Source organism: Anolis sagrei, chromosome 1 (assembly GCF_037176765.1).
Source record: "Anolis sagrei isolate rAnoSag1 chromosome 1, rAnoSag1.mat, whole genome shotgun sequence".
In the NCBI taxonomy this organism is placed as follows: domain Eukaryota; kingdom Metazoa; phylum Chordata; class Lepidosauria; order Squamata; family Dactyloidae; genus Anolis; species Anolis sagrei.
The window spans coordinates 155,910,417-155,982,505 of NC_090021.1; positions in this window are offsets into that span (position 1 = coordinate 155,910,417).

Sequence of the window (72,089 nt, forward strand, 5' to 3'; positions counted from 1 at the left end):
GGCAGATGGTATTTGTGGCACAAGTTCCAATGAATCATCTGAGCAACGGTATTATACCTCTGCTTGTAGTCTGTCTGCGCAATCTTCTTGCAGCAGCTGAGGATGTGATCTATTGTTTCATCTGCTTCCTTGCAGAGTATACACTTGAAATCTGTCATCCACTTTTCAATTCTGGCTTTGATGGCATTGTTCTTGGGCTGCCAGAATCAGGCCCTCCGTCTCCATTTTCAGAGTTCTATTTGTGAGCCACAGCCATGTTTTTTCTTTGTCAATTTGGCTCTCAGTTTTTCCCAGGAACTGTCCTTCTTTCGCCAGTTTTCGTTTCTGCTCTGGATTGTGTTTTTACGGTATTTACTCTTTGTCTTTTGCACTTGAAGCAGTTTACTACTATTGACTTCCCTCAATGTTGGTTCTTGACTGCCTTTCACATAATCTGCCAGTGCATGTTTCTCTTCTTCTGCTGTTTGTTTCACTTGCAGACCAAGAGCAGGGCCTCCCCAGACGATCTTAAAGTCCTGGAGGGTTCATACTGAAGGTTTTAATAATGGGATCAGAGGAGAGCATATCTGAGTTAAGCCTCCCAATGTTCTGAACAGTTCAGCTGGACGTCAATCTGCAGACACAATGGGTGCAGAGAAGAAAGCTTTCTTCGCTGCTTGTATTGCAACCTTATGGGATGAAAGATGCTTTCTATATCATGTCTTGATGCATGAAAGTTGAGTTTTCTACTATCTGTGTTTCATATATGTTCATGGGGGAGAACCAAGAAATAGAAACAGGAACTCTAGGTGTTATTCCTCTGCTCGTACACATATCATCATCATCATCATCATCATCATCATCATCTTTAATTACTTATTAATCACCCTCCATCTGAGAATGCTCTAGGCGATTTACAGCTAAATTGTAAAAGATAAAATACATACATACAGAAATTAAAAATTAACAGAGATCGAATGCTCTAGTAAAAAGCCAGGTCTTAAGTGCGAGAGTAAAAGGCCCTAAGTCACGCATGGCTCTCATATAGGGCAGCAAGGAATTCCATAAGTCCGGGGCAGAAATAGAAAAATCCCTGTATCTGGTACTTTCCAAGTGCACTTCTCTAGAGTAAGTCACGTTGGGCTGGTCGTTGCGACCTCCGAAGATGGGAGAAGGAGAGGCGGTCCCTAAGGTACAATAGACCCTGGCCGTAAAGAATTTTAAAGATCAGAACTAACATCTTATACAGACCACGGTACTCAGTTGGAAGCCAATGTAAATGTTGCAGCACTGGTGTTATATGGCATTTCATGGGCGTTCTTGTGAGTAACCTGGCTGCCGCATTCTGAACAATATGGAGCTTTCGGGTCGTAGACATAGGAAGGCCAACATACAGGGCATTGCAATAGTCCAGCCTAGACATGACCGTGGCATGGATGACAATTGCCAGAGCCTCGTCGGATAGGTAGGGTGCCAGATGCCTCGCTTGTTGTAGATGGAAAAAGGCTTGTTTGCTGGCAGCAGCGACCTGAGCTTCCATTGTCAGCTGCGAATCCAGGACGACATCTAAGCTCTTAACAGTGGTCAATGGAGATAGGGTGGCACCATCGAAGGTGAGTAATTGATGAATCAGACCTGCCGGGCTGCCATGCTGAACATAAAAACATATATGTTTTTATGTTCAGCATATCTCGAGGACTGCCAATATAGGGCAATCTTTTTGAAAAGCCTGGTGACAACAAGGACAAGCTTAATTCATGCTGTACGAACTTCCCTAAAAGAGTTTGTCAAGGCCTAGTTTTGAACAGTAGGGAACGACCTCTTCTCAGGAAGCCCTCTCAGCATCGGTTGAAACTTTGGCCACCCCAGTGTTGCTGCCAAGTACCTTGCAATTAATGCCAGCTGTGGTGGTAATTTTTATAATATGGACATCAGGTACCGAACTGAGAAGACTGGCTCACTTCACGTAGACTACCGAACAGCTGTTGGATGGTAATAACTTCTAATCACCACCGACATTTGAACCGGCAGTGTGTGTACTGCTTAATGGGAGTTACACACGCAGCTGGAGCTGAGAGACTTCATTGTTATGCATCTCCATGTAAACTGTGGCTTACACTTAATGCAAGGCAGACTTAAAAGATAATATATAGAATGTACAAAACCAGGGGAAAAATATGCATTTTGTTAACAGAACTGTTTTCTCAACTGCAAGTTATGAAAATGTGTCATGGAAATATTTTATGGCAATGGAGGGGAAGGAAGCCTGTTGGAGATAAACAAAGTAACATTTTCAAGTACTGTATATACATTTGTAGATTCTTTGATTATTAGCTCTTCAGCAAACTATTCAACACTGCAGGCTAAAAGTTCTCCAGAGGTGTACATTTCAATCAAAAGCAAAGCTTATTTAAATAAATGAGCAATTATTATTTTCCCGTTTCTTTGATGCCTAATCAGAAATCTGTTTTCTCTGAACCTCGCTGCTCCCCCCAACCCTTTCGGCTTTGTAGCTCACTTACTACCTAATGGTTTATGCCACACTCGGCGAGAGTGTAAGTAATTTTAGGCCCTCAACTACAGGCCAGCTTTTATCACTGATGAAAGAAATTGTCTACAGGATACAGAGGAGATTAATGCGTATCAGACTTCCCAAAGAAACAAGCAGTCAATTTTCTTTCTTCCTTTTTCAATGACATTTCCTTTTAATAAGTAAATTCAGATTATGTACTACACAGAAACACACCTAAGTTTACAGAGTTGGAAAACAACAAAAACAACATGTTTCGGTTTCTGAGATAGCCTTGAAATGAAAGAAAACTAGTTGTAATAGTTTTAACTAATACCTTTAGAGATCAATGAGGGTTACACTCTTTTTAATTTAATGAACAATAATACTGCTTTAATTCCCTAAAGGCTCTGGTTATTAGGACTTGGATGGGAGACCAACAACCATACGAGGTGTTTAAATTGTGCATGATGAACCTGTATTGGAAATTGAGACTATGGAGCTATAGGCTAATCTCTCCAACCTAAACAAACCATATAGAAAACCACAAAAACTGCTGCACATAACCCATGGTAAGCCTAACGAGAGGTTCACATAAGAGAAGTGCAGGATGTTTTAAAAAAACAACTTCAGAGCATTTGTGCTATGTATACTATCCTGCAAGAATTTCGCCTTGATGGAAACAGCACAACCTTGGCTGTTGGCTGGAATTCTGGGATGTGACATCCATTCCCACTTGGAGTTATTATAGTGCATGGACACCTATTTAACTGGCATGGCTCAATGCAATGGAATCATGGCAGTTGTAGTTTTATAAGGTCTTTTGTCTATCTAGATTTGCCTGTCAAAGAGTGTCTCACCAAACTACAACTCCCAGGATTCCATATCAGTGAACCATGCCAGTTAAAGTGGTGTTTAATTATGCATTGTAGATGCACCCTTCGACTTATAGTCTAACATTTCTTCTTTGTATTAGAGCATATACTAAGAATTTTCCCTGTTCCAAAGCTACATTTCTGAGGTGGGGTGAAGTGAATACAAATTTTTCCTATCCTTGAAAATTAGCATGGTAACACTCACAAATCCTTCTAACAAATATACCATATTTTCTGGTGTATAAGACTACTTTTAAACCCAACAAAATCGTCTCAAAAGTCAGGGGTTGTCTTATATGTGGGAGTTGTCTTATACGTGGAAGTAGTCTTATACATGGGAGTAGTCTTATACGCGGGAGTAGTCGCATACATGGGAGTTGTCTTATACGCAGTAGTCTTATACGCCGGGAGTTGTCTTATAGAGCGGGTGCTGAAACTTCCAATATGGATTGAAGAATCTGTGGTTGCCGCATATGGTGGGGGAAGCTCTATAATGGCAATGGCTGCATCCCTGCCATATGCAGCGACTGGGTGAAAGCATTAAGGGTGATGCTGTACAAGTACTTTAGAAGAAAATCCATTCATCAGGATTCGTGGACTTAATGCTGTCCAGATGGTGAGGTGAAGGGGCGCCTCACCAGGAAGGTGTAAGTGAAGGGCGGAGCAAGCTGCAGGTGTCCAGGGCGCCCGAGGTATGGAAAAAAGAGATAGAGTGGCTCTGGGCCCAGAAAAACACACCTCTTTTACCTGTCTGGCCTGCCCTTGTATACCATAACTCCTCCTCTGCCTCTCAGATCTCGCTCCTGAAGACTGCAGTGAAGCGGTGCAGGTGCGCATGTGCGAGATCTGAGAGGCAGAAAAGGAGGTACAGTAATAGGAAAATTATCATATTGAAATCAAATCTGATGCTTTTTAAATTTTTATTTGGTGTGCGTTGGAAGAGGGGTAGTCTTATACGGCGAGTATATCCCAAACTCTATATTTTAACTGGAAAAGTTGGGAGTCGTCTTATTTTATTTATTTAACTTGTATACCACTACTCCCAATTTGGCTCGGAGCGGTTTACAGAAGCAGATTAAAACAATACAATTAGCTTTAAAAATAACAATAACAAAACAATAGGCGGCAAGAACAGGCATAGTCCGGGTTTTTCGCCCGTCAAAAGCTTGCCGGAAAAGAGCAGTTTTACAGGCTTTCCGAAAACCAAGTAGGTCTCGGATGGTTCGAGTTTCAGCCCAGTCGTCTTATATGCCCGAAAATACAGTAGGTAGAAAGGACCTCATCACATTGATGAATGGCAACGGAGGGATGGTGATTCATGACAGAGAGATGCCTCTGTCATGAATCCATGGAGCAGTAGGGCAATTCCAAAGCCCTGTGCCCCACTTTGCCTACAGGGACACTTCCCTATTACACGTGGGAAAGCATTCCTATGCAGCTTTCCTAAGAGTTAGACTCATTGTTCCCTACAGAACATTGGAAGCCTCCCATGTTCTGGGCGAAGCATCTCCACAGATATATAAACCCTTTTTCCTACTTCCAACAGACCTCACTACCTCTGAGGATGCTTGCCATAGATGCAGGCGAAACATCAGGAGAAAAATGCCTCTAGAACATGGCCATATAGCCCGGAAAAACCTACAACCCAGTGATTCCGGCCATGAAAGCCTTCGACAATACATCGTAAGATGCTTGCGCCTCACTTCATCTATGGAGGTCCACCATAAGTGAGTCTGCACCCGTGTAATGGGCAGTGGGACTCCATAGATGAAGTTTCCTGCAAGCAGCCTACATTGCTTGTGAAGCCTCGTGTGATGAAGTAGTAAGATAGGTCTCTGTGCCACACCTTTGTATCACACCTTGAAGATTAGCATAAATAGGGATCCTTAAAGGTAAAGGTAAAGGTAGTCCCCTGACATTAAGTCCAGTCATGTCTGACTCTGGGGTGTGGTGCTCATCTCCATTTCTAAGCCGAAGAGCCAACGTTGTCCGTAGACACCTCCAAGGTCATGTGGCCAGCATGACTGCATGGAGCGCCGTTACCTTCCCACTGGAGCGGTACCTATTGATCTACTCACATTTGCATGTTTTGAACTGCTAGGTTGGCAGAAGCTAGGGCTGACAGCGGAAGCTCACGTCACTCCCCGGAATTGAACCTGCGACCTTTCAATCAACAAGCTCAGCAGCTCAGTGCTTTAACCCACTGCGCCACCGAGGGATCCTTAGCATTTACTAAATGGAACGGAATTACCATTTAATTATTTAGGAAGAAAAAATTAAACCAGAGTTATTTAATTCAGAGGAACATAAGAGACCTCCTTAAAAATGTAGAAGTTAGAAGATATGTTACAATGGGAATATATGAACCTCTGAGAGACCCAGGAGACGATAATGCAAAGACATAAACTGGGCTATGCCTGTGTAATTTACTGTGACATTTAATAACACTCAACTAAAATTTCTAAAGCAAGGCTATCACAGATATTTTAAGGTTGTGTATCATTTAATGTCTAGGTCATCCCAAGCATCAGCAAAAAGTACAACAATCTTTTCTATGAAGCATTTAAAAAGTAAGGGAAAGTGTAATTGTTTGGGTCATATTTCCCAACTATACCTGGGATGGGAATGTTTCACCTTGGAAATTAAAGCAAGAGTCTGTAATAAGTGAGCCAGCTATGATATTTCAAGGCACATCAAGGACAGGCTTTACAACAGAACTATCAAAATGCTATTAATAAGAGAAAAAATATGAATGATGCCTACATTCTATTAGGAGCAGAAAAAGTTATTGACCGTTAAGTTGATATTCCAGATGGCCTCCGTTTTTTCATATGTCCCCCTGAATGTAACAAAATCCATATAACTCTTTTATTCAATTTCCTTCACTCCCCTGTTACTACGGAATAGTGCTAGAATTGAGTGAAACGCTTATTGCTATAATTTGGGAAGGGGACGATGTCACTGCTGATCTATGCCACAAATATGTACTAAAAAAAGTTTCTTAGTGTAACTATGAAATATCTACAATCTACGTTTCCGCAAAGGCTGTGGGAATTCATTTGTATTTACCATTTGTTTCTTTTTTTTTTAAAAAAATGATGGCAACAATATTGTAGACAGACTGTTAAATGGAAATCAACAATGGATTAGCCTCACAGGGCTATTAAGTTAATACAGGAGCAAATAGAATTTCTTGTTTTTGTCTGCCTTCAAGTTATTTTCCAACTTGTACTCACCCTAAGGCAAACCTATGACTTATACAAAGTAGAGCCTTTGCCTCCCTTTGAGGCTGAGATAATGTGACTTGCCCAATATCACCTGAAGCCGAGCACCCCCCGCCCCAGAATGGGGGATGGTGACTTGTAGCCCTGCAAAGGGCAAGGGCACCAGACTGCACTGTAGGGGGTTAAGTCTTGGTCACATTGCCAAGGCACTGACAACAACAAGGACCCCACGAGGCTTTTGGGAAATGGCTGGATCTTGGGACTTCTGCCCTTCGTGAGAGTTGTAGTTTCCCAAGGACCAAAGTGTGAATCAGTTGCAGCACAGATGGGGTTTCATCTGCCAGCCTTCCCAATGATCATGGACTCTCTGCCTGGACTTCAGTACATACTATCTCCCTCATGAACTTTCCTCAAAGACCTTTTAAAACATTGGACTTCAGGCTTTTTCGTGAAAATTAATCCTCTTATTAAATATACTTGGGATGTGGGACAAAGATGGGGATTTGTTGCTATGAAATGCTTATGATTTGAATGTATGTATCTTGCTATGAAATAGCTTTTGCCCCCCCCCCCCCCTTTACCCTTGCCCTTTGCCCCAAAAAAAGGCGACCAGGAAAAACCACTCAGTGCCCGAGGGGGCTGTTGTTCCCTCGAAACCAACCTTATCACAGACGTTTGCATGGACAATAGCAACTGGAAATTCTTTGTTTATTTTTCTGAGTTGGCCTGATAAACAGGGAATTTCTCTGGTCACATTTTAATCACAAAGGGGCGAGACTGGCCCCAGAGGTCTTCTTGCCCGGCTCTGTTTGTTTCATCCAAAAACCCATCAAAACCAACACACCTTATCTGATCCTGGAAGGGGAAAACCTGAATCAAATGATTATCCCTAATCACTGATCCATCACAAGAACAAAAAAAACTGGTTTCATCCTCTCTGGACACAATGCCCCTCTTCCATCCTGCCTCCCTCTCCCTGATTTGCTAAGGAGCCGAAGAGGTAGGTGGTTTTGAAACTTTCAAACCTGTATTTTGCTATAAATATGCCTCTGATCAATGTATTGGTATGCTTGCATGTGAATGATCACTGCAATTGCATCTGCTTCAGCTGAATCGCTCATTAAACCTCGATGTCTCTTCTTTGTCTTGGCAAGAGTCTCATTTCAATTATTAATATCAATAAAATTGCTGGAATCAGGCTTCTTCTGACAGCTCGCCAAAGACAAGGGACTCTCTTTGGTGCGGTCCTAGGAGTCTCTTCTACCGGAGAGACTCTCCCAAATTCAGGCTCGATATCACACCCATCTAATGCATGAGTGATTATTCAAATCCTGGTCTCCAGAATTGTCATTTCAATGTTGCACATGCTGGCTTTCTATTACAAATTACAGTGTTTGAAAATAAATAAATAATGGCACTGTTCAATGCTTTTTATTACTTTTGGGGGGACGGAGACAAGAGCTGGATCTATACAGTGATATAATCCAGTTCCAGAATGCATTGAACTGGATTATATAATAGTGTAGACTCAAATTTAACTTCCCTCACCCACGTAGCTGTGGTAGGAGGTGCTTTGCCACCTCTGTCAAACAGAGACAAAAAGAAAATAGCTCCAGCCAGAGCTTTTTTGGGGGGTGCGGAACTACATTGTTCTGCAGCCCACCCCTAAAGCTCATTTTGGATTTCAACACTGACCCATCCTCCCACCCATTAACAGTAGAATTAATAGGTCACCGTCGGGACCAGGTATGAACCTCGCCCACCATGTTCTAGGTGGGTTTTTCGCCTATCCTATACTGTTTAAAAAGGGCAAATTGGTAATGTGTTGTTTTGAAAAGGATACCACAGAGAAAACAACAAGGGATTACATTTTGGTGTGCAGCTAAGGCACTGCCTCTTGTGGTGTAGGCCAGGAACAAAAACCCTCACCTGTGGTTCAAAAAACCAAGGTAAGGACGAATGGAAATGGTGTAGGAATGGGGAGAGTCTGGCCTCAATAAATCCTTGGGGATCTTTATTATTTATTTATTTATTTATTTATTTGGGGTGCTTCTACCCCGCCCTTCTCAACCCCCTAGGGGGGACTTAGGGTGGCTTACAAAAGGCACAATTCGATGCCCGACAATTCACAAAATACAATATACAAAATTACAATATAACGTCAACAATTATAACTAATTAAAACAATCAAAACAATACAGTCACAGCAATAAAATCATCTTGTGGTCAGTGTTCGCCAGTTCATAAATCCATGATCCGTCTAACATCGTCATTCTCCTTTCCTACTCTGGTCGTCATTGTCTTTTGTTCAACTGCCAGCTTACCCGAAGGCCTGGTCCCACATCCAGGTTTTTAACTTCCTTCTGAAGGAGAGGAGGGATGTTGATGATCTAATCTCCCCGGGGAGTGCATTCCACAGGCAAGGGGCCACCACCGAGAAGGCCCTGTCCCTCGTCCCCACTAGTCTCACTTGTGATAAAGATGGGGCCGAGAGCAGGGCCTCCTCAGAAGATCTTAAACTCCGAGGTGGGACATAGAAGGAGATACGTTCGGACAGGTATGCTGGACCGGAGCCGTCCATTAGTAGTCTCCCAGGATTATTTCAGACCCAGGTGTATCACCATAATTAGTGAGGACTAGGTCCAGGATAGCCACTGCCTCAGTTTTATCCACACCAAGTTCATACTACCCTTTAGAATTATCTACAAGTCATAAAGTTTAATTTGGTAGCATTAATAAAAATAGTTTAACCTACATTTGTTGTGTGGTCTCATTATTTTGGGGATTGGATAGTAAAATCCAGTTCAATGCAGTTAAACTGCATTCTAGAACTCGATTATCTGGCATTCTAGTTCCAGCCAAAGACTGAGAAATCAACGATATAAAACCTGAAACATTTCCATCAAGATGGAAATAGGTGTTAATATGACACTAATCAGAAATCTTTAAAACAAAAATCATGAATAAATTAATGTGTTTTGGAATAAATTATGAAGTTGATTTTAAAAGTGTGCAGACAAAATTGTGGCAACTGGTCAGGCAATTCAAAAGGAGTACCAAAATTGTTCCATCTGACCAATATGTTATTGATACTCTAGAAAACATGTAACTGTACTGTTCTATTATCTGGGTGGAGGCCACTAGGGGGTTTTGTTCGTGTCAGGAGCGACTTGAGAAACTGCAAGTCGCTTTTGGTGTGAGAGAATTGGCCGTCTGCAAGGACGTTGCCCAGGGGTCGCTCGGATGATTTGATGTTTTGTATCATCCTTGTGGGAGGCTTCTCTTATGTCCCCGCATGAGGAGCTGGAGCTGATAGAGGGAGTTCATCCGCCTCTCCCCGGATTCGAACCTGCAACCTGTCGGTCTTCAGTCCTGCCGGCACAGGGGTTTCACCCGCTGCGCCACCGGGGGCTCCCACTAGGGGGTGCTAGAGAGAGAAGGATAATCCATTTTATGGGGTTGGAGGGTGGGTTGAAGGAGTTAAACCATTTCTCCCTGTTTTCCTGTTATCCCCCTTCCCCCACCATGTCACTGTTGTGGAAACAACCTTCATTTATGATATGGGAAGGGGGGAAGGAGAAGAATCAGCGAAAATGAGGTTTTCCTCCTCCAATTCCTCCCCATAAAATGGACTACCCTTCTCTCTCTAGTACCCCCTTGTGGACTCCACCCAGATAATGGAACAGTACCCATGTAATATATAACAGTAGTGAGCTACAAGTGTAGAATCTGTGTTACTGATGTGCCATTTTTTTTCAGAAAGTGCTTCACTTTCTACAATTTGAAGGAAAAAGAAGCCATGGGGGGGGGGGGGGGGATGCTAAAACAAACAAACAAACAATTTGATTATTCCATAATGTAAGTGCTCTGTAAAAAGAGGGTGAACATAGCATAACTATAGTGGGCCTTTGATTTCTGCTAGGATTTGGTTCCAGGACTCCTCCAGAATGGAGGACGCTTGGCTCGAGACCAGTATGTGTGAAAAAGATCTTCAGACAACAAGTTAAACATGAGTCAACAATGTAATGTGGCGGCAAAAAAAAACCAATGGGATTTTGGCCTCCATCAATAGGAGCATAGTGTCTAGATCTAGGGAAGTAATGCTACCCCTCTATTCTGCTTTGGTTAGACCACACCTGGAATATTGTGTCCAATTCTGGACACCACAATTCAAGAGAGATATTGACAAGCTGGAATGTGTCCAGAGGAGGGTGACTAAAATGATCAAGGGTCTGGAGAACAAGCCCTATGAGAAGCGTCTTAAAGATCTGGGCATGTTTAGCCTGAAGAAGAGAAGGCTGAGAAGAGACATGATAGCCATGTATAAACACGTGAGAGGAAGTCACAGGGAGGAGGGAGCAAGCTTGTTTTCTACTGCTCTGGAGACTAGGATGTGGAACAATGGCTTCAAACTACAAGAAAGGAGACTCCATCTGAACATTAGGAAGAACTTCCTGACTGCTGTGAGAGCCGTTCAGCAGTGGAACTCTCTGCCCTGGAGTGTGGTGGAGCCTCCTTCTTTGGATGCTTTTAAACAGAGGCTGGATATTTTTTTTTGTTTGCTTTATGAGTTTTATTGTTGTATTTGTTATGCTGTTGTTTTATTGTGGGCCTTGGCCTTTTGTAAGCTGCACCAAGTCCTTCGGGAGATGTTAGCGGGGTATAAATAAAGATAATAATAATAATAATAATAATAATAATAATAATAATAATAGCCATCTGTCAGGGGTGATTTGAATGCAATATTCCTGCTTCTTGGCAGAATGGGGCTGGACTGGATGGCCAATGAGGTCTCTTCCAACTCTAGGATTCTATGATCCTTGTCCGCTGTGGATACCAAAATTTGTGCATGTTCAAGTCCCATTATATACAGTGGTATATGGGGTCTCTTCTATATAATAGCGAAACCAAGCTTCACTTTGGGATGTTGTTTGTTTTGGAATATTTTCAAGCTGTGTGTGGTTGAATTCACCCATGCAAAATCTGTGGCCAGTATATTCTAGTGTAGAAGCACCTATGAATAGTTAATATGAAGCAATTATCCATCTGTTAGTTGTTTGTAACAGTACCTCTGTGAACACAGACATTTCTCAAACCAATTTAATCTCATGATAATGTTCCAGCTTTGGGGAAATAACAAAGGAACACAGCGAGAGTTTCAATGAAAGGTAACAGGTCACACCTAATTTCTGGTCTAAGATTCTTTAGGCACCAGAATTGCTGGCCATCAGTACTAATGATTTTGATCTTCAGAGATGCTATTCATCCCACTGATTGCTGGGAGAAATCACCCGAGGGTAATGCAGCTGGTACAAGGAAACACTGGTCTGTGTCCTCTCTGTACAATATGGGTGGTAAGAATGCTGCTGAGCTCTGTTTATGCTCAGCTGTGGTGATAACCAATCTTTCCAACCCTAACTATGTGTCCATAATGCCAGGGTCAAATGAATGCTTTCTATTCTTCCTTATCTCTAGCCAATCTTACTGACTCTTGGTTTCATTCCTTTCACAGCACAATCCCTATCTGTGACATCAATCCAATACTATCTTTGCTACTCTCTTCCTTTCACCTTCCAATTACACATTCTTTATCAAATTCTTCAGGAGATCTTCTTCTTATCACCTGACCAGATCATTTAACCTTATTTCTTTGAGGTAAGTTTTTGTGCTGGTCCAAAGCATGACTCAGAAACAAAACAGTTACTGAAGCAATCAGGGAAATTTAAAAGTTTGTGAGTTTTCCCACTGAACAAATTACTCAACAGTTCACAATACTGTCAACATATTGTGTATTTATTTATTCAATATGTATTGTTTTGTTGGAAGCCGCCTTGAGTCGCCTTGAGTAGCTAACCTGTACGGTTCTGTTCTGTGCTTTAAAAATGTTTAAGACTATCAACTCACCCTCCGCATGTGAGGTTCGCTCGCTTCAACTGAAGCTACCAAATTGTCTGTAATCATAGAAGGGCGTCCAGAGCGGTCCTCATCATGGACGTTGTCACGGCCATCTTTGAATTGTCGTACCCACTTACGCATTTTGCTTTCACTCATAACAGTATCACCGTACACTTCACAAATCTGTCGATGAATTTCTGCAGCAGGCAGGTTCCTTGCTGACAAAGACCGTATCACTGAGCGAACTTCACATGCAGAGGGTGAGTTGATAGTCTTAAACATTTTTAAAGCACAGAACAGAACCGTACAGATTAGCTATAGAGCAGAAACTGAGCACAGTTGTTCCCGAGGCATGCGCTCGTTGCGGTATGCACGTGAACTACTAGTGTCTGCAACAAAACGGACCTTACTTAAGAAATACCTCTCGTACATTATTTTGCTTTGACCCTAATAACCTTATCCCACTGGCTGCCAGAGTCACCACGGATTGTGGGGAATCCGGCAGTGCCCATAGGGGTGTGCAGAACCTGTCAATCCCCACCCCACATCATCCAGCTTACCAGAAAGCCCATCTCACCGAGGGGAGGGAGGGAGAAGCATCAATCACTCAGCTTCCCCCCATTGTTGCTAATGCAACTTGGGAAGCCTCCCATGTTGCTTACATGGCGGTATACTCCGTTTCCACTGTAGTTTAGCCCTGGAACGCTGCCGGAAGTTCCTCTACATCATGGGATGGGAGCCAACAGGCTCTGTGGCTAAACTATAGCTAAACTGGCACAGTCTGATGAGGTCGTAAGAATAGGAAAAATCCAATATTTATCAAATTATGTCAAATTATGAAGGTTGTTGAACATAGGCATATGGGGTGTGTGGGGGGTGAAGTTCAATGTGAAAATATAGGTGATACTATCAGAAAAAAATGAGGCTTTCACCCCTGGCTGCAAATTGTTGTGGGTTACACATGGCCAGACAGTGGCTGGTTATATAAATTGATGTCCTGATATTTTTATTTAACTGTATTTTGTATTAAAACAGAGTGGGAATTTTGTAACACTCTGGGCATTATTATGGTCGTGTCAGGAGCGACTTGAGAAACTGCAAGTCACTTCTGGTGTGAGAGAATTGGCCGCCTGCAAGGACGTTGCCCAGGAGACGCCCGGATGATTTGATGTTTTATCATCCTTGTGGGAGGCTTCTCTCATGTCCCCGCATGAGGAGCTGGAGCTGATAGAGGGAGCTCATTCGCCTCTCCCCGGATTTGAACCTGTGACCTGTCGGTCTTCAGTCCTGTCGGCACAGGGGTTTAACCCACTGCGCCACCGGGGGCTCCATTATTGGGCATTATTGACTTTTTACTACAGCTGCACAGTTTGCAAAACCATCTTCCATTATGTAATACCAGGATTTGGAGTGAATGGAAATTATCACAAAAGAATGAATGGTGGAACAACAATGATACTGGAATTATTAAGATTTTTTCCCTGCAAAGAAATGAGACTCAGACAATCCAATCATTATTCAAGCACAATGTAACTAAGAGAGGAGCATGCTGTCCTTATGATAATCCCCATCAAGGCTGCTATAGTGCAATTATCAGTTGAAATTGCACTTTAGCAGACTTCTGTGATAAAGTTTATAGAAATGAGCAGTGAATACAAACCAAAGGCCAAATAGGAAAATTAAATGATCCTACTCCCTATTACTAAAGAACTATTCCACAGGAGAGTATATTTCATTTTAAGGAATGCCAAAACTTCTGAGGATTTCATAAACTGAATATATTTTAATCAGGTTTTCTGCTAGTAAGATATTTGACCTTCTTGAACCTAAACAGTATTTATGAAGGGAGGAAAGTGCTTATAAATTCCTTGCAGATTAATGACAAATAACTCTTTGCCTGCGCAAAACTTGAAAGATATAGGTTCACGGGGGCTGCAAATCCTGCGTATGTTAAGATCAGTGGGTGCTGAGCAGTTCAATAAAGTAGGGATTATAACCAATTTTAATTAAATTTTAAAACCTAAATGATAAGAAATTCTAGTAAAAATGTGTTCCTCACCCTTCCATATAGCACTATAGATCATATCCTGGACAAAGAATAATAGGCTCACAACTATGACAAAGCAACACAAGCACTTAGCAAAAGTCCATTTTAGTTTGCTAAAGGTAGGTAAAGGTTTTCCCCTGACATTAAGTCCAGCTATGTCCGACTCTGGGGTGTGGAGCTCATCTCCATTTCTAAGCCAAAGAGCCGACGTTGTCCGTAGACACCTCCAAGGACATGTGGCTGGACATGTGCGATAACAAATCGGTCAATACATATGTTTATTTTATTTTGACCTATTAACTATTTTATGAAACTTTTGAATATGCTTTTTTAATGTTTGGGATTTTTAAAAAAATCTCTTGTATATTGGATTTTTGGCATCACATCACTGAGATGGCCTCAAATCACTGTGGAGATAGAAGAAGCTGTTAGTGGAAGTGAATGGCTGAAACCTAGGGCAGATAATAACCTTACCATTTCTGACAGGAGTGATACTTTCCTAGTGTGGATTTTAAATTTTTGTTCGCAAGTTACTAACTGGAGCGACTTACAGGGAGCGGTCTACCCCCCTGTTTAAGGAGCTCCATTGGCTGCCATTCATTTTCCGGTCCCAATTCAAGGTGCAGGTTCTTACCTACAAAACCCTGAATTGCTTGGGACCGCATTTCTGTTTACAAACCAACTCGATTTCTTCGATCATCTGGAGAGTCCCTTCTCTCGCTTCTGCCCCTTCACAGGCACGATTGGTGGGGATGAGGGAGAGGGCCTTCTCTATGGTGGCCCCTCGACTCTGGAACTCACTCTCCAAGGATATCAGACAAGCAGTCTTTAGGAGGAGCCTGAAAATGTGGCTGTTCCCAGAATAAAGGAAACAATGCCCTACTCTGACTAATTCCCTGCAAAATGTCCTCAGAAGCACCTTAACTACCCATTGGGTTGATCTCCCTACATTATCCTTTAAACCCTCCCGCTTAAATACATCCTACCTCTGTTCGCGCCCAGTGTTTATTTTAAAATTTTAATTTATTACATCTGGCCCAACCATAAGGTTTTAATTTTTTTGTGTTATTGCTTATATGAAGACTGTTCGGAAACTTCAATTAGTCCAGCGGGCGGCGGCCAGATTACTCACCGGAGCGTCATACAGGGAGCATACCACCCCTCTGTTATGTCAGCTCCACTGGCTGCCGATCCAGTTCCGAGCACAATTCAAAGTGCTGGTTTTGACCTACAAAACCCTATACGGCTCTGACCCAGCATACCTGTCAGAACGCATCTCCTTCTATGTCCCGCCTCAGAGTTTAAGATCATCTGGGGAGGCCCTGCTCTCGGCCCCACCTCTATCACAAGTGAGATTGGTGGGGACGAGGAGCAGGGCCTTCTTGGTGGTGGCCCCTCACCTGTGGAATTCGCTTCCTGGGGAAATTAGGTCATCAACATCCCTTCTCTCTTTTAGAAGGAAACTAAAAACATGGATATGGGACCAGGCCTTTGGGTAATCTGGCAGATAGACAAAGGACAATGACGACTAGAATTGATAGGATTTGACAATGTGGAATGAACTACGGATTCTGAGCTTGGCGAAGATTGAACATTAGATTGGTTTTTATTAATTGTGAGGTATAACTGGATTGTTTAATTGTTTTATAATTGCTGTTGATACATGTTTTATCTTATCTGTTTTGTTGGCATCGAATCGTGACTTCTGTAAGCCGCCCTGAGTCCCCCCCTCAGGGGTTGAGAAGGGCGGGGTAGAAATGCGTGAAATAAATAAAATAATAAATTATATGTGAGTTATATTAATTGTACTGTTTTATTGATGTGTTGTTGGGCTTGGCCTCATGTAAGTCACCCCGATTCCCCTTGGGGAGATGGTGGCAGGGTATAAATAAATAATTTTTTAAAAAATATTATTATTGCTATTGTTATTGTTGTTGTTGTTGTTATTATTATTATTGTTTAGGATTCTGTATGTGTGTGGATAATTACTTATCAGTATGGCAGCATTAACACAGAGACATACCCCACCAGATATGACATTTGCATATTTGCATGCATGATAGGGGCGACACAGCAGCCAAATTTTGCAGATTGTTGACTGTCTCCTTGCACCAAGTTGAGTTTACCAGGGGAGGACGTGTGGCCAGTTATGGCATTAATGTGGATCATTGTAAAATGGGAAAATGTGGAACAAAACAGTTTTTTAAATTCCTGTAGACAAGTCCTTAGCTGATTGCCTGGCTAGGTTGATATCCCTTTCCTTCCTTCCTGCTCCATGTGCATTCCTTCCGAAACTATGCACTAGTTGAAAGAGGATGACCATTCCAGATAGGAGGGTACTGTTCTTCTTCACTTTCCCTTACCAAATAAATCAGGTTGTTGAGCCAAGCTGCCTCATACAATGAGCCTCTCAAAGACACATCACTCAAGTAAAAAAAAAATAATCTTTGGAATGCAATACAAAGGAAGGAAGTAAAGTGAGAATGTAAAATTGGAGGGGAATCACGTAATACTAATGACATGATGACATGGAGGAATTACGGGTAGAAGACAGGGCAAGGAACGTCCTCCCCATTATATATACAATAACAGGACATTTTCTTTATTTTTAAAATAGTCTTATCTACTTTCTCAATCCACCAGCACACCCAAAGCAATGTACAACAGATAGTTTTTTTCAAAAACATCACATACACAAATAAAAATATTTGGAAGTAGATCAAAATAACTCCTCCAAAATGGTGAAAAACCACAACAAATAAAGCAGCCAGTCATCTCTAGTTTGGATGAAGGCCATAAAGACACACTTTTTAAGTATGAAGCCAGCCCAAAGCACAATTTGTCTCTTAAAAACAAACTATCCTTTGGGTTGTTGTAGATTTTTCCGGGCTATATGGCCATGTTCTAGAGGCATTCTCTCCTGATGTTTCGCCTGCATCTATGGCAAGCATCCTCAGAGGTAGTGAGGTCTGTTGGAACTAGGAAAAGGGGTTTATATATCTGTGGAATGACCAGGGTGGGAGAAAGGACTTTTGTCTGCTGGAGCTAGGTGTGAATGTTTCAACTGACCACCTTAATTAGCATTTAATGGCTTGGAAGTGCCTGGGGGAATGTTTTGTTGAGAGGTGATTTGATGTGCCTGATTGTTTACTCTCTGTTGTTTTGCTGTTGTAATTTTTGAGTTTTTTAATACTGGTAGCCAGATTTTCTTCATTTTCATGGTTTCCTCCTTTCTGTTGAAATTGTCCACATGCTTGTGGATTTCAATGGCTTCTCTGTGTAGTCTGACATGGTGGTTGTGAGAGTGGTCCAGCATTTCTGTGTTCTCAAATAATATGCTGTGTCCAGGCTGGTTCATCAGGTGCTCTGCTATGGCTGACTTCTCTGACTGAAGTAGTCTGCAGTGCTTTTCATGTTCCTTGATGCGTGTTTGGGCAATGCTGCGTTTGGTGGTCCCTATGTAGACTTGTCCACAGCTGCATGGTATACGGTAGACTCCTGCAGAGGTGAGAGGATCCCTCTTGTCCTTTTCTGAACGTGGCATTTGTTGGAGAGAGTAAACAATCAGGCACATCAAATCACCTCTCAACAAAAGATTCCCCCTTGCACTTCCAAGCCATTAAATGCTAATCAAGATGGTCAGTTGAAACATTCACACCTAGCTCCAGCATACAAAAGTCCTTTGTCCCATCCTGGTCATTCCACAGATATATAAACCCATTTTCCTACTTCCAACAGACCTCACTACCTCTGAGGATGCTTGCCATAGATGCAGGTGAAACGTCAGGAGAAAATGCCTCTAGAACATGGCCATATAGCCCCAAAAACCTACAACAACCCAGTGATTCTGGCCATGAAAGCCTTCGACAATACATTAAACTATCCTTTAGCACAGCTAGCAAAACCTTTGGGATATCTTTTCTTGAAGGGCAATGAAGAAAATCACAGAACGTGAGGTCTGTCATTCATTCAAGTCATTATTACCTTTTTTATCAAGATAATTTTAAACTAAAAATATGAAAATGACGAAATATGTAGAAAATCATGGAAGGAAACCACAGAGCACTTGTGGAGCAGGGAGAAATAATAGAAGTGAAGGTATTAGCATCAGCAATGTCATAAAACCGAGAGCATCTCCCTCTATTTGCTGGCAGTCATTTGCTCTTAACAACAAAACACAAGCTCAGATTTATTCACAATAGCGTTGAGAGAATTGTATACATTTATTTGTGATGCCATTTATCTAATGAAGACTATAGTCTTAATCATGGACTATAATGTATTAGTAGGAGTGAAGGATACAAAATAAAAACATCAATGACGACAGAGCTGCCAGGATTTTTTTCTGTTGTTGTTTGACTTTCTTGCTTTCATTAGAGTAATTAACTGATTAAATCAATGTTTCACAGCTTTGCACTGCAGTTGATGCTTGCTTGTAATGCTTATTGGGTGGCCTTGGCCAAATCACTGTCGTGGCACTAATCTTGCACTGTCAGCTGGTGCTTAAAAGAGTCCACCCGCTGACGTGATCATGTGTGCTGGGAAACAAATACCGACCCATGCCTTACATGGGAAACCATGATCATATCTCCAAAAGCTGTGTTTGCCCTTTGTGAATTGCATCAGGGCTTAAGCAGTAGGCACTAAACAACACCTCCCACACATGTGCTGTTTGCATCTTTTAAATCCCTCCCTTCAAAACTGTGATTAGATACAAATGGGAGGAAGGAATATAGTCTTCTTCTGCGTGGATCATTTTTTCCAGTCTAGGCACAGCATTCATTTCTGGCTAACCTGCTGAGAAACCATATGTGTGGACCATAATCCCCTATTCAAAAACATTAACATCTGTGTCTACTCCTTCTTCCTAGTCACATGGATTCCTCCACATAAAGGAGGCACCCATACACCAGAAAGGAGGTGAGATGCCCCTTTGCTCATGCAAGTCACACGGATGAACTTTTCGGATGTCAGCTAGGAGCTTACATAAAGTTCTATGGCCAGCTAAGTGTGGTAATGGCAGTGATACAAAGGAGGTAAGATATGGGCCACCTCAACAGGGGAGGTGTTCTGTCGCACGCTGGGCCTGTAAAGAATTTCCTTTAGAACAGGACATGCAACCTTTGCCCAGCGGGAAGCCAGGAGGCCCAAGGAGAAGTTCTCAGAGGTTTTCCACCACAAATGATCTTTAGATGGCTTGTGAAGTATAACAAAGTCTTTTATTAATGAACAATCAAACAGAAACTTCTCTTGTCTTCAATAAAGCTAAACAAATGCTTCCAGGCTTTATGCAACTGGTGACTTCCTAATCTTGCCCACGAAGAACAGGCAACTGTCTTCAATAACTTCTTCTTTAAATGGAAAATCCCCTTTTTAACTTCTCCCAGGCTGACTGTAACCTAACCCTTACTGATGTGGGCTCCGCTACTGGGTCGAACTGCGTTTCGAAACACCGAGTGGACCTACCAGTAAAGGTTTAGATATTCTCCAGCTGGAGTTCTTTAGTCTTTAGGGCTGTTTTCCTGGAAATCTTTGGAGACTCTTAAGACTGTTTCCCCCTGGAAAGTCTTGGATGCTCTTAAGACTGTTCTCCCCCAGAAAGTCTTAAGGGTTGAAGCTTTTGTACAGGGAAAGCTTGCACACGTCCTGTACATTAGCTTTCCTTGCTGAGACTAACTAAAAAATGGCTCCCTTCTCTTCCCAATTGCCCTGAGCAAGGGGCGGGACCAAAACTTAATGATGATGGACAGGTGACTTCCCCTATGACTGCAACCAAAGGCAGCCACCTATCTGCAGAGCCCCTGAAACCTAGGACTGCAAACAAACATTTAATACAAAGCAAATAAATTTGGAGCTCCTGGTACAGCCATACCAGCACAGGAGGTGTGCTCTCCAGCTATTTGAACAACATCCTCATATTTGGCACAAAACTGCAGATCTAGGGCTGTTCCAGGGCATATTTACACCTAAATGAACTCAAGGTGGGAAACTCTGACAGCAAAGCTATATAATGTGCTTTCTCCACCCCACTAGTCCTATGCCAGAGCAAAGTGACCTATATGTTCACTTACCTTTTCTCATTTGACTTTAATGCATACCTGAGCTTTAGACCATCACAGGGACCTTCCAGACAGACTCTATATCCCAGGATCTGATCCCAGATTTTCTGTTTATTCCAGATTATCTGGCAGTGTGGACTCCTATAATCCAGTTTAAAGCAGAAACCTGGGATCAGATCCTGGGATATAGGGCCTGTCTTGAAGGCTCCACAGTCTCAGCACAACAATATTTTGGCTTTTGGTAAAAAAAATTTTTTGTCATGTAAGGAGTGACTCTTGGTGTGAGAGAATTGGCCATCTGCAAGGACGTTGCCCAGGGGATGCCTGGATGATTTGATGTTTTTATCATCCTTGTGGGAGGCTTCTCTCATGTCCCCGCATGAGGAGCAGGAGCTGGAGCTGATAGAGGGAGCTCATCCGCCTCTCCCTGGATTCGAACCTGCGACCTGTCGGTCTTCAGACCTGCCAGCACAGGGGTTTAACCCACTGCACCACCGGGGGCTCCTTTTGGTAAATGAGAGAGTGGAAATGTGTGAGACATCAAGGCACACAGTCACACTGTGACAGAGATGAGATTGAATGCAAGTGTTTGAAATCCATAAACTATGTAGAAGTCACACACACTTTTATCATTTGAGACTTTTTAACCATTTTTCCAGATAACATATATACTAAAAAAAATGGAACTCATATAATTTAATTTATTAAGGACTGTAATCAGTTCTCCGGATGGTTGGCAAGCAATGAATTGTTACATATTATTTAGAAGCCTCAGATATATTTTTTGTTCTTTCTGCCACTGTAGTTCCATGAAGAGTTACTGCAAAATGCACAATTAAAATTTCACAGACTTTGTTATCTATCCGCTTCCGCCTTTCTTCCTCCTCCCAGCTGGTTCAAAACCAGGACTGAGAACTCCCATCAGCACTCAGAATCTGTTGCCATCCCCCAGAAGAGAGCTGTACCACAATTAGCCATTGATCCAGCTGCTTGCATCATGACAAGGGGACTCAAGCTCCCTCCTCCTTGAGGCAATCACACCACCGGGAGATCTTTGAACATCACCAATTCTCACAACACATTTCTTAACTGAATAATCAGATGCGTAGCCTATTTCCTAGAGTACAATAGGACATACATGTACACACACCACTTTCATTAAGTTAGAAGTTGTACTTCCATCAAGAGCCTGTGCGCAATTTCTTTACCCAGAAAGAAATGAGATAGGAAGATGAAACTTTGCATTTATTCCCCATACTCTCCACTGATATCAACACACTTCTCACATTGGTATTCCAAGTTCTGTAACCCGTGCAAAAAGAATGATTTTGGTTGTGCCTCAAACCAGTCATCCGTAGCAGCCATGGCATCAGAAATGGTGTAAAATTTGGTACCCTTGAGGTGTTTCTTCAGGTTTGGAAATAGATGATAGTCGGAGGGAGATAGATCTGGTGAATAAGGTGGGTGGCCAACCAGCTGGAAGCCTAGCTCCACCAGTTTTGCCATGGTTGCTTGTGCAGTTTGAGCTGAGGTGTTGTCTCACAGGATCAAGATTCCTTTGGACAGCTTGCTGCCTCTTTGGCCTTCAGAACTACCTTCAATTGGTCCAGAAGTTCAATGTAATACCTTGCATTGAGGGTGGAACCATTTTGAAGGTAGTCCACTAGCAGTATGCTCTTCTTATCCCAGAACACAGATGCCATGACCTTAGTGGCTGATTTTTGCACCCTGAACTTCTTTGGACGAGGAGAACCACTGTGCCTCTACTCTTCTGACTGCTCCTTGGTTTCAGGATAATACAAATAAATCCAGGTCTCATCCACAGTGACCAGTCGATCCAGGAAGTTCTTATCAGTCCAGAAATGCTGACAAATGGACCGGGAAATTTTCACTCGCATGCTTTTCTGATCTGTTGTCAAACATTTGGGAACTCACTCTGCAGATACCTTTTTCATGTTCAAATGTTCATGAATCACACAAACACATTCATGAGACATCTCCATGATATTCCTTTAGCTATTTTTATTTGTCTTGTTAGGACAACCAGTCAAATTATATTACATTTCTAACAGAACAAAGCAAACAAGCAGGCAAAATACAAAATTTGTGAGTTTGGTAGTTGATTAAATGTCCTTTGACTAGTATCTGGCCACTTGGAGTGCTTCTGGTGTTGCTGCAAGAAGGTCCTCCATTGTGCATGTAGCAGGGCTCAGGTTGCATTGCAGCAGGTGGTCAGTGGTTTGCTCCTCTCCACACTTGCATGCCAAGGATTCCACTTTGTAGCCCCATTTCTGAAGGTTGGCTCTGCATCTCGTGGTGCCAGAGTTGCATTGCAGCAGGTGGTCAGTGGTTTGCTCTTCTCCACACTCGCCCCATTTCTTAAGGTTGGCTCTGCATCTCGTGGTGCCAGAGCACAGTCTGTTCAGTGCCTTCCAAGTCGCCCAGTTTCTGTGTGCCCAGAGGAGAGTCTCTCATTTGGTATCAGCAATTGATTGAGGTTCTGGGTTTGAGCCTGCCACTCTTGGACTCTCACTTGCTGAGGTGTACCAGTGAGTGTCTCTGTAGATCTTAGAAAACTATTTCTAGATTTAAGTCATTGACGTGCTGGCTGATACCCAAACAGGGGATGAGCTGGAGATGTCTCTGCCTTGGTCCTTTCACTATTGGCTGCTACTTCCCGGGGGATGTCAGGTGGTGCAATACCGGCTAAGCAGTGTAATTTCTCCAGTGGTGTAGGGCCAGACACCCCGTGATAATGTGGCATGTCTCATTAAGAGCCACATCCACTGTTTTAGTGTGGTGAGATGTGTTCCACACTGGGCATGCGTACTCAGCAGCAGAGTAGCATAGCGCAAGGGCAGATGTCTTCACTGAGTCTGTGAAGCCTCCTCGCAGGATTGCAAGACATCCGGGCATCCCCTGGGCAAACTTTTAATTGACGGCTGATTCTCTCACACCAGAAGCTAGCAGAAGCGACTTGCAGCATGCATGCAAGCAAGCAAATGTGAGTAGATCAATAGGTACTGCTCCGGCGAGAAGGTAGTGGCGCTCCATGCAGTCATGCTGACCACATGACATTTGAGGTGTCTACGGACAACACTGGCTCTTCGGCTTAGAAATGGAGATGAGCACCACACCCCAGAGTCGGACATGACTGGACTTAATGTCAGGGGGAAACCTTTACCTACCTACTTTTCTTAAATGTAATGTATTTCTAAGTAGAATTGATTTTCAGAAGATCTTTGTTATGTAAACAGTCCAAATGGTACCCAAGAGTTCATGTTAACTCCGTGGCCCTTTTGAAAAAATCATTTGGAAAATAAATTAATGTTACTTTTTTCTATTTCCAGTTTTTAAGGATGGATTGAGTCAAGCAAGCAGGTTAGTTGGCTGCTTAATTCTGAAGTACTTTCATTGGCATACTTGACACAGTCCTGCATAGACCCTGGCATTCCTCAGAGGAGCTATTCTTTTCAACAAATCCTCATGCTGAAGCTTGTACCTTAGATTGGCTTGCCATAGTTTTAGCTTCATGTCTTGCCTGTTAAACAGGAAGGGACTGGAGAGCCCGTTTCTTGCGCACTGTTCAATTTATGACAACCTGTTCAAATTTGCACCCTACACACTCCTATTTTTAATCATATCTATCTCACCATGTAAAATGATGTTGAGAGAAATAATGTGTTGCAAAGAGGTCACCCAGGCTAACCCATTAACCTTTGAAATATGGAGGTCAGAACTTGAGTTTTGAACAAGGAAAATGTATTGTAGTAAAGTGTGAGAAGGAAAGAATTTTTCTAGTCCTTGAACTTTCTCCTTCTGGCAATTTCCAGGTGTGAATGAGAAATGTCAGAAGGCTTGTTCAAACATAACAATGGTCTCTCAACAGAATGAAGGAGTTAAATTTTGCAGGTAGACGCCAGCATGAAAGAGGATTTTCTTTTTATTCTGACTGTAGCACTCACTTCATACATCAGTATCATAGTGATATTCTTTATTATTGGCCCAGCTACAGAATATCTTTCCTTTTGTTTTACCCTTTCTTAAAAAAAAAATCTGCAGAGTTACCTGAACTACAGACCTCTACTGAAACCAGTGTGACTTTCTTCCAATTAAATGTTCATGGTAGAAGTAAAAGAAAATACTTTGATCCACCATGCAGTAAAGAATAGTACGGGAATAAGAAAATCAAGTTCAAATCACTTTTATCTGTTGTGGTTTACCAAATGGCAATAGATAGTAGTGCATGATATTCCCTGCACCTTTTCAGTCTATTTTTGCTAAAAAGGTTTTACTCATTTTAATGAAGTTTTTATAAAAAAACACAAAAGATGGCTCCATAAGAGAGTTTTAGCCTCCAAATAACAACTCTTCTCCGTTCCTCTGTCTTTCCTGTTATAGCCATTCTCCTCTTTAAATTTTTCCTCCCAATCTATCTTTTTTATGAGATTTCTGACTTTCAGAAGAAGATAGGGAGAAATTTTCCGAAATGAACAATCACAAAATGAGGAAATCTAAGTCAGAGCATGTAAATGTAAATGGTGAACAACAGACATGAATTGTTTAATTAACTATATAAGAATCTTGAAAAAAATAGAACCAATATACGAGGGGTATTTTTTAAGTAAGGTCCGTTTTGTTGTAGACACTAGTAGTTCGCGCGTATACCGCAACGAGTGCGTGCGTCGTGTACCGGCATGCCTCGGGAACAACTGTGCTCAGTTTCCACTCTGTAGCTAACCTGTACAGTTCTGTCCTGTGCTTTAAAAATGTTTAAGACTATCAACTCACCCGCCGCATGTGAGGTTTGCTCAGTGATACGGTTTTTGTCAGCAAGGAACCTGCCTGCTGCAGAAATTCATCGACAGATTTGTGAAGTGTACGGTGATACTGTTATGAGTGAAAGCAAAGTGCATAAGTGGGTACGACAATTCAAAGATGACCGTGACAACGTCCATGATGAGGACCGTTCCGGTCGCCCTTCTTTGATTACAAATGATTTGGTGGCTTCAGTTGAAGTGAGGATTTGTGAAGAGGGTATTTTAAAATTGGTTCAGAGGTATGATAAGTGTTTGAACAACTTGGCAACTATGTCGAAAAATAGAGTGAAGTATGTACTTTTTGAAAATAAATTTTCTTTTTTGAAATAAACCTTTGTTGTGTACTTATGTTCAAATGGACCTTACTTAAAAAAATACCCCGTACAATAATATTCTTAAATGTTTTCCTGAAATAATACATATAATACAGCCAACCTCTCCTCGATTTTTAGTTTTTACTAGCTGTACCTGCCACCCGTTGCTGTGGCCAACCTTCCCTCCCTCTTTTTCTCCTCCTTTCTTTCTCTCTTTCCTTCCCTCCTCCTTTCCTTCCTTTCTTCCTTTTTTCTTTCATTCTCTCCTTCCTTCCTTCTCTTCTTCTTCCCTTCTTCCCCCCCCCCCCCAACCTTTTCTTTCCCTTCCTCTTTCTTCCCTTTCTTCCTTCTCTATCAACTCTTGGACTGCTACTCCCAGCAGTCCTCCTGATCAATCTATCTGTATCTACCTACCTATATCTAATCTATCTGGAGGACTGCAGGGAGTTGCAGTCCAGGAATAGGAAATTGGAAATATGCAGGGATTGGGATGCTTCCGAAGAAATCCAAGGAGAAGAAAGCTTGCGGTTTGGAAGCAGTGCATTTGTATCATCCTCCTCACCTAAAAGGCCTGGTCTAGGGGATGCTGGGAGCTGTAGTCCAGAAGAGAGTGTGGATATGCTTTTGTGCACATGTGCTCTAGTATCTTTTGCTTTTTTAGCCTTTTAAGTCCCTTCTGTTGTGATTTTCAGTGTTTTATGAGTGATGGTCACTTCTTGGTCTGATAGGTGTATTGTATCCAAATCTGGTGTCAATTCGTCCAGTGGTTTTTTTGTTATGTTAATCCCACAAACAAACATTACATTTTTATTGGAATTCCAAGATTCTATACTATTGAGCCATGGCAACTAGATGCGTCAAACTGCATTTATTCCAGAATGTAGATGTACCCAGTATCTAATTCACAATCACAGTTTTGATTCAATGTAGAACAATGTCATCTGCTTGGCACATGTTCAAAGCATCTAGCCATATTTATTTATGTTTTGTTTAGTCCTGAAACAAGACACTACAGCCTGGGAAATTGAAAGACGCGAATAATGCCTATTTCATAAGCATCTCTCAGATCTTTCTGAGAATTAAAACCTGAAGTCTACTTCTGAAAAAGAATATGAAGTCTCTCGATCTATATTATTAAATGAGATTTTACAAAAGAAAGAAATTGCAACAGGAAAAGAAAGAGACCACTAATAGTTAGCCGTATGGTATATTTCCAAAACTTAATTGTATCAGATGTTAATTCCTAAGAAAAAACTGTACAGGCACATTCGATTTTTTTGTTCCTTCTAATCAACCCCCTATCTCATCCCCTTAATTGTACAGAGACCTTTTGGTGTAAACAGGGAGAATTTATTTCATTTATAATAATTTAGAAGGATTGTTGAGGCTATCAAGATAAGCACTTAGTTCATTTTTTTTATGTTTAGCACTATATACATTCAAACAAATTATCCACTGGTTTAGAACACATTTGATTACAATATTGTATTATTATTATTTGAAACACAACAAAATGAGTCCACAGCAGACAAGATCACTCTGCTGGCTGTTGTATTGGATCACAGGACACTTCCCAAGTGTCTAGGACCGTTTGATGTATCGGCAAATAATGTGTCAAGATCCCAGTAAGGTGGCCTTTTGCAGCTGGCAGATGGTAATTTTGTCAGCGCCAATCGTGTCCAAGTGCATGCCAAGGTCTTTAGGCACTGCACCCAGTGTGCCAGGCCTGTAGCGAGGGGATGGTTTTAGGGGTTCAACCCCCCCCCCCCCGCCCAAATGTTTCAGATGTTTTATAAAAAACCTGGTTTACTCATGAATTTTAACTGGTTAGCCCAATCCCCCTGCTAAGTCTATGAGACACAAAAAATTAAGAGTCCCTCCAGAACTATAAGCACTATCTCAAGCAAATATTGACAATTTATTCACACTGTCATTACTTGCAGCAATAGCCAATGTAGTGAAGCAACCAAGTTGGGGGTGTGTGTGTTGAATGCTCTCATTAAGGAGGCCAGACTTGGTGGAGGTGGTTGACAGGGGCGGAAATGCAGGCTATTGAAGGCTACTCTGCCCCCTGCTGTGCTCTTTGCTTCAGCGTGAGCTAGGAGGCAGGTTTCAACCCCCCCCCCCCCCCAATTTTCAACCCTCCCCGAAATTTTCAACCCCCCCCCCGAAATTGTCACCCCCCCCCCTCAAAATTGTCAACCCTCCCCGAAATTTTTTTCTGGCTACGGCCCTGCAGTGTGCCGATCACCACTGGGACCACCTTGACTGGCTTGTGCCAGAGTCTTTGCAGTTCGAGCTTTAAATCCTCATATCGTGTCAGCATTTCCAGTTGTTTCTCTTCAATCCTGCTGTCATCTGGGATTATTATTATTATTATCATTATTATCATTACTACTACTACTATCTGAGCTAATTGCAAACCCTCTTATGAATCAAAATCTTTCACTTTGGGACATACAGACCTTAATCCATTTATTAATACCAACTAGAGTAGACCTACTGAATCAAAGGCAATAAGGAAGTTAGCCCTTAGATAAGCAAGGTAAACTTCATTGATTCAGTTGATGCACTCTAGTAAAAGTTCAGAAAAGTGGACAATATCATGGTTCATTCAGTGTAGTCATGTGTACTTGTTTCATTGTTTCATAGATTTGTTAATACATTTAGATTGTGTTAATACGTTTTTGTATAAGTACACACTGATTCTATGAAACTAAAAAAATACACATAGCTTGTATTTCTAATTTCCCCTTCCTTTCTAGTTGTTCAAGTGATCAATACAGATTTCTAACGTCAGGAAAGCAATTTTGCATACTTTCCTTTAAATAATTTATAGGCAACATATTTTCCTACCCCTCTGTACACAACATTAGTTCTTCAAGACAGCTTAAAATTGAGGACTTTATCACACACACTGGAGAAAATGCCTCTTAAGTAGGCAACCCATGGTTAAAGAAGGGTAGATGAGGACTGGATACATACTAGATACATACCCACCCACTTTTCTCCTTTCTGTATCAAATATAATAATAAATGGTTGACTTATCACACTGCTGATGGATGACTCCTCCCAATCTATTCCATGTCACTGTTATACCTTTAAAACATTTTTGGCAGATCTTACACAACTCCATTATTTTGTCTTGTCAGAGAAACATTAAAACATTTTTGTTCCTATGTAGTTGCACAATATTGATTTTGATTTTTTAAAAAAGAGAGAGAAAATTATGGGAAAGCAGAAAATATTTATGACTTTATTTATGCTCTTTCTCTGAATGCCACCAGAAGTGTATTGCTGGTCAATTTGACAAAGGAGAATTAAGCAGTAGGAAAAGACCTTCCTCAAAACATGCCCCAAAAGACATTGATGAAATTAAAGATGAGTGGAACTACTGTTTGCTATATTTACAATTGGTACTTGTTTGCCTATGCATGCCCATAGGGCAACATACTAGGCCTGGATAACAACGGAAAAATTTGTTTCTAAAATCGATTCGTTTTTTGGGGTTTTTTGCGTTTCGATATTTAAAAGAATTCCAAAATTTTCCTTAAAAAAAGTTCGATATTTACGAAATTTCGTAAATGGTAAAAAAATTATGAAACAATAACGAAACAATAACGAATCGATTTGTTAATGGCGGCCGCGATCGCGCAATACGCTAAAAAAACTTCTGAAGCTTCCCTCTCCCTCTGTTGTTGACTGTTGGTGTGATATTATAATTTTTTTCACTAATTAAACAAAAAACAACTATAAAACTTGCCCCAGACATGCGGAAATAATAACGAAACGACCTCAAACCAATAACGAAACGAATACATAACGAAATGCGAAGCATTTACGAAATGAATTGAAAAATTCGTTTCGTTTTGAAGTTGCTCCAGAATGGTTCGTTATCACTTCGTTAACAAAAAAATAACGAATTTTTAACGAATTACGAATTAACAAAACAAAACCGCCCAGCCCTACAACATACCAAACAGAACATGCATCATGTGATAGGACCCATAAGAACATTATGAACTGCTCCAAGTTGTCTCTGGGCTGAGAGGGGTGGTATATAAACATAGTAAATAAATAAATAATGCAAAAGGTGTCAGAGAAGGATATAATTATAATACTGTGTGAGAAGGTCTTAACTGAGAAGTGAGAGGTCTCTTCCAACTTTTTGATTCTATGGTTCTAATTCTAAAAACAAACCAAAAAATAACCACATCAAAATGTTCAGAAGATTAAAAGAGATGAAGTAAATGATACTGACTTCATTAGCTTTTAGCTATGTATTCCTATATAGCAGAATGGGGTTGAACTGGATGGCCCTTGGGATCTCTTTAACATTATGATTCTATTTTTCTATTATTCTAAAAATTGCATTTCACAATCATCCTTCCAGACTTTATTTTTTAAGTGATGGAAGGACAAAAAAAGGCAAAAGATTTTTGCATAATGATGGGCATTGGTAAGGCAATAAGAAACTTCATTTCAAAAAGCAACTAGAAGAGAATTTCAGGTTCTAATTCTGTATCAATGAAACTTGAAAATGAGAGCGAATATGAATGTTTTACTCCGCTTAAATATGTCATTAGCACCAGTTTTCCTGGGGAAAAGCAGCTTCTAATTTAGTGCATTCTAATCTCACTAAACTATAGACTGGAAAATACAGAAATAACGTGTGCAGTATTTGCCATCAATCACTCACCAGCTCTGCTGATACATGGCCTAATGGCATAAAGAAAACAGTCAGTCAAGCCTGGACTGGTCACCTAAAGCAGGCAGAAACACCAAAGAGGTTTGTTTCATCACCTGGGATCTGGAATAGGCTTGAGTTCTCGAATGATGTTTTACACACGTTTTGTGAATCTGATCATCTATGGGGCATACATGTAGATATAATGATGATTTGCTGTGTCAAGTAGATGATGACTATGCTTATGCATGCCAGCAGGAAGAATAATCTGAGCAGAACAACATGGAAGAGGAAATATCTCCCACACCATAGCTACCTTCCCTGTATTGTAACATTTAAGCAATGTATTGTCGAAGGCTTTCATGGCCAGAATCAGTGGGTTGTTGTAGGTTTTTTCGGGCTATATGGCCATGGTCTAGAGGCATTATCTCCTGACGTTTCGCCTGCATCTATGGCAAGCATCCTCAGAGGTGGTGAGGACTGTTGGAACTAGGAAAAGGGGTTTATATATCTGTGGAATGACCAGGGTGGGACAAAGAAGTCTTGTCTGCTTGAGCTAGGTGTGAATGTTTCAACTGACCGCCTTGATTAGCCTATAATGGCCTGACAGTGCCTGGAGCAAACTTTTGTTGAGAGGTGATTAGATGTCCTTGTTTGTTTCCTCTCTGTTGTTGTGCTGTTGTAATTTTAGAGTTTTTTTAATACTGGTAGCCAGATTTTGTTCATTTTCATGGTTTCCTCCTTTCTGTTGAAATTGTCCACATGCTTGTGGATTTCAATGGCTTCTCTGTGTAGTCTGACATGGTGGTTGGGAGAGTGGTTCAGCATTTCTGTGTTCTCAAATAAAATGCTATGTCCAGGTTGGTTCATCAGGTGCTCTGCTATGGCTGACTTCTCTGGTTGAAGTAGTCTGCAGTGCCTTTCATGTTCCTTGATTCGTGTTTGGGCAATGCTGCGTTTGGTGGTCCCTATGTAGACTTGTCCACAGCTGCATGGTATACGGTAGACTCTTGCAGAAGTGAGAGGATCCCTCTTGTCCTTTGCTGAACGTAGCATTTGTTGGATTTTCTTGGTGGGTCTGTAAGTGGTTTGTATGTTGTGTTTCCTCATCAGCTTCCCTATGCGGTCAGTGGTTCCCTTGATGTATGGCAAGAACACTTTTCCTCTGGCTGGATCTTCGTCTTTATTTTCGTGGCTTGTTCTCAGTCTTGCAGCTCTTCTGATGTCTGAGGTGGAGTATCCATTGGCCTGGAGAGCCCAGTTGTGCCACCTCAACAGCATTTTATTTAAGAACACAGAAATTCTGGACCACTCTCACAACCACCATGTCAGACTGCACAGAGAAACCATTGAAATACACAAGCATGCTCTCGGCCCCGCCTCTATCACAAGAGAGGCTGGTGGGGATGAGGGACAGGGCCTTCTCAGTGGTGGCCCTCGCCTGTGGAATTCACTCCCCGGGGAAATTAGGTCATCAACATCCCTCCTCTCCTTCAGAAGGAAGCTGAAAACATGGATATGGAACCAGACCTTTGGGTAATCTGGCAGACTGATAAGGTAATGATGACCAGAATTTGGAAAGGACTATGGTAATGCTGAATGGACTTACGGATTTTAGAACTCGGTGAACACTGGCCACTAGATTGGCTTTTTAGTTGTTATTGTATCAATTGATTGTTTTTAACTATTGTGGCTATTGCTGTTATGTATTTTATCTGTTGAATTGTTGGCATCAAATTGTGCCGGTTGTAAGCCGCCCTGAGTCCCCCCTCGGGGGTTGAGAAGGGTGGGGTAGAAGTGCCCGAAATAAATAAATAATACATAAATAAACAGGATGGGAGATAGGATTGTAATAAAATATGCGAAACGAAGAATGCTTAACAGTTAGACGCAGGGTCAGGAAAACAAGAGTATTATAAAATCCAAAACAGATTATAATCAAAGGCCAGTAGATCTTGTGTCTTGAAGTAGGAATAATTTGATTGACTGTTGCACCTATAGTGTTATGGGTGTATTTAGTAGAAAGCAAATCAAAACTTTTTGGACAGTAACAAGATCTACAAAAGGGTCAATGGAAGCTATGGGAGGGGGGTTACACTGGGATTTGTGTGCCATGTGAGACACTTTGCAGGACTAGGATGTGTGATCATATTTTTAATCTTGATAGATTACTTTGTTGTAGAAATAATAAAGCATGCCACGTTTCCTATTATGTATTATTTGCAAAGCAACTATTTCTTAGGCTTTCTGTTTTGTTCTGTTTTTTTACCTTCCCCTAACCCCTGTGATTTTATTTGTTTGAGACCTGTACTGTAGATGACCCTAAGTTTTATAAAACCACGGGGTCATTTTCTCTGTCTAATTGTGCTACTTGGGAAGGTTCTTCTCTCCTCTCCCCTCTGTTTTCCTCTCCCTGACCCCGATACCTGATACCTTCATTCATTGGAATCTCTGGCTTGGCTCTTAATGTCAAATGGTTCATTCCAAGGGCAACCTTGCAAAATTTCCTTGAAGCAAGTGTCTGTTTCCCTGTACTTTGGTAGACATCATTCATACAGCACTCCAAAGGTCAGGCATTTATCCCTTTCCTTCCTTGAGGGCTGCTAGCAGGTTATTAATAAACTAGCTTTGTCCACTTGTCAGTACAATATAGTGGAACCAGACAAACCTGGCTACCTTCAAACCATGAAGAGTAATAACTTTAGACTGCACAACTCATGACATGTCTTTTCTTGCAGAACAAGAACGAAAGCATTCTCAAGGAGATCTTGCACGGTAAAAGGACTTGAACGGAGACAATGTAAAATGCAAACAGGGTTCAAAAACACAGCAAAGATTTAACTGTGGATCAACAATGTTTAAAAAAGATACTATTCACCCAGCTGAGCAGCCTCATCATCAGAAATTTTTAGAACAAAAATACTTGCTCAAATTGTAGTTTTTGATGTCTTACTTACAGCATCTGTGATATATTCATATCACCTATCATCTAAAACAGGGGTCCTCAAACCTTTTAAACTGGGGACCAGTTCACTGTCCCTCAGACCGTTGGAGGGCCGGATTATAGTTTTTTTTTTTTTTTAAATCAATTAAAAAATTCCTCTGCACATTGCACATATCTTATTTTGCTGCGTGGAAGGGCCCTTGGAGGGGGTTCTTTCTAGCCCTCTTTAGGCAGTAATTCCAGGAGCAGAGAATGGGAAATCTTCCTATTTCTAGTCTGAACAAAATCTGGCTACCAGTATTTAAATTATAACTGTAAATAAAGAACAACACTCAAACACAGGGGAACTCCAGACAAGAAACAATCAGGGCCAGCTAATCACCTCTCAACAAAGGATTCTCTCTAAAAACTGTCAGGCTATGAAATGGCTATGAAATCTTCCTATTTCTAGTCTGAACAAAATCTGGCTACCAGTATTTAAATTATAACTGTAAATAAAGAACAACACTCAAACACAGGGGAACTCCAGACAAGAAACAATCAGGGCCAGCTAATCACCTCTCAACAAAGGATTCTCCCTAAAAACTGTCAGGCTATGAAATGGCTATGAAATCTTCCTATTTCTAGTCTGAACAAAATCTGGCTACCAGTATTTAAATTATAACTGTAAATAAAGAACAACACTCAAACACAGGGGAACTCCAGACAAGAAACAATCAGGGCCAGCTAATCACCTCTCAACAAAGGATTCTCCCTAAAAACTGTCAGGCTATGAAATGGTAATCAAGGTGGCCAATTGAAACATTCATACCTACCTCCAAAAGACAAGAGTTCTTTCTCCCACCCTGGATCTTCCACAATTTTCCTAGTTAAAGGTTTTCCTCTGACATGAAGTCCAGTCGTGTCTGACTCTGGGGTGTGGTGCTCATCTGCATTTCTAAGTCGAAGAGCTGGCGTTGTCCATAGACACCTCCAAGGTCATGTGGCCGGCATGACTGCATGGAGCGCTGGGGCAGACTCCCTTGGCTGGCTCACACTGCCCATCGGGCCCGATGGGCAGTGTGAGCCTGCCAAGGGAGGTGCAGCACCGCACAGCCTACTCGCGTGTAAAGCACTTCACAAGGTGCTTTACGCGTGAGTAGGCCACGTGGAGCAGCTGCCCCTGGCTGGCTCACGCTTCCCATCGGGCCTGACGGATAGCGTGAGCCCGCCTAGGGAGGGGCTCCGTTGGGGGGGGGGGGCGCTCCTCCTCCGCGGGCTGGATAAGTGCCCTTGGCGGGGCGTAAGTGGCCTGCGGGCCATAGTGTGAGGACCCCTGATCTAAAAGAACAGCTATCTTTTTGTTGTTCACTCATTTGTTTAAAACATTTCTTCTAGGCCATTCACTGTAGCAAAGTTATAATCACAATCTTTTGGATAATTTTTTTAAAAAAAATGCAGCAAAAATATTTTCCCACTTCTTTATATTTCTTGTTACTTTAAAATTTACATACTCAGAAAGTAAATTTCTATATTTTCCAATAGTGAGGGGTTCCTGGACAGCTAAGAAAAAAGAGTTTATAGAATGCAGAAAGAGAACAGTAAAACATGACGTAAAATTACATAATAAAATAAAAGTAAATTGAGATACAATAAAAGAGACAGTAGAAAAGCAATAGTAGTTCAAGGATCTTAAACATACTAACACAATGTTCTTTCAAACCCTGAAGGATGAAAATGTCTGGAAGAAGAAAAAGATCTCTGTCTGGAGCTGTGTCTTTGGTAGATTCCTGCGTCATATCATTCAGCATCTGGAGAAGGATCTGAGAAGATAGTTTAGGAAGATATATGCATATTACCAAGAAATCATTAAAAGTTGCTTTTGGCAAACTTATCTTATGTTTACTTTTCAGATAAGAAATATCTGAGCTTAGCAACATCCAAGATAAGAAATATCTAAGATCTTATACCTGGGATTTTCAGGTAATGCCAGGTTTTTGTGGTCCAAATACCAAGAAAAATGCCAAGGATTAGGGTCAGTTCATCTGAAGGTCAGTTCATCTGCAGCTGATTCATTTATATGAATGAAGAGGAGAGAGGATGAGTTAACTATAGACAGTTCCTATATGTCGTGATTACCAAAGTGTTGCCAGTCAAAACCAAAGCAATCAAATCCAAAGATATCCAAAAAGGCTAGACATGTCTAAGACCATGCTTCCCGTACCTTGGGAAGCCTGACTTGGCCACGGTAGTCCATGCTCTAGTCACATTCCGTTTAGACTACTGCAACGCTCTCTACATGGGGTTGCTTCTGAAGACTGCTCGGAAGCTTCAAATGGTCCAACGATCGGCAGCCAGGATGCTAACAGGAGTGGCATTCAGGGAGCACAACACTCCACTGCTGCGCCAGCTCCACTGGCTGCCAATTTGCTACCAGGCACAATTGAAAGTGCTGGCTTTAGCCTTTAAAGCCCTAAATGGTTTTGGCCCAACCTACCTGTCCGAACGCGTCTCCTACTATGAACCAGTTAGGACATTAAGATCATCTGGGAAGGCCCTGCTCTCGATCCTGCCGGCTTCACAAGCACGCCTGACAGGGACGAGAGACAGGGTCTTCTCAGTGGTGGCCCCTCGGCTGTGGAATGCCCTTCCTGCAGGTATTAGATCGACCCCCTCCTTGCTGGCATTCCGGAGGAAAGTAAAGACCTGGCTGTTTGAACAGGCATTCAACTAAGCAGTGTGATTGATTGACTGACTATCGGAACACGGAATATCGGATAACGAGTTTGGATTCTGATTTCATTGATGAGACCTGATGGATTTGTTTTATTGATGTAGTGATGTATTGATATTGATGTTTAATGATTTGTGGTGCTATTGCTTTTAAATGCTCAATGATTTTGTGTTGTGTATACCTAAATTGTTGTAAACCGCTCTGAGTCGCCTAAGGGCTGAGAAGAGCGGTATACAAATAAAGTAAATAAATAATAAATAAATAATTAATAAATAAATGTGAAGAAATAACAGAAATAATGAGAGCACACTATCCAATTCTGCTGTAGATTCTTTCAGAGAACTATTGAATTTTCAGTTCATGTTCCTGTTTCCAGCAAAGAACCGGGAAAAGGAATGGTATGGAGTAAAGTTAAGCATACTTTATCTAGGAATAAATTCAATTGAATTCAAACATGTATATTTACATAAACAGACAGGATTTAGCTAGGCCCGCTTTAAGCAAATGTGGAAAGCTGACCCCATTTTATTTCTGTTACATATGAAAGCCGCAATGTTTGTTGACGACTTAGTTTTATATGTGTATGCATGGTAATGTGGACATTTTTCCTACATCAAGATTATTTTCATTGAACAAAAATGCAATGTAGCTCTTGATACAGTGGCCAGAACTTGGAAAATATTAAATGGAAATGTGCATAGTAAAGTCTGGATGAAATGCAGGAATCTTAGAAGGAAGTTGTTTGTTTAAAACATTTCTTCCAGGCCAAATTGTAAAATATTTGTGAAGTAATCTATACAAACGTGAACTTAATGGAATTATGTTATATGTGACCTTCTTTTAAAAAATTATGCATTTGAATGCTGGACATATTTTATCTATCTGCCTTTATTAAGAATTAGTTGCAATGAATAATTGAAAACATTCCTATACAATACAAGAAATTAGTAAGTTTTTCAAGAACTGGACTTTAATGAGCTTTAAACAAGAAGAAAGCAGTCTTATAATTTTGAAGCAAGCATGAAAACATTTTGGCATATACCTTTATTGAATAGATCATATAGATCAGTGGTTCTCAACCTTCCTAATGCCACGACCCCTTAATATGTTTTTTCATGTTATGGTGACTCCCAACCATAAAATTAGTTTCATTGCTACTTCATAACTGTCATTTTGGTGCTGTTATGAATAGTAATGTAAATATCTGATATGCAGGATGTATTTTCATACACTGGACCAAATTTGGCACAAAGACCCAATATACCCAAATTTAAATACTGGTGGGATTGGGGGAGGGTATTGATTTTGTCATTTGGGAGTTGTAGTTGCTGGGATTTATAGTTAACCTACAATCAAAGAGCATCCTGAACTCCACCAATGATGGAATTGAACCAAACTTGGCACACAGAACTCCCATACTGGAAGAGAAAATACTGGAAGGGTTTGGTGGGCACTGACCTTGAGTTTTGGGAGTTGTAGTTCACCTACATCCAGAGAGCACTGTGGACTTAAGCAATGATGGATCTGGACCAAACTTGGCACGAATTCTCAATATGCCCAAATGTAAACACTAGTGGGGTTGGGGGGGAAATAGACCTCGACATTTGGGAGTTGTCGTTGCTGGAATTTATAATTCACCTACAATCAAAGAGCATTCTGAGCCCTGCCAATGATTGAATTGGGCCAAAGTTCCTACACAGAACCTCCATGACCAACAGAAAATACTGTGTTTTCTTGTGGTCTTTGGTGACCCCTCTGACACCCCCTTGCAACCCTTCCACGGGTCCCGACCCCCAGGTTGAGAAACACTGATATAGACCAAGTTTCAAATTCTAGATAAACTTTTCCAACTCATGATTTATTGATGAAAATGTTTATTAACTCTATTCCCGCAGGTGAGTCCAAAGATGTTTATGTTTTTTCTTCATACTGCAAGAAAGTTGTCAAAAACTGCAATTTTCAGAGTCAATGTGCAATTCAGGCTTTTCATATAGCTGATTTTGTGCAGAAAATTAAGTTTCCCGCACAGAAAAAACAGCATTTCTTGCTTTTTTTGGTGACTTCTTCCATGTGTAACATGCATGCAGCTGTTTCCTGAACTATATAGCGCTTCCTGCACAGAAATCAAGATTTTTTTTCTATAGGGAAAATAACATTTTCTTTTCTGAAACAAACATTTCTGCCAGGAAACAAGAGAAAAAGCATTGCTCTGAGGTATATAAGCAAACAGAATGGCTAAAATTATTCATTTCTTCAGGAAGAAAACTGGTGAAGAATTACATCTCTACCCACATTCCAAGTCAGGTAACTGATCCAGAATGATATGATTGTTAATTGTTTCAAAATATATTTAGGGGTTCAGGATGATCTTTTTCCCAGGCAGATTTAATCCTTAAAGTAATGGAGGTTTGTTGGCGTTTCAATACAAACTTTAGGAATTGCAATGAATCTAGACAATCAGCACCATCCCAACATATTTGAAGTTAGCAACCCATTCCTCACTTATCATGCCCAGGAAAGGGATAATGATCTCTGCATTTAGATGAAGTTTAGTTTCTTTAGGAGCCGCTTAAGTATTGCATATGGTCCTTTTTCAAGGAGTGTATTATTGTCTGATGAGAACATTCTAAATTCTTTATAAATGGCCACATTTATATTTTGTGTTTTTGCTTTCTAATGTTTGCTATAGCAGTCGTTGACTAGTAAAAACAAACTACATCATTTTAATTAATTATTACACATGTACTCACAAGAAGTATGGTATTTCCATAGTTGACATTGCACTGTGTCACATATTCCTTTGGGCAAAGGGAAAGATCTATATAACTAGTAAGCGCAATTTTAAATACATTCCACATTGAATTATGAGTGTCATGTTTCATTATAAATTAATTTATGACTGTTTGCTTAAGCCCTCATCTCCATTTCCTTCGCAGTGTAGTAATTTTTGACATGAACAGAATGATAGTTGAGCAGCTTACTTTTTTAATATGAATGGCATTCTCATATATTGACATAATAACTCACATGAGAGTTTGTCTTATTTTTTCCCCCTTTTCTTTATTGAAGATAATTAATTATTTTTGGGTGGTGTGTTGTCTTTGTCAAACTACATTTGGAGCATAGTGCAAGTGGGGTTTTTAAAAGTCAGCTAGTAGGAAATGTTACTCTTATTGCTGTGTTTAATGTGCAATTTATGAAGATATAAAAAGTAGCACAATGTAATTTAGTTAGTATGGGCCCTCTAGATCCACAATTTCACTGACTGCAAATCATTACACCCCTATTATTAAATGGTGGCAACATTAATGTGGACACACAAATATGTGTGTGTTCATCTTTCCTCCTCTTAATATTATGGGGCATATTTGCATTTTCTTCAAGTTTGCATAGGATTTCAGAAGAAAATCCAGAAATGAAACTAACTTTTAACTGAGAAAAATAGATATATTTATTCATTTTATTTATTTGCATTATTTCTCCCTGTTCATATCAGCCTGGAGGCGACTCAGAGCGGCGTACACAATCGGCACAATTCAATGCCATAAAAATACATACATTGATAAACAAAAGAACCATTATAGTGCAATTAGACATAAGACAGAGGGAGCCCCCAGTGGCGCAGTGGGTTAAAGCACTGAGCTGCTGAGCTTGTTGATAGAAAGGTCGCAGGTTCGATTCTGGGGAGCGGCGTGAGCTTCCGCTGTCAGCCCTAGCTTCTGCCAACCTAGCAGTTCGAAAACATGCAAATGTGAGTAGACCAATAGGTACCGCTCCGGCGGGAAGGTAACGGCGCTCCATGCAGTCATGCCGGCCACATGACCTTGGAGGTGTCTACGGACAACGCTGGCTCTTCGGCTTAGAAATGGAGATGAGCACCACACTCCAGAGTCAGACATGACTGGACTTGATGTCAGGGGACTACCTTTACCTTTACTAGTGCATAATAATAATATTAAAAGCTAAAAACTATACCCTCTCATTCAAGTCCTTATCCGTTCCATCGTCTTGGGCCGATCCTGGGTCATTTTCCAATTAAAGTTTGTCTGTTTATTCAGAGGTTCCAAATGCTTGCTTGAAGAGCCAAGTTTTTACTCTTTTCTGAAAGGTCAGGAGGGAGGGGGCTGATCTAATATCCCTAGGCAGGGAGTTCCACAGCTGAGGGGCCACCACAGAGAAGGCCCTGTCTCTCGTCCCCGCCAGACGTGCTTAGAAGCAGGCGAGATCGAGAGCAGGGCCTCGTCGGATGATATCAAATTCCTGGAGGGTTCGTAGGAAGAGATGCGTTCAGATAGATAAGCTGGGCCGGAACTGTTTATGACTTTATAGGCTAAAACCAGCACTTTGAATTGAGCCTGGTAGCAATCTGGCAGCCAGTGGAACTGGTTCAGCAGAGGATGACCACCAGTATCAGTTGGAAACAAATTCAGTTTGAAGCAGTGCACCCACATTAGAATTCTCTATAACTTATATAAATTATGAACAATTTTAGAATACAAATATCAGCATGACTGAGTAACCAGTGATGATGGGCATGCTATCTCATATAGCCATTCCCATCCTTTCTTCCTGCTCAAGTTAGGAAGGCCAATGTCTGCACTTCTTTTCTGCCTCTGTTCTCACTTTTTGTTGCCATATGATGTAGACTCCTGATCGGGCAACCTATAATTAAAGAAAATCTGTTCCCAGGAAACATAGAATCAAGCCTCACAGGGATGAAGGAATTCTGAGTAGACTTCCAACACAAACTCCCAGTCCTTAAAAAATCTGAATGAATTTATGATGTTATGCTGTTGTTATGTTTATTTATTTCAACATTTGTCCTTTTCAAGAGATTATTTAATCTTAACTTAGAGTGGCTCATACTCATGTGAACACTCATGGTTTGTTTGTTTTTAATATCAGTGTTATCTATCCATTATTCTAACTTTTTTTTTGGTCGTGTCAGGAGTTACTTGAGAAACTGCAAGTCGGTTCTGATGTGAGAGAATTGGCCGTCTGCAAGGACATTGCCCAGGGGACACCTGGATGAATTGATGTTTTTATCATCCATGTGGGAGGCTTCTCTCATGTCCCCACATGAGGAGCTGGAGCTGATAGAGGGAGCTCATCTGCCTCTCCCCCGATTCGAACCTGCGCCCTGTCAGTCTTCTGTCCTGCCGACACAGGGGTTTAACCCACTGTGCCACCGGGGGCTCCATTATTCTAATTAATGTAATGTTACTTCCACACTGTAAGCACTTCCAGTAACTATCCACATGACATGACATTCAGCTAGTAACTTTTAGATGTATTAAGAACTTGGTAAAATAGATATTCCATCAATGTACTAAATAAACCTCAGCAATTTCAGATTTTGGAGCATTTTGGATTTAGACATTCCAGATAAGGGAAGCTTAACATGCATTCAGAAAGGTAAGTATTTTAGATCACTAATGAAAAGGTGTGCAGGTACGTCTGTCCCAGGAGCTCCAACTTTATTTTCTTTCTATTAAGTGTTTGCATGCATTCCAAAGTTTCAAGGATTCTGAAAAAAGGTAGCTTCCTTTGGTTTTGAGTCATAGGGCAAGCCACTTGTCTATCATTGTTAAGCTTGGATCCGCCCCTTCTCCCAGGGAGATGGGAAGGGAAGAGGGGGCAATTTTTAGTTAGTCTTAGTGAGGAAAGCTAAGTTAGAGGACATGGACAAGCTTCACCTGTAGAAAAGCTTCATTTCTCATGACATTCCGGGGGGAAATTCCCAAAGCTCTGGCTGGGAGCTTGCAGCCTCTCAGCCTTACAGCATCTGAGGGAAACAGCCCTAAAGTCTTAAAGAAATTCCAGAGGGAAAGCACTTTACAGACCCAAAGAACTCCAGCTGGAGAATCTACAAGCTTTGTCTGGTAGGTTTACTCGGTACCAAGACGCAGTTTGGAATCAGTAGTAGATCCCATAACAACAAAACAAAGATAACAGACAGCCTGGGAGAGGTTAAAAAAAGGGTTTTCCTCTCAAAGTATAAGAACAATTAACGAAGACAGTTGCCTCTCTCTTGTGGACAAGATTAAGGAAGCCGCCAGTTGATTTAAAGCCTTGAAGCATTTGTTTGACTCATTGAAGATTTGAGAAATATCTGTTTAATTTGTTCAATAATAAAGGACTTTGTTTAACCTTTCAAGCCATTTAAAGACCATTTCTTCAGGAAAATCCTCGAGGGCCTCTTTCGTGGCGCCCTGGCTTCCCGCTGGGCACAAGGTGCATGTTGTATTTCAAAAGACAATTATTACAGACCCAGTTTATCAACTTATAGGGAGCTATTTGCACCTGTCTGCAGACACAGAAATCTTTGTCCTAACAACTGTGTGGTTTGGTATAGTGTTGATATAAGGGATTTTAAATCATTTGAGGCTGTATCTTGATGCCAATATGAATGTAGGGGGCAATGCACATTAATTTTTGCGCAAGGGTACTAATGTCAGAATTATATCTCCTTGTTCGCCTCTTTTCTTATGGTCACTCAGACATGAGCATCTAAGGCAGCAGTTCTCAACCTGGGGTCCCCAGATGTTTTTGGCCTTCAACTCCCAGAAATCCTAACAGCTGGTAAACTGGCTGGGATTTCTGGGAATTGTAGGCCAAAAACATCTGAGGACCCTAGGTTGAGAACCACTGACTAAGGTTTGAAGAGTAATCTGTTTGGAATCCATTGCCCAAAGCAATTGCTAGCCTTGCTAACAGCTAGCTTTGTGTAAGAGTTTAAGGAAAAGATAAATATAATACTTTTCCCACCTACTTGTGTTCTGGCCAAATAAGTCAGAGGCTATATGAATAGTGACAAAAAAGATTGCTTAAGTCATTTCCATTAGATGAACTTTCCAATGAAAGAGGAAAATAGATTTATAGCAGAACTTTGGGAGGTTTTACCATCACTTCCTCTCTCGGAATCCTGGTGTGTTCCTAGACATCATGCCTGCCAAACCGGGAAATATAGTTTTCCTTACAGTTCTACCAAGTGGATGAGGAAGTCAAGAAGCAGGTTGGATAAGAATTATCCTGTTCCCATGCAAATGGAGGACCAAAGAAGGTAAGTAGGGATTAAAGGGAATGAGGAAGGGCCATGAAAACTGGAAAAAAAAATCTGGGGCTGTAGTGTTTGCCTTGAATTTGAGCTGAGCTGCCAAAATTAACATTTTGGAGCCAGGAAATATAAATTTCAGTGACACCGCCCACTGGCATTTAGGCTTTTTCTGTTCACACTGGGTTATGACGCTCTTTCAAATATACCCTTCCCTGCCAATACCACAAAATGTCTGGCTGTGTGCTAGATGAAAACAACTATTTAAAATGAAATAAATATCACCCATCAAATACTAAAACTCCATTTTCATACCACTCTAACCTCAGCCATGAAAAGCCATACCAAATGGTTGTGCAGAAAAGATTTTGGTGTTTTACACCAGCATTCTGCTGCTCCACACCTATTCCTCATCCAACAATCCTTTTAGCTGGGCTAAATAATAGAGTCTATAATCCTTGGGAAGTCTGATCTGGCCACAGTGGTCCACACCCTTGTTACATCCCGAATAGATTACTGCAACGCACTCTACTTGGGGTTGCCTTTGAAGACTGTTCAGAAACTTCAACTAGTCCAACGGGCGGCAGCCAGATTAATCACCGGAGCGTCATACAGAGAGCACACCACTCCTCTGCTACGTCAGCTCCACTGGCTGCCGATCCAGTTCCGAGCACAATTCAAAGTGCTGGTTTTGACCTTTAAAACCCTATACGGCACCAGCCCAGTGTCCGAATGTATCTCCTTCTATGTCCCACCACGGAGTTTAAGATCTTCTAGGGAGGCCCTACTCTCGGCCCCACCTTTATCACAAGTGAGGCTGGTGGGGACGAGAGACAGGGCCTTCTCAGTGGTGGCCCCTCGCCTGTGGAATTCACTCCCCAGGGAAATTAGGTTGTCAACATCCCTCCTCTCCTTCAGGAGAAAGCTGAAGACATGGATATGGGACCAGGCATTTGGGTAGTCTGGCAGGGTAACAAGGTAATGATGGAAAGGACTATGGCAATGCTAAATGGATTGACGGACTTTAGAACATGATGAATGCAGGCTATAGAGCCATTTTAGTTGATATTGTATTGTTTTTATATTGTACTGTATTAATTGTCTGTTTTTTATTCTATTGTGTGATTGCTGTTGCATTTTATTGTAATTGTGGGGCTTCGAATTGTGCCGGATGTAAGCTGCCTTGAGTCCCCCCTAGGGGGTGAGAAAGGCGGGGTAGAAATGACCGAAATAAATAAAATAATCAAAGATGATGGGGGATCTACATAAAAAATTGGAAGATAATTATGCATATCCTCTACCACTGATGAAGTGTGGGACTTTTCTGTCTAAGCAAATCAAAGTGTGGACAAGATACAAAAGTTCTTAATGAGAACATATCAGCTAGGAAATGCACAGAGGAAGAACTGTTCAAAGCTAGACAATGAGGTTGCTCTTGCTCGTTTTTGGTCTAAAATTATTTAGCTGCTTGTGCTCCCTTTATTTTATTAGTTTTATACTTATTTATTCCCTGGACAACTGGCCTTAACTATAACCTAAGTTTTATTAATTTTTTTGCATACAATCTTTATTGAGTTTTTTTTACTTACAATTAAAATAAAATAAAATGATTCAATTAAAAAAACACAAAGAAAAGGAAAAAAAGTATAAAAGAGGAAATGGATGGAAGAAAAAGACACAACAAGAAACATGAAAACAAGAGCAAAGTAAAAAGAGAGAGAAATAAAGAAATTAGTGATAAGACATGACTTTTGGCTTCCTAGTATCTTCCACGGGTCCAATTTCTTTTCTTCTTTTCTCTTCCTCCCTTCCGACCTCTAATTCATATCATCCTCTTCTCCTCTCAGCTCTTTTTCCTCCTTTTCCCTTCTCTTCCTCTCTTCCTTTACTAGATCAAAATCTTTTTATTTCTTGTCCTACACCTTATTTTATTTATTTATTTAAAAGTTTTGTATACCGACCTTCTCACCTCTCTTGAGGGACTCAGACCGGTTTCCAACCATAATATCACATACAATCAATAAAACATCATAATACATATTACAGTAAAACATTAAAACCACAATTACAATCAATAACAATAATGGTCAGTCGTCACACTAAAATCATTGCTCATCATCCTCCATCCATATTTCAGGGTGTTGGCTCACTCGTCGAATGCCTGTCTCCATAACCAAGTCTTCACCTGTTTCCTAAATGTCAGGATAGACGGGGCGATTCTGATCTCCAGTGGGAGAGAGTTCCAGAGTCGAGGGGCCACCACCGAGAAGGCCCTGTCCCTCGTCCCCACCAGACGCGCTTGCGAGGCCGGTGGGACCGAAAGCAGGGCCTCTCCAGACGATCTTAATAATCTTGATGGTTCATAGGGGAGAATACGTTCGGAGAGGTAAACAGAGCCGGAGTTGTTTACGGCTTTATAGGTTAACACCAGCACTTTGAATTGTGCTCGGAAGCTAATTGACAGCCAGTGGAGTTGGTGTAACAGCGGAGTGGTGTGCTCCCTGTACCCAGCACCCGTTAGTAGTCTGGCTGCCGAGCGTTGGACAAGCTGCAGCTTCCGGGCAGTCTTCAGAGGCAACCCCACTTTTCTATCCAAAATCCTAATTATTTACTTGTTATTGCTCTTATTCTTTTGCTGCTTTATCACCTATGCACTATACTTATTAGACCTACCTTTAACTTGATTTGCACCAGACTGTCCTCCTACAATGAAACTTCAATTATACTATTGTAGTTGTTCCCGATGCTTGCTTTATTATTGTTATAATGTTGCTTATGTTATTTTTATATTGATTAATGCATTTGGTACATGTTATGTTTTAACTGTCACCCTGATTCCTTTGGGGAGATGGAGGTGGAGTATAAAAAGTTGTTGTTTTTGTTGTTATTATATTTATGCAATGCTTTTGACACAAAAATGAATGAATAAATAAATGCAATAAAGTTCACTCACTCTCTTTGTGAAGATGAGGATGACATTTGCAATGGATGTTAATGTGCTCTCCCTCCTTAATAATTTGTGAATGACAATTGAAAATCTGTCTGAGTGTATGTGTACATATGAGCAGCCCCTAAGTATGATTACTATATGTCAGTACAGTAGAGTCTCGCTTATCCAACATTCTGTATTATCCAACATAGTCCAGGGCGAAAAAAAGAAAGAACCCTTGCCTGTTTCGGTGCTAAATTTGTCAATATAGTAATTACTACATAATGTTACCATGTATTAAACTGCTTTTTCTGTCAGTTTGTTGTAAAACATGATGTTTTGGTGGTTAATTTTTAAAATCATAATGTAATCATAATGTAATATGATGTTTAATAGGCTTTTCCTTAATATCTCCTTAATATCCAACATTTTTTGCTTATCCAATGTTCTGCTGGCCAGTTTATGTTGGAGACTCTACTGCAGGGGTCCTCAAACTTTTTAAACAGAGGGCCAGGTCACAGTCCCTCAAACTGTTGGAGGACCGGACTATAATTTGAAAAAAAATATGAATGGATTCCTATGCACAACGTACATATCTTATTTGTAGTGCAAAAAACACTTAAAAATGCAATAATTAAAATGAAGAACAATTTTAACAAATATAAACTTAGTATTTTAATGGGAAGTGTGGGCCTGCCTTTGGCTAATAAGATAGGATTGTTGTTGTGTGCTTTCAAGTCATTTCAAACTTAGGTTGACCCTGAGTGAGGGCCGGGTATGTGACCTTGGAGGGCTGTATGAGGCCCTCGGGACTTAGTTTGAGGACCCCTGCTCTACTGTATATGCAAATGGGCAGAGATGGAGGGCAATTATGTGCAGTTCATTTTTGTCCAGTAACAAATGTGTAACAACATCGTCTTATCATGAGGTCTAATAGCACTTTGATTCCATAGCACTTTGTCCTCCAAAGCACTTTACATTTTTTAGGTCTGCTTGTATGCCCTTCCACAAACGCCACTATCACCTTCTCATCCATGTCCCAGCATTACTTCCAATTTTAATTTTACATTTGGCCTTCCCACTGTTTTAATTGTGTGTTGTCTTAGTGATAATGTTGCATTTTTATTGTCTATGTTCATCTCCAGCTCATCCCCTGTTTGGGTATCAGCCAGCACGTCAACGACTTAAATCTAGAAATAATTTTCTAAGATCTACAGAGACACTTGCTGGAACACCTCAGCAAGCGAGAGTCCAAAAGTGGCAGGCTCAAACCCAGCACCTCAATCCATGGGTGATACCAGATGAGGGACTCCCCCCTGGGCACACAGAAGACTGGGCGACTTGGAACGCACTGAACAGACTGCGCTCTGGCACCACGAGATGCAGAGCCAACCTTCAGAAATGGGGCTACAAAGTGGAATCCTCGACATGCGAATGTGGAGAGAAGCAAACCACTGACCACCTGTTGCAATGCAACCTGAGCCCTGCCACATGCACAATGGAGAACCTTCTTGCAGCAACACCAGAAGCACTCCAAGTGGCCTGATACTGGTCAAAGGACATCTAATCAACTACCAAACTCACAAATTTTGTATTCTGTATTTTATATTTTTGTATTTTGTCTGTTTGATTGCTTTGTTCTGTTAGAAATGTAATATAATTGACTGGTTGCTGAAGACTCGATAAATAAGTATTGTCTATATTTTATTTTAATTGGCTTGTACTGTTGTTATTGCTTGTATTGTTATATTCGGGCTCGGCCTCATGTAAGCCTCACTGAGTCCCTTGGGGAGATGGTAGTGGGGTACAAATAAAGTGTTATTATTATTATTATTATTATTATTATTATTATTATTATTACTCTTTTTCTGGTGCAATGGATATGTTTAAAGTTCCTTTAACAGTTGCATATTAAATACTGGAGCAGGAATATTACACAAGGCATGTGATGCTTTATGCTACTGCCACATACTCTGCTCAAAGAGTATGAAAGGAACCAAAATGTATGTTTGTACAATTAACTAATTATTTGTCATATTAAGTACTTTTTAAAAAAATATACTAAAAAGTATAATCTAAAATAGAATTGAAAGAGCTATTTTAAAATATGAAGTTATAATGGTTATTTGAGAGGGATTTGGTGGTGTAACCAGGGGCGGCTCAACCCATTACGCAAAGTAAGCATTTGCAGTATAGTTGATTTTGCCCAGGGGTGCTCTTGAGGCGCTATTGAGGGAAAATAGACCTTGACATATGCGAGTTGTAGTTACTGGGATGTATAGTTCACCTACAATTCCAACTGTCACTCTGGGCCAGAGCGAAGAGAGGGGAGGCCAGGGGACAGCACCATCTTGTCTCCTGCATTTGCCATCCGTTGGGGACCCCTCCCCACAGCACCAACTGTCACTCTGGGCCAGAGCGAAGAAAGAGGGGCCAGGGGACAGTTCCACCTTGTCTCCTGTGCTATTCTAATAATATGTTATAATATAATATATTGTATATACATATAATATTTATAATATTGTAATGTAATGCAATATAATTCTAGTAATTGTTTTTAAATGCCTAATGATTTTGTATTTTGTATATCTAAACTGTTGTAAACCGCTCTGAGTTGCCTAAGGGCTGAGAAGAGCGGTATACAAATAAAGTAAATAAATAAATACAATCAAAGAGCATTCTGAACTCCACCAATGATGGAATTGAACCAAATATGGCACACAGAACTCCCACAACGAACAGAAAATATAGATTGGTGGGGGGGGGGGCAAAATACTGTTTGTTTACCATTGAAAATTACCTAGAGCCGCCTCTGGGTGTAACTATGAACTATTGCTTTTTAAAATCTCTGTAGATGTGGCATATTGAGAGAGGTTAAAGTAAGAAAGACTGCAAAAAGGACATGACACATCTCCAAATTTATGGAGCTATCTATTTGACTTCTAATAAAACAGACATTCAGGAGACTATATGTTCGTGTGACAACCATTCCAAAGTCCATCACATTGTTTGGATCTTTGTTTTCATAGGTACTGCTCCTGGGCAAGAAATGGCTGGAAACATAAAGTGCTGAAAATCCTGGCTGCAAATTATTGGCATGACTGCCTATGGAAGCTTGAGTTTCACCTGTGCAAATTATGTCTGGCTCTGGGAAATGCAATTAATCTTTTGTTTTATGAGCCCCAAATTTATCAACAGCTTGGAATCATTAAAAAAGGGACGTATATCATATGGTTCAGATGTCCCTGTGTTGTTCAGTAAAATAAATAAATCATGAAATCTTTAACCTCCTCTTCCCTGACTAAAAAGATCATTTCCAAACACTTTTAATCAGAGGAGTAGCTGTGAGCAGTCAAGATTAAATTGTAAACCCAGAAATTGCTTCTTATCAGTCCGATATTGGAATGGGATGCAATAGAAAGGAAACTGAGACATGCTGATTTTTCATTAACTTTAATGGAAATGGCAGCACGTCTGGTGCCTCCTACATTCCAGCATTAAGTAACTAGAGCAGTGTCTATAAAAATAAGAGTTAAGAACTTCAATAGCTCTTCAGCATGAAGCTGTCAACTGTTCAGGATTCTCTTATGGTGACATTGATTTGTCCATTCCGACAGAGAGGCAGGGGGAAGAGGGAGAGCTGTGCGCGCACGGGGAATGAGAGAAGAAATAGGTTTAATTAATCTTAAATGTCTTTGCAATCCATGAATTGTAGACCTGGAAGAGTTCCTGTACTAACATGATTAGCAAATATTGACTTTTGAGTACAATAATAATGTGTCATCCGAAACCCTTGATAAGTAACTAAAGTACTTCCTTAGCTTGCACCTTATTAAATTAGATGAGGAATATGGTGGAGACACATTATACAAAGCCACTGAAAATGAGAAATCCAACGTAAAGATTTTAACATTGATTAAAGAAGAGAAATGTTACAATAAAAATAAAGCTGGAAGAGACACATTCTCATCTCCTTTGTATAGGCATAAATTTGGGACCAAACAACATGTGATACCTTGTGATGCCTACAGGTGTGTGTTATTTAGGAAAGCCAAGTAATACATAAACATAATTATAATTATTATTCACTAGCTGTACCCGCCACGTGTTGCTGTGGCCAACCTTCCCTCCCTCTTTCTCTCCTCCCTTCCCTCTTTCCTTCCTTTCCTCTTTTTCTTTCCCTATCTCTCATCTTTCTTCCATCTCTACCTGTTTCTTTCCTCCCTTTCTTTGCTCGTTTGTTCCTTCCTTCCTTCCCTATCTTTCGTTCCTTCTCTCCTTCCTTCCCTCTCTTTCTCCTTTCACTTTTTTATTTCCTTCTCTCCTTCCTTGCTTCTCTAGCTTTCTTTTTTTCCCTTCTTTCCCTCCCTCCTTCTCTCCTTCCTTCCTTCCTTCCTTCCTTCCTTCCTTCCCTCTTTCCCTCCTTCTCCCGTTACTTCTTGACTGTCCCTTCCATTTAATATTGTATTTATATCTTACATAGAAAGAAGGAAAGAAGGAAGGAAGGAAAAAGGAAAGGAGGGAGGGAAAGAAGGGAAGGAAGGAAAAGAAAGAAGGAGGGACAGGAAGGGAGGGAGGGAGGGAGGGAGGAGAAGGAAGGAAGGAGGAAGGAAGGAAGGAAGGAAATGAAGGGGAAGGAAATGAAGAAAGGGAAAGAAGGAAGAAAGGGAGGGAGGGAGGAAAAGAAGGAAAGGAAAAAGGAAGGAGGGACAGGAAGGAAGGGAAGGAGGGAAAGAACAAAAGGAAAGAAAGGGAAGGGAGGAAAGAAGGGAAGGGAGGGAGAGAAGGAAGGTCCTTCATTCAAGCACCGTGGACCTTCCTCGCCTCCTCCTCCTCCCCTTCTTCCTTGCGTGGAGCACTCCGTTGCTGCTGCTGGTACTTTCCAACAGGGAAAGGAGGAGTAGACGGCTCTACTGACGTAGGAAGGGAAGAGAAGGGGCTGCATGCGGCAAGCCTCCACCTCCACTCCACTCGCTTGTGTGTGTGTGTGTGGCCATGCACGTGCGCCCGGCTTTAATGGCTGGCTGTTTCCCCATGAGAAGGAGGGAGCATGGCCATGGGTCTCGGTAGACATGCAGTTTCTCCTTTGTGGACATGCAGTTTAGAAGTCCTTTCTGCCTTTTGTTTTCGTTGTTTTTTTGAGTGGAGAACATACATTGGGTCAGGAAGGAGGGACAGGAAGGGAGGGAGGGAGGAGAAGGAAGGAAGGAGGAAGGAAGGAAGGAAGGAAGGAAGGAAGGAGAGGGATGAAGAAAGGAGGGAGGGAAGGAAATGAAGGGGAAGGAAATGAAGAAAGGGAAAGGGAAAGAAGGAAGAAAGGGAGGGAGGGAGGAAAAGACATAAGTGTCCAAATTTGGTGTCAATTGCCCCAGTGGTTTCTGAGTTCTGTGAATAGCACAAACGAACATTACATTTTTATTTATATAGACTAGCTTGGGGACCTGGCGCTGCCCGGGTTATTAGAGAAAGTGGGTAATGGCGGTTCTGTATGCCAAGTTTGGTCTTTGTTGGTCTTTGGATAATGGCTGCATTGTTTTCAGGAAGTGAGTGAAGGTACTTGAAGTCCCATCATCTATGGTCCACCCTCCTCCAAACAGCAGCAGGATATAGAGTGGGTCATGGGGGCTCTGTGTGCCAAGTTTGGACTTGATCGGTCATTAGATTAGTGTTGCAGCGGTCTTGGGAAGTGAGTGGAGGTACTTGAAGTCCCTTCATCCATAGTCTGTACTCCCCGAAACCTCACCAGAATGTTGTGTTGGCCATGGGGGCTCTATGTTCCAAGTTTGGTCTTTATTGGTTTTTGAATGAGTGTCACTATGGTTTCAGGAAGTGAGTGAACGTACTGCAAGTCCCATCATCCATCGTCCATCCTTCAAACAGCACCGGGATGTAGGGTGGGTCATGGGGGCTGTGTGTGCCAAGTTTGGTCTTGATCGGTCATTAGAAGAGGGTTGTAGCAATCTTCGGAAGGGAGTGGAGGTACTTGAAGTCCCATCATCCATGGTCTGTCCTCTTCCAAACTGTACCAGGATGTAGAGTGGGTCATTGGAGCTCCGTGTGCCAAGTTTGGTCTTGATTAGTCATTGGCAAGGGTCTCAGTGGTCTCAGAAAGTGAGTGAGGTTACTGCAGGTCCCATCATCCATCTCCATTTTTTTCCAAATGACACCAGGATGTAAAGTGGGTCATGAGAGGTCTATGTGCCAAGTTTGGTCTTGATCAGTCATTGCATGAGGTTTGCAGAGGTCTCAGAATGTGAGTGAAGGTACTGGAAGTCACATCATCCATTGTCTGTCCTCCTCCAAAACTGCAGCAGGATGTAGAGTGGGTCATGGGGGCTCTGTGTGGCAAGTTTGGTCTTGATCAGACATTAGGTGAGGGTTGCAGCAGTCTTGGGGAGTGGAGGTACTTGAAATCCCATCATCCATGGTTTGTCCTCCTTGAACGTGCACCAGGATGTAGAGTGGGTCATTAGGACTCTGTGTGCCAAATTTGGTCTCGATCAGTCAGTGGTCTCAGGAAGTGAGTGAAGTGACTGCAAGTCCCATCATCCATTGACAATTTTTTCCTAACTGCACCAGGATGTAGAGTGGGTCATGTGGACTCTTTGTGTAAATTGTGGTCCTGATCCATCATTATTGGCAATTGTAATGGTCTTAGGAAGGGAGTGTAGGTATTGCAAGTCCCATCGTCCATGGTGCAGCCTCCTCCCAACTGCACCAGGATGTAGAGTGCATCATGGAGACTCAGTGTGCCAAGTTTGGTCTTTATCGGTAAATGAATGAGGGTTGCAGTGGTCTCAGGAATTGAGGAAAGGTACTGCAAGTCCCATAATCCATGGTCCATCCCCGGCCAAACCACACCAAGTCATAAAGTGGGTCATGAGAGGTCTATGTGCCAAGTTTGGTCCTGATCAGTCATTGGAAGAGGTTAACAGTGGTCTCAGAATGTGTGTGATGGTACTGCAAGTCCCATCATCCATGGTTGCAGTAGGATGTCGAGTCGGTCTTGCAGGCTCTGTGTGCCAAGTGTGGTCTGTATTGGTAATTTTCTGACTCAGCCCCCTCTGTCCTTTTACTTTCCTCTGTTTGTCATCTCGGAATCTTGGAATTGAGGCTGGCCAATCAGGGACCATATGCAAATTTCCTTCTCATGTCCCCGTTTCTGCCATGAACTCTTTTCTCCACCAGGGGCTCCTACTGAAGCTGGCCAATCAGAGACCATATGCAAATAGCCCCACTGCAGCAGCCAATCAAAACGCTGGCACATACTCCTCCCGCCACACTTTTGTCCTCCGCATACAAGTTTTGACTTTTATTATATACATAGATTGAAAGGTGCTAAGGAAAATGGAGATGGGAATGCACGAAAAAAGCTCTTTTTTCCTGTGAAATAATTCTTCTACAACACTTTGGAATGTTCAAATATTGGGAGAATACTGCAGAGAAATACTCATTTTCTACTTTAGTGAAATAAAACCCTATTGCAATCACATGTAGTAGTACGTTTTATTGATTAGCCCATCGGCCATATCAAACCACTTTACAAACATGTTTGGCACATACACATACAACCTACAAGCAACATTACAACAATGGTGGAAGATTTATTTTCTTCACTGGAAACAATGGAAGGCAATGGGGGAGAATCAGGGAAAGAACAGAGATTTTGTCAGTCATGCATGAGCATGCTTTCTTGTGTGAAAAAAGAAAGCTAGATCTCCTGCCCAAATCTGTGCTTTACATATGAATGTGGGAGGCTCAGAACGTTGGCCTTAGGGCCATGCTGTTTTACTGATGTTGATAAAGTGCTACGGGCAAGCTTTCACTAGGCCTAACATGTATCCCAAGTAGTTGGCATCAAACTCTATCCTTATTTATAGCATCAGCACAGAAGGATATCATTTAGAAAGAGAAAACTTTGGGTTCAGCAAATCAAAATACAGGAGAAGATTTGATAAAGAGTATTCCTCCAGAATACTCAAAACTTATAAAATTTACTTTAAGGCATGCATATACAATGAAAGATGCACTTAAATCTACAAAGCATAATACTGTACATTCCATAGTAGTTATTTCTGAAACTTCTCCCATTGTATCTTCAAAATCAACAGCTTTATCCTTTCCCAACTCACCCACAAAATATTTCAATGGACCAATAGTAATCTTACGACCTTGTCATATTAGTCATGTGAAGTGTTCAGCTTCTGTGTATTGTCGAAGGCTTTCATGGCCGGAATCACTGAGTTGTTGTAGGTTTTTTCGGGCTATATGGCCATGGTCTAGAGGCATTCTCTCCTGACGTTTCGCCTGCATCTATGGCAAGCATCCTCACTACTTCTGAGGATGCTTGCCATAGATGCAGGCGAAACGTCAGGAGAGAATGCCTCTAGACCATGGCCATATAGCTTGAAAAAACCTACAATAACCCACTGTTCAGCTTCTCCTGGCATCCAGAAGGAAAGAGGGAGCAGCGGAGCAAATCCACCACCCCATGTGCAGATCCCTCTCAGCGATGCTTTCCCCAATCACATGGTAAAGTATCACCCTCCTGGAGAGGATCCATGCTGGCTTCGTTGGAGCCAGCACAACATGGAAAGCCTCCCATGTTGAGAAAGAAGCACTGTACAATGCTTTTCCTTCAATTGGAGAAGGGGCTTCCACAGGAAGCTCCCTTACATCATCTGATGGCCAGTGAACCCATAAGTCCTCCAGCTGGAGTGGAAGTGTCATAGGATGCTTCTCAAGGTAAATGTGATGGTGGTTAGTTGAGCTGGAAAATGAAATCAACCTTGATAATTGAACAATTTTTAAAGCATTGGCATCAGTTTCTCTTGTTGTTAGCTGCCATGAAGTTAGCTTTGTCCTTTGGCAACCCTATGAAGGGGAGATCTCCAAGTCACTCTATTGTCCACAGTCCTGATTGGTATTTTGGGCTGATAGCCATGGGTTCCCTGATTGAGTCTACCCACCCGTAGACTCTTTCTCTGTCTTAACAAGCATTCTTGTATTTTCTATTGGATCGTTTCTTCTTATGATATATCCAAATTATATCAGTCTTAGTTTACTCATCTTGGCTTCCAGGGAGAGTCCAGGCTTGGTTTGCTTGATATGTTTTGACTTTGCTGTTCCCCACCTCGAGCCATTGGAAGAGGTGGGTAACAAATAAAAGACTATCTATCTATCTATCTATTGTTCTATCATCTATCTATGTGGCAGTCCATGGTATCTTTAGAACTCTTCTCCAACACTACATTTCTATCAGTATTTTTCAGCTTTACCCCCAAATACACAAATTGTCATTATTATATAATAATGTATTTTTAGATCTTAGGGCATTATCTATTTCCTTAAAAGCTACCTTTCAAAGTCATATGACCTCTTCACAAAGGACAGGTGAAGTGTCCCATTTTGCCACCTGACAGAAGGGGCAGCGGTTTGAATCTGTCACCCCACATGCTGCTCCCTCACAGTATTGCCCTCCTGGCAAGGACCTGTACCATTGGAGTCTGCACAACATGAGCAGGCTTCTGTGTTGTGGGGGAAGCATCTAAGGATACTTCCACCCCAGTTAGTTCGGGGGGGGGGGGCTCCTCCAGAAATCATATGATATAATGGCTGGCATAGATCTCCATCCATAAGAAAGCATCCTAGGATTCTAAAATTGCCCTGTCTGATGAGGCCCCTAGGATTGAATAACAAAGCCAAGGAAGGTCAAATCTTTAACTATTTCAATGCCTTCATTCTCCATTTTAATAATATGTAAATCATTTGTCATTATGTTTGCTTTCTTAATATTCAACAGTAAATATGTCTTTTTTGCTTTCATCCTTGATTTTCTTCAGTAATTGTTCTAAGTCTTTGCTATTTTTCTGCTGATGGTATGTTGTCATAAATACATTGTTTTGATTAACTGATTATGAATGAAGCTATTCACTTTCTCATGATACATTTGGTTTTTGACTCTGCCCTGCTACAAATTTTAGATGAATTACCAGGTTTGCATACTCTGTAGCATCTGTGTACTCTGCATGTTCTGTCAACACTTTTCTAATTGACTTTCTTCAGTAATTGTTTATTATTTTTTCTGAGTAGTATGGTGTCATTTGCTGCTGTACCTGAGTCCCTATTTTGGGGAAAAGGTGTGATTAAAATAAAGTATAAATAAATACATCTGCATATCGTATCCTAGCCTCCTACTGACAAGGAGTTCCTATGTGGCTGGGAGAACATCAAAATGACCCAGTTACTGAAATGAACCTCAATAATGCCTTGATTTCCTACAAAAGCATCCTGTGCTCTCAGAAACCACATAACTGGATGAACAACATATAAATGTGTTTTACATAATCTGCAATTCAATATGAACACCTAAAAGGATGCCCCCTTCTAAATCTGTGTTTGGCTTACCTAGGGATATGCCTCCCACCCCTCCCCAAAATACCTGAATATCTAGGGTTTTTTTTTTAAAGATATCCCTGGTGATCCTGATGTACATGCATGTGCATGTGATGTCACATGCAACTCCTGGAACGATTCCATCAGCGCTGACTCTGGAAAATCCTGCAAATCTCTTGGGAAGACAAGCGGACAAATGTCAGCATGCTGGAAGAAACAAAGACCACCAGCACTGAAGTGATGGTCCTCTGCCATCAACTCCGCTGGGCCGGCCACGTTGTCCGGATGCCTGACCACCATCTGCCAAAGCAGTTGCTCTACTCTGAACTTAAGAACGGAAAATGGAACGTTGGTGGGCAGGAAAAGAGATTTAAAGATGGCTTCAAAGCCAACCTTAAAATCTCTGGCATAGACACTGAGAACTGGGAAGCCCTGGCCCTTGAGCACTCCAGCTGGAGGTCAGCTGTGATCAGCAGTGCTGCAGAATTCGAGGAGGCACGAGTGGAGGGTGAAAGAGAGAAACGTGTCAGGAGGAAGGCGCGTCAAGCCAACCCTGACCAGGACCGCCTTCCACCTGGAAACCAATGCCTTCACTGTGGGAGAAGATGTGGGTCAAGAATAGGGCTCCACAGCCACCTACGAATCCACAAGGAAACCCATCATGGAAGACCATCTTACTTGTCCAACGAGGGATCGCCTAAGTAAGTAAGGATCCTGATGTATATCTAAGCAAAGCCATTGATATCAATAGGTGAAGCAACCACTGTAATCCAAAATTTGTGGATGCTATAAAAGTGCAGAAATGGCCATTTATTAATTACCAGGATATAGGATAGTTTCTTGTCAGGTATTACTGATAGAGGGCGAGATAGGTGGTTGTGAGATTTTCTATCTCATGTGCTAAAATAACTTGGCCTGCTTTGACTACCCTTGGGCTACCAAATTTCTTGTATTGGTTCTGGGTCTCAACCCCACTTGGAGTTCATCATGAGACATGTGCCATTTTGAGTTTCCTTCTGTGGAATGCTTCTCCAGTTGAAGTTTGCCATTCTTCCTCTGTTTTCCATCTTTGCTTGAGACTTATCTTTCCAGACAAGCATATCATTTCTAGCTAGCACATTTCAACCACTATTGTTTTATGGTAGTTGCATTTGTTATTTTTGTTTGTATTTGACTGTTTTGTGCTACTGTAAACCACTCAGAAATCAGAGATTGTGGAATGAATGGACAAACGAATGAATGAATGAACGAACGAGTAAACAAGCAAGTAAACCTGAGCTGTAAAACAGAAGATCCCCAGCGGAAATCTCACTTCTGCCATAAATTAACTTGTATTTGGTAAGTTACAGTCAGTCAGCTTACTCTTCCATCTCCTAAAGGGTGTAAAAATATTAAGCTACCTTAAAAGGTTGTGGTAAGGATTATTACGTTAATGGGTATTAATATTCTATAACGATATATACCGTATATACTCGAGTATAAGCCGATCCAACTATAAGCCGAGGCACCTAATTTTACGACAAAAAACTGGGAAAACATATTGACTCAAGTGTAAGCCGAGAGTGGGAAATGCAGCCACTACTGGTAAATTTCAAAATAAAAATAGATACCAATAAAATTACATTAACTGAGGCATCAGGAGGTGAAATGTTTTTGAATATTTACATAAAACTGTAATTTGAAATAAGACTGCCCAACTCGGATTAAATCATTATTCTAATCTTCTTCAAAGTGAATGTACTTACGTATCCTTCCAACAATAATAGAGTAAAATAATAAATGTAATAATAATAATAAAGTAAAATAATGGAAATGTAATAATAACAGTAAAAATAGAGTAAAATAATAAATCTAATAATAATAATAATAATAATAATAATAAAGTAAAATAATGGAAATGCAATAATAACAGTAAAATAGAGTAAAATAATAAATATAATAATAAAGTAATAAATGCAATAGTAAAGTAAAATAATAAATCTAATAATAATCATAAATAGTGTGAAATAATAAATGTAATAATAATAATAAGGTAAAATACTGTAAATGTCATAATAATAAAGAGAGTAAAATAATACATGAAATAAAAAATAATACTAATTAGAGTAAAATAATAAATAACCTTGACTCGAGTATAAGCCGAGGGGAGCTTTTTCAGCCTTAAAAAGGGGCAGAAAAACTAGACTTATACTCAAGTATATACAGTAAGTGCTTCCTAGTTTCACTATGGTTTTCTAGAATATTAGTAAACTGGTTAGAAAATGTAATCTTGACTATAAGGCATATTGTTCTATTGTGAAACAGCAGACTCCTGTTGCGCATTCATTCAGTAGTATGTCATTTTTATTTAGGAACTTGTCTTGAAACACCTGAGATTTCCTCATCTTTTAAATGAAGCTTCCAAAAATCTTTTGAATATGTTCACTCATATATATCCCCTTTTCTTTTTGCCTATACCAGTTCCTCTCAATGGAAGGCCTTTGTCGGGACCAATCCTGCCATTAGGATCAAGGTACAAGACATCACAAACAGCAGTTTTGGGATATAAAATGGGTCCCAAAATTGTTATTAAATATAATTGTTTGTGATTGCATTTTTACTACCAGGAAGGAGTAGAAGCTGACATTTTCTCCACAGATGAATAAATAATTTAATTGTTCTTGACTTTGGCATGGGGTTGCCTTTTCTTCTTGTTATTCAGACAGCAACACATGTTAGGTTGGCCCTTTTTTATCGTGTCATCAGCAACCAGACATTTGTATTACATTTTTAACAAAAACAAACAAACAAACATACAGACAAAACACAGAATTTGCAAGCTTGGTAGTTGATTAAATGTCCTTTGACCAGTAGCTGGCCACTTGGAGTGCCTCTGATGTTGCCGCAAGGAGGTCCTCCATTGTGCATGTGGCAGGGCTCAGGTTGTATTGCAGCAGGTGGTTTGCTCTTCTCCACACTCGCATGTCATGGATTCCACTTTGTAGCCCCATTTCTTAGGGTCGGCGCTGCACCTCGTGGTGCCAGAGTGCAGTCTGTTCAGCACCTTCCAAGTTGCCCAGTTTTCTGTGTGCCCAGGGGGAGTCTCTCATTTGGTATCAGCCATTGGTTGAGGTTCTGGGTTTGAGCCTGCCACTTTTGGACTCTCGCTTGCTGAGGTGTTCCAGCGAGTGTCTCTGTAGATCTTAGAAAACTATTTCTTGATTTAAGTCGTTGACGTGCTGGCTGAGACCCAAACAAGGGATGGGCTGGAGATGTCTCTGCCTTGGTCCTTTCACTATTGGCTGCTACTTCCCGGCAGATGTCAGGTGGTGCGATACCGGCTAGACAGTGTAATTTCTCCAGTGGTGTAGGGCACAGACACCCCGTGATAATGTGGCATGTCTCATTAAGAGCCACATCTACTGTTTTAGTGTGGTGAGATGTGTTCCACACCGGGCATGCATACTCAGCAGCAGAGTAGCATAGTGCAAGGGCAGATGTCTTCACTGTGTCTGGCCCTGACCCTAAGCCACCCTTCCTCCCAACTTTGAAAGCAAGGTTGGTGGAAGGTGGAAGATCCCATTCATGCCCTGATAAAGTCCCACCTGGGGGAAGAAATTATATGAGCAAATGTGCATTTGACAGATACCTGTGAGATTCCACTAAAGTTTGAATGAATGTGTAGTTATTGTTATCTTTTGCACAGTAAATGCTGTATGTTTCACAGTGCAACTATAGTACACATCCATTATTTGTGACATTCTGACAGATGCAATCAATCAGTAGATTATGTATGATGACTGTGTAATTTTAGTTTTATGGAAGGCTAAGCAATACAGATTGTCAAGACCTTTTGAAGTTAACGCACAGAAGGAAAGCTGGGTCACACCTCTGTTCATGCGAATATAGGCAAGCATCATTCATTCAGTTTTCTTCATAAGGTTTAACTTTAAAATGTGTGCACTAAGAGTTAAAAGATGTGATTTTTTTTACAGCTGACAAATCATACGGTATTGATTAGTTTTGTGATATTCCTGCAGACTAGATGCTACAGACCGAAAAAAAACCTTAGAATGGAAGGGGATGGAAGAAGACTCCAAATGCCATCAAAGCAAATGGTCTGCAAATGTTGTTTCAAAGCTACTACTCATTAGCTGGCAAGATATCTCGTCAAAAAGATTGCAAAGAGGTCTTTTTCTGGAGGGAAAAGTATGATAAAATGCACTTTTTGGCAAGACGCTTTCCATTTCAATTGCAGGCCCCTTTCATTCTTGCTTGATATGTAAAATTAATTAGAGGTTTAACATCTTTTATGAAATTTTGCCAGAATCACTCTGAGAGTGCCCTCTTTCCCTGCTCTCTGCCTATTTTGCCAGGAATAGACCTCAGGCCTTTTCTGTACTCTAATCAAATGGCAAATTGACTTGTGTTCCAATGATCCTTGACTAAAATGAACATTAAAAATGTTTTGCTCACAATGTGATGGATGAACCGATCTTTCCCTAAGTCCTTTTAGCCTATGTAGCGGGCCAAGGGCCAAATGTTTAGAGTCTTTACTAAGGCAATAATCCCACTGAAGTTGCACTCTCATTTGTCCTTCCACAATCCTTCATTCCACATCAGTAATGTTGTGGTAAGATTGACAAAGGTTGAATGAAAAGTAATGCCTCCACCCTCGTAACTCCTCAACAGATGGCAGTACTGGTATGCAACAGGTACTGGCTTGTTGAGTAGACTCTCCTCTGCAGTTCCATTTTGGTGGGAAGCCTTAGCATTGAATGGTTGTGTTCTTAAAGTGCAAAGTATGGAAGCCTGCGCAGATGGTCGGTCAATGTGAATTAAGCAACGTATTCATTGAATTCTTGACAGCAGAAGGTGTCACCCCAAAGGGGATTAATCAGAAAATGCAAGCTGTTTATGGTGATTGTGTTGATGTGAGTACTGTGCATTGTTAGGCGAGTAAATTTAAAGATGTTGTGGTGGGAACATCTGACTTGCATGACAAACAAAGAGTTGGACGTCCTGTGACAGCACCACCGAGTTTCACAAGCAAAAGGTTGACAGATTGATTCAGGATGATCATTATATCACTCAGAGAGAAATTTCAAGCATAATCGGCATTTCACAAGAATGTGTGGGTCACATTATTGCTTTGCTTGGCTATTGGAAGATCTGTGCATGATGGGTACTCAGGATGCTGACGCCTGAAATGAAAGCGCACAGATATGAAACTTCAGAGACTGGATCTCACCACTGTACAACATCCTCCATACAGTCCAGATTTAGCACCGACTGACTACCATCTGTTCCCAATAATGAAAGAAGATCTGCAGGGACATCATAATGCTTCTGATGAAGACGTTGAGAGAACTGTGAGATGCTGGTTGTGGAAACAGAGTGTCGACTTCTTCCATGACGGCTTCAGAAAACTTGTTCATTGTTGGCAGAAATGTGAACAAGTTTTTTGAAGCCGTCATGGAAGAAGTCGACACTATGTTTCCACAACCAGCGTTGGCAGAAATGTATCCAATTGTCTGGTGAAAAAGTGAATAGTGATAGTTAAAGAGCACATTCTAAGGATTATTTCTGTGTTGGATTTATTAAAATATTTCCATCGAAACCCAAGTAATGAAGGTGGAGGCACTACTTTTCATTCAACCCTCGTACATGTTTTTCCCCCAAGAACAGAACTTGGTCTTATGTCCAGTTTGTGATGAGTAACAGAGTCTTATTGTGGCCAAAGCAAATAGAGTTGGCCCCTCTTCTCCTCACTTAAGTAAAACATATATTAATTCCCGCTGGCTTCTGACAGAGGTATACAGCTGAATAACATAAATGTATGGAATTAGTGGGGAAAATCCTAATCCAAGACCATTCATAACATAATGAAAACTGAAAGGGGTTATTGTATGCTGGAGAAATATATGGTAATTGAAAAATGAGTAAGAGAAATTGTGGCAAAATATCTCTTCCTTTCCATTGGTAACAGCTGGCTATCAATATTACCACATAACGATGTAATTCTCAAAGCACAGGATAGCAATAAAAAAGTTGCACAGACCCTGCAACTAGAAACACAAGATGCAAAAAGGAAAATAATTAGGAGGAGGTGGAGATGGCAGATTGGGTTGACAATGCTGGAAGAGTTGTAAAGAGAAATTAATATCCACTAGGCTTGGGCGGTTTCGTTCGTTAATTTCGTAATTCATTATTAATTCGTATTTAAATTAGCTTACGATCCAATATTGAGCCATGCAGGAATAGTGTGAGGAGTAAATTAGATTCGAAACAATTTTTTCAATTTATTTCATAATTGTTTTGTAATTGTTTTGTAATTGTTTCGTAATTATTTCGTAATTATTTCGTAATTATTTTCGCATGTCTGGTACAAGTTTTATAGTTGTTGTTTGTTTTATCACACCAACAGTCAACAACAGAGGGAGAGGGAAGCTTCAGAAGTTCCCCCTGTCCCATTTGGAGGTTTTTTTAGCATATTGCGCAATCGCGTCCGCCATTAACGAATCGATTCGTAATTTTATGAAATTTCGGAAATTTCAAAATTTTTAAAAGGAAAATTTTGGAATTATTAAAAAAAATGAAACGCAAGGGCCCCCTAAAAACAAAACGAGTTTAGAACCAATTTTTTCCGTGGTTACCCAAACCACTTATTACCCAAATCCACTTATCAAACCAACTTACCCTACTTATCAGTGGTCCTTGTGTAAAAGTGCTGATGTTCCAGATCTGAGTATTCATTCTGGCTAGGAAAGGGATGGAAATATGCTTTGGTTGTTCTTTCTTTGGCTGATACAAATGACTAGATTGGTTTTTACCTTGCCATAATATTGGAGAGAAAGTGTCCAATGTCCCAGTGTTCTTGGATCATTGACAAAGGCCAGATTGCATGCCCTTTCATCTCTTCAGTCCCAGTGTATCTTTCAGATAGAGAAAAGTTGTGGGTTTTTTTTACCAGAAAGAGAAAGCCAATTTCTTGCAGTTGTTAAGAGCACATCCAAGAGAATTTTTTTTTCAGGAGCTGCTCTTATTTACACCTGGAGCAAATACAAAGACAAACTATGCCAAAAAACCACCATTATGGTTCTCACCTAATGAAGCATATCATAAAAGAGAAATACATCGAAACATTTGGATGACCTATAACCAACTATTCAAGTTCAGAGGACAAGAAATAATGCTTAAATCACAGGAAGAATTGATCTCGATGGATCCCACCATATCTTGGTTTCACTATTATCAAATCAAGGAAAATTTTAAGGCAGACAAGATAATAGGCTTCGAAACGGAAAAAAAACCTTCTGGGACAGAATACTATCTACAGACACAAAAATTATAAGAAAAATATATAATCAACTTCTAATATGGGCAACAGAAACTGAGCAAATAAAAAACAACATGATAAACTGGTCAAGAGACATAGGCCGCTCCATACCACTAGCAAATTGGGAGGAAATTTGGCAAAAAAAATCAAATACACATATGCTACAGACCTTAAAGAGAACTGGTATAAGATCTTCTACAGATGGTACCTAACACCAGAGATACTTGCAAAAATCACTAAGGATAAAACAAAAGATCGATATTAGAAATGTGCAAAGGAAAAGGGTGTATTCATTCATATGTGGTGGAACTGTAGAAAAGTAAAAAAATTCTGGTCTCAAATACTAGGCCTGTGCGGTTTCGTTCGTTAATTCGTTATTTCGTTATTAATTCGTTATTTTTACCACATCCGGCGCGATTTCAAAACACATTTTTAAACCCGGAAGGGTTTAAAAATATCGAAACAGCAGCCCCATATATTTTACGAGCTTCAGCTCGTGTCGTTAATGGGATGGAGGCTGCTGAGTGCTGCTGGTGCCTGGGAGCCAATCCGGCGCTCCCAAGCACCCCAGCAGTAAATGGGGCGGGTGGGGCAAAGGGGCGGCGCGAGCGCACACCCAGTGAGCCAAGCACCGCCCCTGCCTGTTGGGCGCCCGGCCCGCGCGCGCTCACCCTTACAACCGGCCTCCGCACGCCTCCTCCTCCTCCTCCTGGCACTTCCTGGCTGCAACACAGCTGGGAGGAGGAGGAGGAGGAGGAGGAGGAGGAGGGCGCAGGAGCCGGAGCCGATTGGATGGCGCGCGCGCGCTCACCCTTACAACCGGCCTCCGCGCGCCATCCAATCGGCTCCGGCTCCTGCGCCCTCCTCCTCCTCCTCCTCCTCCTCCTCCTCCCAGCTGTGTTGCAGCCAGGAAGTGCCAGGAGGAGGAGGAGGAGGAGGGCGCAGGAGCCGGAGCGCAGGAGCCGGGGAGGGGATTCCTGCAGCGCCGGCTCGGCCTCCGTGGCCCGCCTGAGATGAGACCAATACCATCTGATTGCCACAAATTGAAGGCTGCATCCATCCAGGCTCTTTTGCTGTGAGTTTTCAGGGCTGTATGAGTGTATGACCATGTTCCAGAAGCATTCTCTCCTGACATTTTGCCCACATCTATGGCAGGCATCCTCAGAGGTCTGTTGGAAACTAGGCAAATGGAGTTTATCTATGGAATGTCCAGGGTGGGAGAAATGAAAGCCATTCAATGCTAATCAAGGTGACCATTACTGCAACATTCACACTTACAAAATGTTTTGTAAATATTTACGAAATTTCGTAAATAACAAAACATTTTTTTGGAAAGTTTTGTAAATATTTTAAATATCGAAACAAAAAAACACCCCAATTACAAATCGATTTTAGAAACAAATTTTTTCTTGATCAAACAGGCCTATCAAATACACAAGATGATAGAAAAAATATTAAATATAAAATTTGAGTTGAAACCATAAACACTACTTTTAGGGCTATTAGACTTCAAATTAGAAAAAAATGAAGATAGGCTATTTTTTTTTACCTAATAGCAACCGCGAGGATGTCTCTAGCAAAAATGTGGAAGAACAAACCATGGACCATTGGGTTATCAAAATAATGGACATAATAAACATATACTGATGCAGAGAATTTCTCAGAACTACACAAAACCCCAAAGAACCGACTGGAAAGTAGTGTTAGAATTTATAAAGGGGGAAAATAAAGAGATGTATATAATGGACCTATGAATAAAATCCAAGGACTAAACAAACAGGAAACCGGTAAAGCAAACCAAACAAGGAGATAAAAATGTATGCTAGAACAAATGTATATATAAGGACAAACAAATACAAGAGTACACTTGGTATATATACCTGTAAATGTACGTAAACATTAATTGTATGAATCACCCTGGGCGAACCTGGAAGTGCCCGAACTACCCAACCCCAACACCTGCACCACCTCCCCGCTTTCCCTATTCCCCTTCCTGTTTCTTTTCCTCCTCCCCCACTTCCCCCCCATCCCCCCTTCACTTACCCTTCCCCCACAACACCCTATTGTACTTACCCCATGTTTTTAATGTAAACTTGTAAAATAAAAACTAATATTTTTTTTTTAAAAAAAAGAGCACATCCATACTACAAAGTTAGAGTTGTTTGATATCGTTTTCACAGTTTGATCTATCCAAACCTTGGGAACATGTTGGGAAACATAGAATCATAGAATCAAAGAGTTGGAAGAGACCTCATGGGCCATCCAGTCCAACCCCCTGCCAAGAAGCAGGAATATTGCATTCAAATCACCCCTGACAAATGGCCATCCAGCCTCTGCTTAAAAGCTTCCAAAGAAGGAGCCTCCACCACACTCTGGGGCAGAGAGTTCCACTGCTGAACGGCTCTCACAGTCAGGAAGTTCTTCCTCATGTTCAGATGGAATCTCCTCTCTTGTAGTTTGAAGCCATTGTTCCGCGTCCTAGTCTCCAAGGAAGCAGAAAACAAGCTTGCTTCCTCCTCCCTGTGGCTTCCTCTCACATATTTATACATGGCTATCATATCTCCTCTCAGCCTTCTCTTCTTCAGGCTAAACATGCCCAGCTCCCCAAGCCGCTCCTCATAGGGCTTGTTCTCCAGACCCTTGATCATTTTAGTCGCCCTCCTCTGGACACATTCCAGCTTGTCAATATCTCTCTTGAATTGTGGTGCCCAGAATTGGACACAATATTCCAGGTGTGGTCTAACCAAAGCGGAATAGAGGGGTAGCATTACTTCCCTAGATCTAGGCACTATGCTCCTATTGATGCAGGCCAAAATCCCATTGGCTTTTTTTGCCGCCACATCACATTGTTGGCTCATGTTTAACTTGTTGTCCACGAGGACTCCAAGATCTTTTTCACACGTACTGCTCTCGAGCCAGGCGTCACCCATTCTGTATCTTTGCATTTCATTTTTTCTGCCAAAGTGGAGTATCTTGCATTTGTCACTGTTGAACTTCATTTTGTTAGTTTTGGCCCATCTCCTATGGGATACTGGAATATATTTTTTTTCCATTTATTCACTATTGCTGTAGTTTGCACTCTTCCATGTCACCTAGCCCATGATCTGAGGGGGAGGTGTTTTCGTTTGTCCTATCAGCCTTGCAAGTACATCTGGTGGGAACACAGGAATGAACCTTTTCAGTGGCTGCCCATAGGCTTTAAAGCTCCCCTCCCAGATAGATTAGATTGGAGCTTTTCTTGTAAAAGGCTTTGCATAATGAGATGTATTGCCTATTTGCTGTTTTCCATTTAATTTAATTTTTAATAGTTTTATTTACATGTTAACAGCTGTATGCTATGATTTTAACATATGTTTGTTTGAACTAACATTTAAGTTTAAATCTATTTTAGTTTTAATATGTGGTTGATTTTAAATGGCATTTTGTAAACACTGTGAGACACTTTGTGTCTCAGTCAAAACAGAATAAAAACAACTATATGAAGGGGTGGCTCAACCCATTACGCAAAGTAAGCATTTGCAGTATAGTTGATTTTGCCCAGGCGCTCTTCGGGGAAAATAGACCTTGACATATGCGAGTTGTGGTTACTGGGACATATAGTTCACCTACACTCAAAGCGCATTCTGAACTCCACCAATGATGGAATTGAACCAAATATGGCACACAGAACTCCCACAACGAACAGAAAATATATATCAGTGATTGGCTGGGGGGGGGGGGGGCAAAATACTGTTTGCTTACCATTGAAAATTACCTAGGGCCACCTCTGATTATATGCCACTTTGAGTCTTGAACTGAGGAAAGATGGGATAAACATATAGTGGATGGTGAGGATGCAGATGCCGATACAATTCAAGTGGGTGGATTACATAGGAGTACAACTCCCAGAATGCAGTGCAATGGCACTATGATAATTAAAGTGGTATCAAACCAGTGCAATGCAGAGGTACATCTTTTCTCTGGATGATGAATTTAGGGTACATCCATGGCCCCCTCTACACCGCCATATAATCCAGATTATCAAAGCAGATAATCCACATTATCTGTTTTGAACTGGATTATATGAGTCTACACTATCATAAATTCAGTTCAAAGCAGATAATCTGGATTTTATATGGCAGTGTAGAAGGGGCCTACATTGCAGAATGAAAGCAGTTTGTCACCACTTTAGCTGCCATGGCTCATTGCACTGGAATCATGAGATCTGTAGTTTTGCATGTTCTCTAGCCTTCACTGCCAAACTATATCAAACTAAAACTCCCATGATTCCATAACATTAAGCCATGGCAATTAAAGTAGTGTCAAACTACATTTATTGCAGATTTTAAATGGGTGCTTGATTTTCTTTTACCAACTTCTCTCAGCAATTTTTTTCATCTCTCTGATTGAGTCACACTTCTGTCTGGTGACAGGCCCGTAGCCAGGATTTCGTTTTGGGGGGAGGGGGGCTAAAAAATTTCAGGGGGGGGGTTCGGGGGGGCTGAGTTTTGGGGGGGGGGCTGAATCTGAGTGAAAGAGGGTCTACCCTAGCAAACTTTTTGCATCATTACCCCAATACCCCCATGCATATGGGATATATTGAGCATGGTGATCAGATCATGATATGAATAAACATAACAGTTTAAATAATGCACCAGTAAGGCCTTTTCGCGAACCACCATGAGAATTTCGGGGGGGGGGGGGGAAGGCTGAAGCCCCTCAAGGGTTTTTCTGGTTTGTTTCAAGTTAAATTCTCATTCAAATTTGTCTTAAAATTAAGAAAAGAAGTTTTTAAAGAAACATCCTGATAGCTTTCTCTTTTGGATAGTTTTTGGAGTCTGTGAACTAATGTGACATGATTGTATTGACTCACTAGGGATGTTCCGCTTTTTGCTTAGGTTTCCATGAAGTCATAAAAACTCAGTGTGAATCAACTGAAATTTCAAAAAGTAGCCTCTGGCAGAATTTGATAATTGTAACAACAAATAAAATAATTACCTCTCTTCCTGCTTTTCTTATGAGTTTAAATTGACACAGTTCTGGAAGATACCATCTTTTTTTGGCTTCTCTTAAAACAGATATTCGCACAGATGTACAAAAGGTATACCTAGTATAGAGGAATGAGTAAATACTGCTTTATTGTGCTATGTATGCCCTACAGAAAAAATTGCAGAGATTAATAATAAGTGTGAACAGGAAGAGCAAGTTACCCATACTGTCAAACTAATTAGGCTAGCCTCAAATGAACTAAGGCTCGCAATTGCAGCAAAAATGCAATGCAGATTACTTAAGCATGGCCATATGACCACACTTCCATGTGCATGCACATGTGCATGCACATACACACACACACTTTACAGGTCCTTTCTGACCTGTAACTTTTCATTTCCAAATACACTACCTGCAGTGAAAACTAGAAACTCAACATATAGTGGGAAGGGTTTAAGGTTTACAGCAATAGAATCAGAGAGAATCTCAAGGGCTATCTAATCCAACCATGTGTCATGGAGAAATACACAACTAAAATACTCCTGAGAAATAGTATTTCAACCTCTTTCTAAACAACTTCTAAGCACCGGGATTGTGGCGCAGCTGGCTGAGTGTCAGCTGCATTAAGATCACTCTGACTAAAAAGGTCATGAGTTTGAAGTCAGCCCAGGTTGGAGTGGGTTTCCAACCAATTATGTGTAGCCTGTTGTCGACCTTTGCAACCCAAAAGACAGTTGCATCTGTCAAGTAGGAAAATAAGGTACCACCTTAAAGTGTGGGGAGGCTAAATTAACTGATTTATGAGGCCATAAAGAAGACTCCAGCAAAGCATTCCAGCGGGGAAGCATGCGGGGAATGCGGAAGAGCTTCATCAGCATCGCAGATGGACGATGAAAGTGACAGCTCCCCTGGTGGCCAGAAAAGGTTAAATAGCCTCTGTGTATGTCTGTATATGTTTGTATGTCAAAAATTGGCATTGAATGTTTGCCATATATGTGTACACTGTAATCCGCCCTGTGGGGTGAGAAGGGTGGAATATAAATGCTATAAATAAATAAATAAATAAATAAATAAATAAATAAACAACTATGATGAAGAAGAGTCTGCCACCATCCAAGGAAGTTCATTCCATCCATTGTGTGAGGGCAAGATATTATTCAGATCTGTCTTCAATTGCGATGATCTCTGGTTCATTGTCAACCAGGAGTTGAAAGCAATGTGTGTTCAAATGTTGATAGACAATGACACATTCATTCCCAGCCATTGGCCATGTCAGCTGAGTCTGATGGATTTTGGTTCCAGTAGATAGTAACATGTCAGCACTTCTTCTTGTTCTAACTTATTTCATTGAGATGACAAGGTGATTTGTTTGCATCCATCAAAATTATTTTAGCAAAGAATACGAATCTTTGTAAACTGCTTTGGATATCTAGTTTGGCTTGAAAGGCAGGTTAAATCTTGCTTGAAAAGCCAGTTAAAATACAATATTTCCAATCTTAGAGTGGCAAGGATAAATCTATATTTGGTACAGGATTCCAGTAGTGAATAGAGACGGAAATAATGTTCAATATTTTTTAAACCACAATGAAAACATGTTACTTCAATGTAAAGAAAAACTGATGCGAATAATCATGGACTGATTAGAATCTTTTGACTTTTGGACTTATTCTACACACTAAATGTGCCTATTTTCAGATATTTTTTTTTTAAAAAAGATTTTATTAAGTTTTATAATAATACAACGAAAGAGTGAGAACAATAAAAATATGAGAAAGAGATGGAAAAAGAGAAATAGGAGAGATATAAGAAAAAAAGGAAAAGGAAAAAAGAAAAAAGTAGAAAAATAATAAAAGATAATGATCTGATAATTTTAGAAAGAAAGAAAAATCCAACCAAATCTCTAGAAGACTATTCTTTGCTGTGATTCTTTATCTTCAAAGAGCAAAAAATATTTTCTTAGTATTAAAATGGTTTTTTCCTTCAAATTCATTCCTGCATTTCATGTCATGTTTCTCTGAACCATAAAATTTCATCATTTCAATTTTAGCATTTCAATAATATTATACATTAACATCCTTCCTTCCAGTGGTAACATTGGGACTTGCCCAATATACACAACTAAATTTCTTCCTCTCCTGATTATCTTGGCATTTCTGCAGCTGTTTTGTGATGACTCTCAGCTTTGTGACCTCGTATTATTATTTTTTGGTGAAGTGGGCTAATATATTCTATAACCAGGATTCTCCTCTCCCTCCCCATTTAAATTGCCTCTTTGTACGCTTTTCCCAGCCCCACACAGTCTGCTGCTTTCCTCACTACTTTTCTTACCTCTTAGTTGATGGAGTGTTATCAGTTAGTTCAAATATGTGGAATACATGGCTGTCTAGCTAATTTTCAACTCCAGCTATCTCTAGCCCCATTCAACTCAATCTGATGCAATATTTGGAGAAACATGTGTTCTCCCTGCATTACATTTTGGAACATATATCCCATTTAAAACCACAATGGTCAAATGACAAGATACTGGTCAAAACAATATCTTAGTTAAGAATGAACTAAACCTGACACAAGACTGTAGACTTTATTGCATGATGGAGGCCAACCAACATTGAATCAATGTTGTGCATGTTGTTGCCAGTCTACCTCTTTCGCACAATAAATCTGTTCTCCACTATTGGCAGGAAAACTTGTCAATAGCTACAGATAGCAGGGATTTGCCTCTCTCACTCTTCCCTTCTCTATTGCCAGAACTATAATTTTTGGATTGAAAGCTTTATTTTGATTTTTTTTAAAAAAAATATCACTGGAATTTAGAATTACTTTTAAAAAACTATTAAAATACTACTATGGAGCAGTAGCAGTCCAGGAGGTTGGCATTATAAGGTTATGCAGAAGTGCATGATCATGAATCGGCAAATTGGTGTATAGCGAAGGTATGTTGCTGCTGTCAGTGCTCGTGCAACTTCCCTGTGGTATTGGCTTAGTATGATAAAGTCCCGGAGCTACTGAAGATTTTTGAAAAGGCAGCCGCATATCCCCAAATCAAAATGTAGAGCACTCCACGTCAATCAAAAATTTTAAGCATATGAGGGAAATTGCCCATCACCCCTACTTCTGAAAATAATAATAACGTAATTAGTAATAAATTAATTAAGTATTCAACTGCCTTTTTAAGACACTCTAGTCTTGAGTGGCTGCCTCACTGCACCAAAGGCAGAGCCGGGTCTGAGTATCATACATAGACATCCAAGAGCAATAGTGAACATGAATTATGATGGAGTAACTCCGGAACATTATTATTTTTAAAAACGTTAATCAAAATATTTGACCAATACAATCCTACAGCAGAGCCAATGTA